Below are 56232 nucleotides of genomic sequence, written 5' to 3' on the forward strand. Positions count from 1 at the left end.
AATAAAAAACATATAGGTTGCTACTATACATAATCATCACTAAAGGTCATATTCTTGTTTTTGGAAAGATTTGGATGGATTTCCTCACTATTAGAAATACGTTCTTTTTGTCTATATATATGTGTGGTGATTCCAGCTAGCTTGTGACTTTATGAAAAGTTAAAACAGGAATTCGAAGATAATTAATCATTTAATCATGAATTACATGAAAGTTTTACATTATCCTTTAACCAATGTTTCTGATGTATACCATGTGGAGGAAATTTTTTTTTTTTTTTTTGAAAAATTGGAGAAAATCTTGTCGCTACCTCGTAAAACTATTCTAAATATTTAAGACAAAAAAAGTTTAGTTCTTAATTAGTTTCTTTGTTTTTCTAATGTGTTTAGATTGATGCTAATTACGCTAACCTCTACTTAAAAGGATATTCATGCATGGTTAACAGAGTATATAAATTGTAAGTTCACAAGAAGGAAACAATTCAAACATAAAAATGAAAATGAGAGAAAACATGATATTACACGTCAAGAAATTTAAGTATTTCTTTTTTAATTATTAAACATAAGTAAAGGATAATGTAAAACATAAAATTTAAGTGAGTTGGTGAAAATGGAAGAATGATATTTGCACTTTATATGCCACACAAAATTAAATTTAAATTTAAGCATAAATCTTATTACACTACTATTAAATAGCACAATTGATCAACATGAACAGAAATTAGCTTGGGCTATAACAGGATGCATAACAGGATTAAATAAAACATATTCCGGGGAATTGTCATACTATAATGGCAATTTAATTTGTTATTTTTTTTTTATGTGATGCATATTGTAAAAAATATATTTAATAATATCATGCACACAGTTATGAATGATGATTTAACAAAGAAAACGATAATGTAAGGTTGGATTTGGTGGAAGTTTGTAAGCTACCAAATTTGATTTTAAAAAATCCTGACAATGATCGTTTATCAAAACCAAAGTCTGTGTTCGTTTTAACTTCTTTCTAGAGACAGAATATATGTAGGTATATTCAGTATTTGAAATTTTTTGATAGTTGTACTTTTAATTTAGATAGATGTACAAATATCGCATAGGATAAGCTTATGGGAATGAACTCAATGAAGAGTCATGATTGGCATATTTGTATGGAGTCATTGCTTCCAATTACCTTTAGGGTGCGTGTAATTCAACTATTACTTTGTTACAAAGATTTCATTTTTATGGGAATCAAATATACTCAAGTATTACTTTGTTACAAAGATTCTATTTTTACGGGAATCAAATATACCCAAGGAGAAGGTAGAAATTGAAATGATGGTATTTTGATTCCCTGGAATCAAACTTGTTTAGAAATAGCTTTTCAAACTTTGAACCAAACATGAATATATAATATTTCCATCTTAAAATTCCTAAAAATTATTTATAATTCCTTCAACCACACATAAAGAACTTCCCACTAACATTTAGAAACCCTTTCTAGAATTAAGTAAGTTCTTAAAAAAGTTGTGTACTACCTAATTGCGAGTTAAGGATTTTTTGGTGATAAAGAACATTACCTTCATTTATATTTCTATTTTGTGCCTGATGTCTAAGTTGTATCCCATGCAAGTTGGGTAAGTACTTTGCTGTTGAAACTTGAAAACTAAGGTGAGTTCCTAATTAAATCTGGTTTGGGTAGAAGCTGGATTTGTCCCAGATATGATTGGATAGAATCCTAGGAAAATTGGTATATGTAATATTTGATATGATAATAAAAATTTTACCGTTGTTGTGGTGAAGACTGGATGTAGGTTGCATTACACGAGGCAACTGAACCAAGATACATGGCTGTGTCATCTTCTTCTTTTCTGCACTGAATCTATTTTTCACCATTTATGAAACAATATGATGCATAATCCATCTCGCAGACAGAACAGAAGCTAAGTTACACTTTTTAATTTGAGGCAAAATTAATCAAATTTAAAAGAAGGTCATAAATTCAACCCCCTTTTTTAGACCAACAAGAATCTTCAATTGGTATCAGGAACTAGGTCTTAAGAATCAAGTTTCAAAATTTGAAGGAAAGGTTCAATGGCTAACAACTTGGGTGCAAATGCTTTGGCTTACACTCTAACAGAGGGTCAGTCAAATAACAGGCCTCACTTCTTTAACGAATATCATGTTACATATTTTGATAGTCAAATTTGTAATTAGTCATTGATAATGATATATAATAAATTAAAAATAGAGTGAGTGAAGAATAAGAGAGATAGAGAAAGAGAGAGGGAGGAGAGAAAAATTCTTTAATTTTAGAGAAAAAGATTTAATTTCAATTATAATAAGATAGTGACATGTGACACATTTTGATTGTAAAATTAGTAATATATAATAGATTTCTTATCATTCAATACGCTATGTACCTATAATTTGACACTCTACTTATTATTTGGTAAATTTTTATTTATAGTAGAGTAAAGTATATTTTTTGTCTTTGAAATTTGACAAAAATTTTAAAAATATTCCTAAGTTTTATTTTGTTTCAAGTTTGTCCCAAAAGTTTTCGATTTGCATCAATTATACCCTGACGACTAATTTTTCAAAAAATTTAAAACCGATTCAACAACAATTTCATAAGAACAACCCTCAACACAAGCAAATCAAGTATAATTTTTATGCATTATTGTTAGATTGATCTTAAATTTTTTTTAAAATTAGCCGTCGAAGGCATCTTTGATGTAAATCGAAAACTTTTAGGACAAAATTGAAACAAAATAAAATTTAGGGGTGTTTTTGAAACTTTTGCCAAACTTCAGGAACAAAAAATATACTTTATCCTTTATATTATTAATATTTAAATTTATTATTTTAATAAAAAATACTATTTATTTTCAATTTTATATAATAGTAATTTAAATATGAATTTTGATAACAGTATACCAAAAATTAATATATTTAATTAGATAAAATATTTTAAAAATGATTATATCTTATTATCAGATTTATAGTGGAAAAAATTCGCCTAAATTAATTTGAAAAAAATTCATTTTAACCATATGTTATCGACGGATGTACAATAGGAAAAAATTGATGGTAACAATAACCTAATTCGTCAATTTCAAAAGTTTTAGCGACGAAAAAATTTGAAAATAATAATTACTTTATTAGTGTTGGATCCAAGAAATCCAACTGTAATGTATTTCCAATAAAATTTTTTTCGTGGGATGCTTTCCGATGGTAAAATAATTTTTTTGTCGAATTTATATAGAAAATCTAATAGTAATAAATTATTGTATTAAAAAAATAAATTAAAAGTTTTATTTGTGGAGACAAAATTTAGAAGTATATGATTAAGACAAAATATATAAAATGTAAATCATAGAAAGAGAAAATACAAACAAAAAAATTCAAGTGGATTGGTAAAAAGTATAGAAGTGATATTCAAATTTTATTATTTTTATATGCAACAAAAAAGTGAGCCCATAATTAATAAAATAGTTTCCAACATTACGGTAAGGACAGTCATTATTGTACTAGAATAATCAAAACTAATTTCCTCAACCTTTTTTCCTTTCTTTCTTTGAAAGCCACAAATTTTTTTTTTTTTTCTTTTTGAAAGCCAAAATATAAAGAGTAATGTTATATGTTTTATTTTTGTGGTGTTGTTTTTTGTACGCTTCTTTTTTTTTTTTTTTTTTTTGTATTAAAGTGGTTGATAAGAAGCAAGTGAAGATGATAAATTTGTCTTTTATAACATTAAAAAAAGTATACAATAAAAATATATGAAAAAAATGATGCAAATATATCATTTCTCTAATTTAAAACCATGCCTTAGCCTTTTATTTTTCCAAAATTTTAAGTCTTTTTTAGCTTATTAATTATTTCGTTTCTAAACTTCTTTTCCCTGTTTAGTAATATACGGAATGCTATAATGATAAAGTAGTAATAATAGTCTATAGAAAAAAAAAAAAAGTAGCGATAATAATAATTAGAAAAATAGACCATCCACATTTTGTTTGCAGCCTTAACCAAAAAGAGCCAAACAGAAAAGGCATTTTTAAGCACCTAAAGTCCTATTTCTATCAAGCTTTGTGGCACCGCAAGGAAAGGTCACATTTTGTATAGTGACTACACACTGAGTGGAGAAAAGGAAACAAAGCAATTTGCTTCCTAAAAGACACTGAATGTTATTATTTTCCGACATATCAAGTGAATTTTTATCCTACATACGCCCTATCAATTTCCAACCCACGTATTATTATTTTGTTGGCCATGATTATTTCACATATTGTTTATGCTAACACAAATTATTATTATTATTATTATTATTACGGGGTCAGATCACGTGTAAACAGTTTATTTAGGGACGTATACTCCAAAGCAGAAATGAATACCATAAATCATCAGGAGAGAATTAGACAATGATTCTTCTCAAATCTCTAGCCACAAAAGACTATAAATTAAATATTAGGAGGTAAAATCTTTTAAGGTATTTTTTTAATATTAATTTTTGTATTTCTTAGACGTCAAGTTAACTTGATTGTTGGAGTTTTTGTAGTTATAGGTATTCACCTCATTTGACTTCAAAACGATGATTAATTAGTGGCTCTTCGCCTCATTTCCCTTTTAACATTGTAAGTAATTTTATATCGGAACAATTATATTCCTATATTTGATATGGTGCCGTCTAATTTGAAGGAGATATAACACAAATAAATTTGTTATCATTAAATTTAGGTGGCTAGTTAGGATTTGATTTGATTTTGAATAATATAGGTTTATGGTTTATACATTATTATATGTTACACCTATTATATAATTTTCTACACATACATAGATGCTTATTATCAAAACACATGTTTTTTTTTTTTTTATCTTTTCTTTTTAAACACATGGAATCTACATAGATGAAATTGTCTTTAGGTTATTGGAATGTAGAACATGAAGTAGACATCACTCAAGGAAAAACATACACCAGGATCATTAATAGCACACAAGGGATCTGACAGGTCTATGTTTGAAATTGCTTGAATCAAAATTGTTTGATGGCAATGTTGTAAATGGTATTAGAGTTTCTTTGTGTGTAGCTGGTAAGAAGAGTGATTGAAATGGATAAAGACATGCTTGAAGATGCTTTGCGAGTTCTCTAGTGCGACAATGTTATTGGAAGATCACCTTAGCTTCTTAATGGACATGTGCTCGATTGGTCACCTTCTCAAGTATTCCCTCTTTTGGATGCACTACTTCTACTCTACAACAAATCAACCATTTCAATGGAGTGTTTTTAGAGCGTTATTTTTTATTTTATAAAAAATAAATTAATTTAAGATAAAAATTTATATTAAAATTAATAGATAAAATAAAATCAGTTTTATTTTAAAAAAAGTATCAGTTTGATAGAGAACTAATAAAATCTTGTTATTTGTCTAACTATTTTTATAGAATAAAATAAAATTTAAATTAACTTAAAACCAAATATTAAAGTTTATATTTAATTTTAAATTATTAATATAATATATGATCTTATAAATACTGATGTAATATCTTGTAGAATTTAAAATAAAATAAAATTAAAATAAAAGCTAGTATTGAAGTTGTTTTTATCGTTTTTTGCTTGGATAAATTACTAAAATTATTCCCGATTAGTAAATATGCTGACAAAAATACTTTTATTTTTGAAAACAATAAAAGTATTTTTAAAATGTTATAAAACAAAAGTGAAGGTGCCTAATAACAAGGAATGAAAAGACGAAAAAGTGGTTCCATGTGATACTCTAAAATTTAGAAATGTAGAGCTAACTAGTAATTAAAATTTTACCAGTGTATAGGAAATTAACGAAATATAAAGTACCATCCAAAAAAATGTGTGGCTTGGATAAGTTATCTCAACTACTGGAATTTTTCGAATTATAGATAGATTTGTTGGCAGGTCTTATCTTGTGATAAAAGTTGCATCGGTAACTCTTTATATATGAATCTTTACAGTTCATTGATATTTTTTCATAGAATTTACCGACAGTTAAATTATAATATCTGTCAGGAAAAATGCCTAGAAATATCTTTGTTCAGTCCATTATATTTTTCTGCTTTTGGAGCTTTTACTTTTTCCATAGTGATGTTGAACAGAAAAGAAATTTTTGCTGTAAATACGAATTTAATTTTACAGTTGGTAATTGTTATACATATCTAATTTATGTTTTATTAATGGCAACTAATTTTATCTAATTTTAGAACATGATAAAGTAATTTGATTAGTTTAAAATATTATTTATTCTATACATGACAGTATGATTTAAATTTATGGAATAAAATTGTTTTTATTTTGGAATCATTGTTAACCTTTCATTTTCAATTTTATTTATTCATTTCAAAATTATTAACCCAGCACACGAATATGTTTTGCAATTAATTTTAGATTATTGACATCGAATTTTTATTTTTTTAGTTATACAAAAAAATATTTTAAAGATAATTCTTCTTAAAAACACTTAAAAAACAGCTTAAACTCACAAATAATACTACTTGTTAAACTGTATGTAAAGTCTATGTAAAAAAAAAAAAAAGAACTGATTTGATTCATATTTAACTAGCTATTTTGTCGAGTTATAATCAACTTATGTAAATCTTAATATTCTTCTTTTTATCTTGTTCTCTTAATCAAGAAAAACATTAGAAAGATACAACTATTGCCCCTTATGATTTATTTATTAATTTCTGATTGATGATTGAATAACTGAGAGTTATATTATTAATAATTAGCCAGTATAATTGATTAAAGGGTAATTCACACAAACAAATTAAATAGAAAATAATATTATACTAATGTCTTAAAACGAAAAGACTTACATGCATATCCTAAATTAAATCTATATAAATCGAAACAATTAAACTCGATTTACACATTTTCAATGTAAATCGAATCAATTGAATTCGATTTACTACTTATGCAGCATATACAAGTAAATCAAATCTAGTTGATTCAAAAGTTGTGTTGCAACTTAGTTTGGAGATGAAGTTAATTATTATAACCCAAGAGGCATCTCTTTTTTTTTATTTTTATAATTTTCTAATTCAATAATACAACTGACCTGGATTCAAAGTAAGGATTAATTTGGTGCATGGCATTCAATTTCAGGGATTAAAATGAGTCATTTGATGCAAAGTAAAGGACTAATTTGGTGCACATGTAACGATGACATAGTGGATGACACGTGGACAAATAGCATTGCGACACGTGGCATAATATGACACGTGGCAAAATAGCATTGTGACACGTGGCATACTCATCCACGTCAGCATGCCATGTGTCGTTGACTGACACGTCATCATACCGTTACACGTGGCCAAACCATGAGGTGGCACATGTCTACCAAATGTTTACGTCATCAAGCCACGTCAACGCATCGTTAACGAAAAACGGGTCAAGGACTACTATGGTGCAATTTTTTCAATCCCAGAAACGTAATTGATGCAATTGAAATCTCGGAACGATTTTGGTGCACGACATCAATTTCGGAGACCACTATAAAAATTTACTCACAAAAATGCTAAACTAATTAATTTTTGAGTTAATATAATACAGATCACATTTATATCATAGTGACCCACATTATTCTCCTCAATATTTTTATTACAGTGTCACACATAATTACACAATTTATACAAAATTTTATAATATTATCCGTACTATATCCGAAAATATCTAATCCAAACAACTAAAATCATACCATAAATAATCTAATAACTACATGAACAATACTATAAAACTGTATCGAGATTGTTATTGAAGCCTCAATTCAAATAAATCAATACAAATAGAGCATTGTTTTTAAGTGTAGATAAAGTGAATAACTATCTGATGTAATATATATAGGAGGCTAAATCTCTTGTTTCATATGATTTTAATCCACGACATTTTGAACGGAAAAAATTTTAATTTTCCACGGAGAAAGTAATTAAAAAAAGGGAAATTGCAGGGTAATTTCTGATTTTTTTAAAAGATAACAAAAAACAAAAATTGTAGGGTGCATTTTCTAATCTTAAAAAAATAAAAATCATAGGATGTAATTTTTTTTTAATTTTAAAAATTATAAATAAAAATTCGCTGGTGCGATTTCTATGTACAACTAAGCTGCAGCAATTTTCAATGACTTGCAATTTTCTCACTATTTATGTATAATACACTTTTCTCTCCTTTCTTAATATGTAAGTAATTCACCATTTCTTCTACATATTAAAATTAATTTGAGCAAAAATAAAAGGATGGCGTAACTAACATTTTTTTAGAGGAACTAAAAATATGTCATTTCGAAAATAAAATAAGTTTTATTTTTTACTATGTTATTTTATTAATCATAATGATATAATTATTTATATATTTTTTATTTATTTAATTTTTTAAAATAAATAATTTCATAGCATTGAAATCCCGATCTTCTCAAGAATCAATATATTTTGAAACCAAAATGAAAACGAAAAGATAAATAAACTTATTTATTATGTCTACCTTATCTACCAAAAGGATTATATTATCTCTAAAGTTCAGAGCGTAGATAGATAAGATCAAGGTCAATATATATATCATCATCATTGAAATGCAATGATATCTAACATGCTTATTTAGCTAGTTACAAGCTTGTCCCTTTAATTTAACGAGTTTGAGAGTCGTGTGAGTGTTTAAATTATGTGTAATTAGTAAATAATTAAATAATAAATTAATTTATTTAAAAAAATTAAAAAATTAAATTTTATAATTTAATAAAGTAAAAATAATTAAAATATAAATTTTGATATTAATTTTAAAAATTTTAGTTAAAGATTAGATCAAACATACTAAATTAAATAAATTGGACTCATAGCGGATCTAAAATCCAACCCAGTCTAACCCATACTTAATGAACTTAGCCTCCCTTCTCTCCTTCATATGCATGTCTCCTGAAAACAAGAAATAAAGGGGAAGAATAAAAGCAAACACCAAATCCTTATTTTTTATTCTAAATTTATATAACTTTTGATCTGGAGCTCCGATCGTCGCAATATCTGTGACCATGCGATCATCGCGTCGAGTGTAGCGACCCTCAATTTTAAAAAAATATAAATATAAATAAATTATAATTTATTTTAGAAAATTAGAGTTCCTTATTTTTAGAAAATTATTTTATTATCAGTAATTGAACTAATTTTATAACAATTTAAATTCAATCAAATTCATATATATATATTGATGAGTTTGGAAAACTCTAAATTAATATCAGTGATGACTAAACATTATTAATATAATTAATTACAAATTATTAAATTAATTTTGAATTAAATGATGATCAAAATAATTTTGCAATGCAGGTTTTCTTATTGGGTTGAACAGAAAAGCAGAATTATTGCAAGCCCAATATGCTTAAAACCAATCAGCCTTTATTAATGTTTCCTATATTATTTGGCTAAAGCAATTTGTGATTATTTGGGCCAGATTGAACTATTATCACTATAAGCCCAATCACAAACTTTGCTAATTAGACCAATGCATGGTCCGAATCCACTAAGCAAAGAAAGCTAAGTTCCATTGCTTACAACGGATCTCTTCTTTAAACATGTGATGGAACTCAAAATTTTATTGAGAAGAATTAATACATGCATGGAACTATGAGAGAGAAATTGTCATTGATTTGATTGATGGCATAATGAGGCACGCTACCTAAAGCAAAGGGAAGTAATTAACTTTAATTCATCAAATCCATTTGATTGCTTCTCTTTCTACACTTTCTACTCTTTCATCTTCTTTTTTCTCTTCGGTCATATCACAGGAAACTATGGAAGCTAAGTTGAGCTACCAAAAGAAAGAAGGAGCTACATGCATCAAGACCATCGAGATGATGGCAAGAAAACATAAAAAATGTAGTGGCTAAGATCTTCAACCATGAAAGGAAAGATATGGTGATGAGATCTCAGCTTCTCAATACCAAAAATAGATGATGAAGATTTCGGCCAGCAAGGAGAAGATCTTTGGGATGGCTTGTCTCTGCTTTTGGATTCACTCATCACAGAAGGTAGCTAGGGTGGCTACGTGAGGGAGGAAGCAAAAGTGGAGCAGATGAAGCTATCATCATCATGAAGCATCAAGGGCCAGGGATTCATCTTGGAGAGCAAGGCAAGGATGAAGGGCTCGGATTGATGAAGATTGGTGACCAAAGAAGGACTAGAGGTAATTGCATGTTGGGTTTTACATGCGTTATCTCTTCTCTCTCTCTGGCCGAACCGTTTCTGTTTCTTGGAGAAGAAGAAGTTGGCTTGGTTTTTAGTTTCAACTGTGGAGGATTCCCCCTTCTATAAAAAGGGAGAACAGCCACGGCTTGAGACAAGGAGAAAGTGTGAGAGTGCAAGGCACAGAGTTCTCAGAGCTACCTGAGCTAACAGATTTCTCTTCTCCTTCAATGTATTTTGTTTTATATTTTTCTATTTAATTTTGTCATGTCTTGAGTCTCATAAAAAAGGCAAACAGTGAGGTTTGTATGAAAAAACCATAGAGCGGAAAAAGGCAGAGAGTGCAAAATTAAAAGAAAAAGCCATAGATGTCCTTAGAGTTCCTTTGTTCATCTATGTTGTGTTTCATGATTCTGTGGGAATCCCCTTGTAAGTTGGGTTAGCACTTTACAGTCTATAATCAAGAAGATTATAGTGAAATTCCATCATTGTTGTGATGGAGACTGGATGTAGGCTGCATTGCACTTAGCAGCTGAACCAGGATATATCTGGGTGTAATTTTCTCTCTTCTCTACTCCATTTCTGTTTCTACTGCACAGGAGCTAGAACTGAAAAATATCTCGTGCCAAGTGACGAGACAAAAATAAAAGTCTCGTGGCTAGGGATGAGGCAAAAATAAAAAAGTTTCCTGAAGTTACTTAAAAGATCAGCAAGTGTTACTGAGCAGAAAAGGGGGCTAAGATTCCACCCCCCCTTCTCTTAGCCACTGAAAACCATCAATTGGTATCAGAGCTTAGTCTCAAAGAGATCAAGCTTTGCAGCTTGGAGAAAAGATCCAGATGGCAGAAAGTAGTGGCTCTAATCTGGTGTCCTACAACCTTACAAAAGGACAATCAAGCAACAGACCGCCTCTTTTCAATGGAAAAAATTATACCTATTGGAAAGAGAGAATAAAGATCTTTGTGCAAGCAGTAGACTACAGACTCTGGAAGATCATCCTGGAAGGTCCTCAATTTCCAACTAACACAAGTGCTGAAGGAGTAGTCACTCTTAAACCAGAAGCAAGCTGGACCGAGGAAGATAGGAAGAAGGTGGAGCTAAATGCCAAGGCTGTCAACTTGCTCAAATGTGCTATCAGCTTCGAGGAATACCGACGGATATCACGATGCATAACGGCAAAGGAAATATGGGACAAACTACAAATCACTCATGAAGGAACCACCATTGTAAAGAAGACTCGGACAGATATGTTGAACAGAGAATATGAAATGTTTGTAATGAAGGAAGGAGAGTCCATTGATGAACTGTTTGAACGATTCAACATCATCATTGTTGGCTTAGATGCTCTGGGAATTACGTATCCTGATTCTGTGCTTGTGAGGAGAGTGTTGAGATGTCTCACAAAAGAGTGGGAAACAAAAGCTTTAATTATTTCTGAAACCAGTAGCTTAGATTCTATAACATGTGATGATTTGAGAGGAAACCTTCTTGCTTTTGAAAACACTTATTTGAAAAAAGATTAAAAAAGAAAGGAATTGCTTTTTTTTCTGTAACTAATCCTCTGGATGATGAATCCAGTGATAACTCTTCTGAAAATGAGTTTGTGTTGTTTGCCAAAAAATTTAGAAAAATGGTAAAGCTCAAAGGCAAAGGCAGCAGCTCAAGAAAAATGAAGAAAGACCTTAGCAAAGTAACTTGTTACAACTGCAAGGAAATGGGGCATTTCAAATCTGATTGTCCCAAGTTAAAGAAGAAGGAGAAGCCAAAAAGAGGAAAGAAGAAGGGACTGATGGCTTCATGGGAAGATTTGGAAAATGACTTAGATGATGATGATGAGAAATCCGAGACCAAGTCACAACCATGTCTCATGGCAGATCACATAGATCAGGTAGTCTTTCATAACCCTAATACTGAAGATCTTCATCTTATGATAGACCACCTTTCTGAAAAAATAAGATGCTTCTTGCTGGAAAATCAAGAACTTGAACAACAAATCACCATTCTTAAAGCTGAAAACAGTTTTCTTATAGAGAAAGTAAGGGAGGCCGAAACTGCTTGTGATCTTGTTGAAGAAAATAAGCAGTTAAAAGTCCAAATTAGGAGCTGTAAAAGTGATCATTCTGTTGTTGCATATGTGGACTATTTTAAAAGAAATGAAGAGTTGCTTAAAGAGGTCAAAAGGCTTAAGGAGGACTTAGCCAAGTTCACTCAAAGTTATGAAAATCTGAATCAAATCTTGGCTAGTCAAAAACATCTTTATGATAAGGCTGGGTTTTATAAATCTGCTGAAAAATCTTATTTTGAAAACTTTGCTTCATCCTCTAATGATACAAGATTTCAAGACCCCACCTACTTTAACAAAACAGCAACTCCAATATTTTGTAGACTATGTAACCGAAATGGACACTTTCCTATACAATATTTTTTTTGGTGAAAGAATGATTGGTGATAAAGTTTGCAAAGTTGTTTTTGACTATAATGGCTTAGGACATAAGAGATGGTTTAACGTGAAAGGATCCAAGAAAATTTGGATACCTAAGGTCACTTGAGCTTGTTTTGTAGGTGTGCCTAGCATCCAAACGGAAGGAGAATATGTGGTATATGGATAGCAGATGCTCTAGGCATATGACCGTAAAGACAACCTTCTTCATAAAGCTTGATGAATATGATGGAGGACTTGTCACTTTCGGTGATGATGCAAAAGGAAAAATAGTGGCTGTTGGGAAAGTTAGTAAAAACTTTTTATCTTGTATAAATGATGTCCTCCTTGTAAATGGTTTGAAACATAATTTACTTAGTGTTAGTCAATTGTGTGATTTGGGTTTTGAAGTTATTTTTAGGAAGTTTGTATGTTTGGTTGTTTGTGAGAAAACCGGGGATATTTTATTTGAAGCTAAAAGATGAAATAATGTGTATGGATTAACTCTTGAGGACTTGAAAGAACATAATGTGACATGTTTTACATCTCTTAAATCTAAAAAATGGCTATGGCATAGAAAGTTGGGTCATGCAAGCATGTACCAAATTTCTAAGCTAGTCAAGAAAAAATTGGTTAGAGGAATTCCAAATATCAAATTTGATAAGGATCTCACTTGTGATGCTTGCCAATTGGGCAAACAAGTGAAATCTTCTTTTAAACCTAAAGATGGAATCTCAACCAAAAGGCCATTAGAGATGTTACACATTGATCTTTTTGGTCCAACAAGAACTCAAAGTTTAGGAGGTAAACACTATGGTCTTGTGGTGGTAGATGATTACTCTAGATTTGGTTGGGTACTTTTTCTTGCTCATAAAAATGATGCTTTTCATGCCTTCTCCACTCTTTTCAAGAAAATTCAAAATAAAAAAGATTTAAAAATTGCCCATTTGAGAAGTGATCACGGAAGAGAATTTGAAAACCAAGATTTTGAAAAATTCTGTGATGACTTAGGAATTTCTCATAACTTTTCATGCCCTAGAACACCTCAACAAAATGGGGTGGTTGAGAGAAGGAATAGAAGCCTTCAAGAGATGACTAGGGCCATGCTTTGTGAGAATGAGATTTCTAAATTTTTATGGGCTGAAGTTGTGAATACGGCTTGTTATATTTTGAATAGGACAATCATTAGAAAAGGGTTGAAGAAAACCCCTTATGAGCTATGGAAAGGAACCCCTCCAAATCTTAAGTACTTTCATGTTTTTGGATGCAAATGCTTTGTACTTAACAATAAAGAAAACCTTGGAAAGTTTGATCCAAAATCCTATGAAGGAATATTTGTTGGATATTCCACCACAAGCAAGGCCTATAGAGTTTATCTCAAAGAACATAGAACCATAGAGGAATCCATACATGTTACTTTTTGTGATTCTAATTTATCTCCCAGTACTGTGATAGATAATGATTCAAATTGTGAAGAAGCTGGAACAAGTAAAGAAAATCCCAAATCTGCTCAAAATGAAGAATCTGCCAATCCAGTTTTGTCTCGTCAGATTGAAGGAGACATTTCCATTTTGTCTCCTGAGAAGACACGAGAAACTGAAATAGTGAGACCACCAGAAACTCATCAAAGCTCAACACCACTCCGGAAGCCTAGAGAATGAAAGTCTATGAGGGGTTATCCTCATGACTTTATAATTGGTGATCCCTCTCAAGGAGTAACAACAAGATCCTCCACCAAAAGGCAATCTGAACCAAGCAATTTTTCCCTCTTATCACAAATAGAGCCCAACAATGTCAAACAAGCTCTTGAAGATCCATCATGGGTCAAAGCCATGCAAGAAGAGCTTGCTCAATTTGACAAGAATGAGGTTTGACACTAGTACCCCATCCGGATGGTAAGAAAGTTACGGGTACTAAGTGGGTATTTAAAAATAAACTTGGTGAGGATGAACAAGTTGTTCGTAACAAGGCTAGATTAGTGGCCCAAGGTTACAATCAAGAAGAGGGTATAGATTTTGATGAGTCTTTTGCTCCGGTAGCTAGAATGGAAGCAATTAGATTGCTTCTTGCCTATGCTGCCCATAAAGGTTTCAAAATGTTTCAAATGGATGTTAAATGTGCTTTCCTTAATGGCTTTATTGATAGAGAAGTGTATGTGGCACAACCCCCCGGTTTTGAAGATAAAGAGTTTCTAAATCATGTTTTCAAACTATCTAAGGCTCTTTATGGTCTTAGACAAGCTCCAAGAGCTTGGTATGAAAGGCATAGTGCCTTCTTGTTAGAAAATCAATTTCAAAGGGGTACCTCCGACACTACTTTATTTATTAAAGCATCTAATGATGATATTCTCCTAGTTCAAGTTTATATGGATGACATTGTGTTTAGTTCGGCCAATGAGACCTTGTGTGAAGAGTTTAGAAAACTCATGACTAGTGAGTTTGAGATGAGTGTAATGGGAGAGCTTACTTTCTTTCTTGGCCTCCAAATTAAACAAACTCCTAGTGTTACCTTTATTCACCAAGGAAAGTATGCAAAAGAACTTATAAAAAATTTGGCCTAGAAAGTTCCAAACCAATGGAAACACCAATGCATCCTAACACAAAACTTGAAAAGGATGATGATGGCAAAGATGTGGATGAAACAAGGTATAGAGGAATGATAGGTTCACTCATGTACCTTACTTCTTCTAGACCGGACATTGTTCAAAGTGTGGGTGTATGCTCAAGGTTTCAATCTCACCCAAAAGAATCCCATCTTTCGGCCGTTAAGCGCATCATTAGATACATTAAGGGGACTAGTGATTATGGCTTGTGGTATCCTAAATCTGATGATTTTTGTGCAGTAGGATTTTGTGATGCAGATTATGCGGGAGATAGGGTGGATAGACGGAGTACATCCAGCATGTGTTGCTTCCTTGGAAGCTCACTCAACATGTGGTTAAGCAAAAATCAAGCCACAGTGGCTCTATCCACAGCTGAAGCTGAATATATTTCTGCATCTGCATGTTGTTCACAATTAATCTGGTTAAAAACACAGTTGGAAGATTATAAATTAAAGATCAATAGTATACCCTTATTTTGTGATAATATGATTGCTATAAACATTTCAAAAAATTCTGTTTTGCACTCAAGAACCAAGCACATTGAGATAAAATATCATTTCATTAGAGAGCATGTGCAAAAGGGTACTATTGATATTCAATTTGTAAAATCTGAAGACCAACTTGCTGATATTTTTACAAAACCCCTCTGTGAAGACAGATTCTGTACTTTAAGAAAAAGTTTGGGAATGTTTGATTTAAGTTTCATTGATAACTTGTGAAATGTTGATTCTGCCCAGTTTTATCTCGTAGGAATGGAGGAGATAAAAATCAGAATGTGTTGAATGGGCTTTGAACAAGGGGGAGGCTGCGCAGAATTTAATGGGCCCTACCAAATCTCTTTAACCTCACCATGACAGTTTTGTTAGTTCCTCATTTTTGAAAATCACAATTCTTTTTGTTGTCTCATCAAATCTAATTGGAAGAGGATAATGTCAAATCAAATCTTTCCTTTCAACTAATCCCTTGATTCAAGGAAACCACATTTTTCAGTTTTATTTCAAATAAATGGAAACCCCCTTGGTTAATAACCGCGCCCTCTTGATGGTCATTAACTCCCTCCACTATCTCTTTCCAATCATCATTTAATGCCTCTCTAACCTCCCTCCACTCAGCTCACCCTTCGGCCTTCTCTTCAACCTCCATCTCCATTCATCTTCTTCACATCATGAAAAAGAAAACGGCTCTGAGAAGAAGTAACCGAACCACTCTCCCAAAGAGTCCACCATTCTCGTCACCCCAAACTCACACTCATATACACCTCCACTCCATGTCTTCTTCTACTCACACACCTCCCTCTAAACAAACCGAGACAATATGCCGAAAAGTAATCGCCCAGAAAATCTCAGGAAGAAGAAAAACTGGAAAGAGCAAACAACCAAGCGTTGAAGAAGAGGAAGAGGAATCTCACACATCACCCCTTCCATCACCACCAAAGAAGTCCATTCCACATGCATATGGAAAAAGCTCTCAGAAGACAAAAAGTTTCATGTTACATGACACCAGAGAACCTGCAAACTTGGAATCACTGGATTTCAAGAACAAATTCCATAAACCTCACTCATACTATGATCCCTCTTGGTTCTATTCTTGTGCCTTCTACGAATTCCACAAGGAGGTATTAGCAAAACGTCATCTTTTCTCATCCTATTTGGTGAATCTTGACTCTCTGGCTGCTAAAGGGATCAATTTCACTCCTCTGTTCGATGCCCTGAAGTGGACTCCCCTGCTCCACATTCATAAATTGGTTTACCCGGGGCTGGTCCGGGAATTCTATGCGAACATGCGCCTGATAGATGGCTCAATCCATTCCTATGTAAAACGTGTTTACATGACTCTCAATCCTCAGACCATAAGCGCTACTCTAGGGTACACAGATGAAGGATCAAAAGTATACATGACTGACAAATGGGATGACCAGGTTGGAGTCACTTATTAAACTGTTCTGCAACACATTTGTGCAAATTTGTCTGGGTTAGATGGATCAATTCCCACTCATAAAGCTCTCGGCCCTGAGAACTCACTGCTACACCGGATTATCACTCACATCCTGACACCACAAAGTGGTTCTCACCACAGAGTAACTCTTTCTGCCTCCATTATTCTCTTTGCTCTCGTTACTCCTTCTCCAATTTCCTTTGCTTATTTTATGATTCGTCACATGTGGGAATCGGTTAGAAGTACTAAAAAGGCTAATCTCCCTTATGGAATGTTCCTCACTAGTATCTTTGAGTATTTTAAAGTTGATTTAACTAATGAGGCTGTTGAGAACAAGGTTTCACAGATCAAAGGAGGAGGAGCTTCTGGTAAGAAAAGCAAGCGCTCAATGCCTTCTGAGCCGTCACTCAGCGACCTTGAGAGTCGCCCAGCCAAACCATCTAGAGTGACTGAATCTATCAGAGAAGTCCTTAATGAATTCCTCAATGTGTCTACGTTAATGTTTCAGTCCCACAAGGCCGCCCGAAAGTTAGCATATGAAAATGAAAAAGCTTGGGAAAAATGTCAAGAACGGGTGGGCTTGATGATTCAAAGCTTTGAAGATAAGATGGGGACAGAGAACAAGGAAGAAGATTCTCGCTCGGAGTACAACCTCTCAGATGATTGATGACTGTTCTTTCTTTTTATATTTGATATTTGGCATGTTAGGCTCAATCTAATACTGTGTTAGTTTATTTTGGTACTCTAGCCACATGATACTGTGAGATACTCTTGACATTTTGGATATATTTTGCATATTCTGTTCCATATGTCATCTTTTGCAGGTGCCCCTTGATGCCAAAAAGGGGAGGAAAGTGCTAAAAATTGAAATCATAAAAACAGGGAATGAAATCCATATGGATTTATGATTATCCTTGTTATAAATATTGTGCTTGTGATGCATTTGTTCCTTGTTAAAAATATTGTGCTTGTGATGCATTTGTTTTAATAATGTGGCTGCCTGGTTGTTAACATGCATTCTTGTAATGGATCTATCTTGATGAATATGCTTGCTATAATAGGAATATGAATAATCTGAATCATCCTGGTAAACCTGCTTGCTGAATACTTTATTTTTGGCAGTTTCTTTAAGCATTAGGCATGAAAATAAATGTTGAAAATTGCTGTGATCATGCCATGATTAAAATTATTCTCTTACCATAAGTATGTTGCTCTGAATTTATTGGAAAATCTTTCAAAACAGCAATTTACTTTCAAAGATAATTTTTTGGTTAATTATGTTGTATGTTTGAGCAGAAAATCAAATTTCTAATAACAAATGAGTTTTGATTATCATTCAACTCTGCTCATATATCAAGCATTCAGCAGTATGAATTGGATATGCTGAATAACATTGTTATTTTAGGCTTGATTAAAAATGTTACAGGTTAGAGCTTCCCTTGGTAAAAATAGCATATATTAAGGAGGAGCCATGTGACATTTAGAAAGGGGGAGAAATTCAAATCTTCAAAGGGAGTACTCAATACTCAAATCTTTAAATTTCTTTTCATTTCAATTTTAATAATGTTTGTCATCAAGGGGGAGATTGATGAGTTTGGAAAACTCTAAATTAATATCAGTGATGACTAAACATTATTAATATAATTAATTGTAAATTATTAAATTAATTTTGAATTAAATGATGATCAAAATAATTTTGCAATGCAGGTTTTCTTATTGGGCCGAACAGAAAAGCAGAATTATTGCAAGCCCAATATGCTTAAAACCAATCAGCCTTTATTAATGTTTCCTATATTATTTGGCTGAAGCAATTTGTGATTATTTGGGCTATATTGAACTATTATCACTATAAGCCCAATCACAAACTTTGCTAATTAGACCAATGCATGGTCCGAATCCACTAAGGAAAGAAAGCAAAGTTCCATTGCTTGCAACGGATCTCTTCTTTAAACATGTGATGGAACTCAAAATTTTATTGAGAAGAATTAATACATGCATGGGAACTATGAGAGAGAAATTGTCATTGATTTGATTGATGGCATAATGAGGCACGCTACCTAAAGCAAAGGGAAGTAATTAACTTTAATTCATCAAATCCATTTGATTGCTTCTCTTTCTACACTTTCTACTCTCTCATCTTCTTTCTTCTCTTCGGTCATATCACAGGAAACTATGGAAGCTAAGTTGAGCTACCAAAAGAAAGAAGGAGCTACATGCATCAAGACCATCGAGATGATGGCAAGAAAACATAAAAAATATAGTGGCTAAGATCTTCAACCATGAAAGGAAAGATATGGTGATGAGATCTCAGCTTCTCAATACCAAAAATAGATGATGAAGATTTCGGCCAGCAAGGAGAAGATCTTTGGGATGGCTTGTCTCTGCTTTTGGATTCACTCATCACAGAAGGTAGCTAGGGTGGCTACGTGAGGGAGGAAGCAAAAGTGGAGCAGATGAAGCTATCATCATCATGAAGCATCAAGGGCCAGGGATTCATCTTGGAGAGCAAGGCAAGGATGAAGGGCTCGGATTGATGAAGATTGGTGACCAAAGAAGGACTAGAGGTAATTGCATGTTGGATTTTGCATGGGTTATCTCTTCTCTTTCTCTGGCCGAACCGGTTTTGTTTCTTGGAGAAGAAGAAGTTGGCTTGGTTTTTGGTTTCAATTGTGGAGGCTTCCCCCTTCTATAAAAAGGGAGAACAGCCACGGCTTGAGATAAGGAGAAAGTGTGAGAGTGCAAGGCACAGAGTTCTCAGAGCTATCTGAGCTAACAGATTTCTCTTCTCCTTCAATGTATTTTGTTTTGTATTTTTCTGTTTAATTTTGTCATGTCTTGAGTCTCATGAAAAAAGGCAAACAGTGAGGTTTGTATGAAAAAGTCATAGAGCGAAAAAAGGCAGAGAGTGCAAAATTAAAAGAAAAAGCCATAGATGTCCTTAGAGTTCCTTTGTTCATCTATGTTGTGTTTCATGATTCTGTGGGAATCCCCTTGTAAGTTGGGTTAGCACTTTACAGTCTGTAATCAAGAAGATTATAGTGAAATTCCATCATTGTTGTGATGGAGACTGGATGTAGGCTGCACTGCACTTAGCAGCTGAACCAGGATATATCTGGGTGTAATTTTCTCTCTTCTCTACTCCATTTCTGTTTCTACTGCACAGGAGCTAGAACTGAAAAATATCTCGTGCCAAGTGACGAGACAAAAATAAAAGTCTCGTGGCTAGGGACGAGACAAAAATAAAAAAGTCTCCTGAAGTTACTTAAAAGATCAGCAAGTGTTACTGATGAGCAGAAAAGGGGGCTAAGATTCAACCCCCCTTCTCTTAGCCACTGAAAACCATCATATATATATATTATGATGAAATATTTTACATAATTAAAACTATAATTCCAGTAATTTATAAGTAATGAAACTTATATGTATATTTTAATTTGAGTAATTGATATTTTAATTTAAAAATAGAATTTAGATAATAATATTATTATCAAGTTTGATATCCGATGATATGAGTAAATATCGTACTCTTTGATGAGCTTAGCTTTATTAATACTTCACCAAATATCTTTCATCCTTAAATTACTAATGTCATTTATATTAGTAACTCATATACATTCAACCTTATATATTATTATTATTATTATTATTATTATTATTATTATTATTATTATTATTATTATTATTATTATTATTATTAATAATCATAAAGCACGAAAACAAAAGGCCGTTTTGATTATACATTAAGTTACATATATATTATTACTATCCTTATGCATTACGTTGCATATATATATATATATGATTAGTGTATGCGAGAGAAAAAAAAAGAAAGAAAACGGCGAGGGAGAAAAGCGTGACCGAGAGAGAACGTAAACCCCCACCAAATTTTCGTCTTCGATTTTTTGCAATCCGTAATTCCAATAAAAAATTTAATTCGGTAAAAGTATTCGTATCCTACTCCTCTACACGTTGGCACCACTTTTGATCGGTGGAAGTTGACGGTGATGTAGCTCCTCTACCTCTTAAGTTCGGCCAACGGGAGTTCTAGGAGGCACAGACGATTCTGGACGTTTTCTTCTTCGATAGCTCGGTCAGAAAGTTTCTCCGGAGCTTCGAATATTTTGATTCCGTACGAAGGTATGGTTTTAGTTTCTCGTAGTTAATGTTTAATATCACGTGAAAACTTAGGCTAGAAGACCTTAAGATAAGAATGAACTGAATGAATAATTGATGGATTGTGTGTATGGTATAAAATGTGTGGTTTAGCTGTTGTTAATAATTTGCTGTTGAAGTTGGTTGATTTTGGAAAAATTATTTAATATTGGTATTTGTTTGATTTTGAAATAGTTTGTTACTGGAAATGATTTGAATTACTGAGAGGTGTTTGGTTTGGTAGTTGGGATCCTTTAAGGGTGGCAGAAATTCGAGTTTTAGAGGAGATACTGCCAAAATTTCTATAAGCATTGGAGTTTTAATTTGAAGTTTTATTTTAAAAAGGAAAGAGATTATTATGTGGCTTGTGTATTTGAGACTATTTGTTGACCCTCTGTCGCAAGATGTGACCGGGCACTTTAACTCCCCGGATTCCCCCATGGGCATGCATATATATATGAATATTGAATATTATATTTGAGCTTGGAGTTTGACTCCATGGAATACTATATTATTGAGCTTGGGGATATGCGTACAGAGGGACTGTCCAATGGTTAACTACCAGGACATGTCGGGTTGGCTGTATAATCGACAGATGAGATTCATCAGCCATAGGACAGGCATACATCATATGCATTTGTTTGTTTGCTTGAGTGTGCATTGTTTTGGTTTGCTAATTGTTTAATTCTTCTTATCCGCTACTTGTTCTACTTGCTGTAAATGCTTCTCTATCTGTATTTTTCTTGTTTGAATTGTATGTGTATATTTTCTGAGAAACCCCTCTTGGCAGAGGTGTGAAGAGGGTTATTCCACCAGTGTTTCGAAGGATTGGAGGAGTCAGGAAGTGAAGTGTTAAGTTAAAGTTAGATATAGAACTTTAATACCTTAGATAACTTACCTAATTTCTGGTTTAGTTGAATCATTAAGCTGAAATCTGAGTGTCGAAGTTCTAGGAATGCCTTTGGCTCTCCCGGGACCTTTTATATTAACTATGCGGGCACCTTTACCATGTTGAGAACCTCTGGTTCTCACCCCATACTATGTTGTTGTTTTCAGATGCAAGTCGAGAGGTACCTCGTTGAGCGTCTGGAGACCCTCCTTACAAGCGAAGAACTATCTTTTGGACTGTCATATTTTGTTTTAGGCTATGTATATATGTTTATAGAATCTCCGCATGTACATTTTGTGTTTTTTCCCTCCTAGAGGTTGACTTGGAGATACATGTGTTTATTTTGTGGTTTGAGTTTTATTTTGGGTTGTATATAAATATATAATTATATCACACACACACACACACACACACACACACACACACACACACACACACACACACACACATTTTCAGCTCTCTTTTGATCTTACCTATCCGTTTAATGAATATCCACGCGAGTGTGACTCGATTTTCAGTTTATCGTTTTTATTTTGTTTAGCTAATTCTTCAAGGCTCCTAGATATGATTTCTTACAACTATATTTATGTACCTATAATTTCTTTTAGAGGTCGTAATACCTTACCACCTCTACTTTACGACTTAAGCGTAAGGCTCTGTGTGGTAGGGTGTTATATCGAGCTCTACAAAATTCATCGAACAATTTAGTTGGTAAGTAACATTTTCTCACCCAACTGCTCCTCCTATAATTTTGAAATCCTTGAGCATTAGTGTTGAGATTTTGTTGAATTTTGATGTTTAGGAGCATATTAATCTTGAGATATTGCTAGGTCTTGCTTCAATTTTACATTGGTAAGGTGAGATAACTCTAACCCTTGTAAAAAATCTGTGGCATAGTGAAACCCCTATTGATTAGGTAATGTGTATTGGTATTAGATGTGAACTATGGATTTTTCAAGCATGTTGATGGAATTGGAGGCTAATTGGTGGTGTCAGTAAGCTGAATTTCGGTCGCAGTAGCTGAATTTTCTATTTGGTGCACTATTTGGGGGCAGTGAGCATTTACGGAACGGTGATAATTTGTGATGTTCCCAGTTAGGAAGGAATTGGCCAAGGTATGATTTTGGTTTCTCATAGATAACATGTAATGTTTTGGGACCTAGGTTAAGTTTTATGATATGTATGATTGAGGATTAGAGACTTGTGGTTAGAATTGTTGAGTGAATGGTTGAAATGTATGATGATTGATTATTGATAATTGTGAATAATGATGAAAAATTGAGAATTTGATGAGTGGTATGTATGTATGTATGTGCAATTGTTGAATAATGAGTATAATGGAGTTAGAAGGTGTGGGAATGTATTGTTGAGATGGTAAGTATTGATGATAAGAAGTGTGATGATAAATGATGATATTGAATTGTGAGGATGATGCTTGTATGAATGATGATTATGTGCAGTTTGAGTTTAAAATGGTTAAAAATGTTGATGATGAGAAATGTTTGAGAGAATTGAGGTTCTTATAGTTGTGAAATAATTGAATGTGAATTGAAGTTTGGTAAAATAGAGGATTTGTGGTTTGAATGAAAACTTGGGTTTTGACCTAACTTCGGCAGGCCACAGCTTAGCTTCCGGACCCTCGATTTCTATCAAACTTGTTTTCAATTGAAAATTGGGTCCGTAAAATTTTTGTCGTTTAAAGAACGGATGAAAAACAATTTTTAACGAAAAGATTATGTGCGTTGGAAGTTTGGTATGTAAAAGAGAATTCTGCAATATTAACAGCTTTTTGGCACTTTTGATGGGCTTGCATACGCGAGTGCACACGCGATGCGACCGTTTGGTTCTGTCCAAACGTGTTTGCGTACGCGGGAGTGTGCCGCATATGCGAGAGGTAAAAATCATATGCTCACGTACGCGAGAGGTAAAAATCATATGCTCGCATACGTGGGCAAGTGCCATGCGGCACGAGCTAACTGTTCGGTCTAAGGGGGCATTGCGTACGCAGACGGGGGTCGCGTACGCACAACATGGCATGCGTACGCGAGACCCTATTTTCAGCAATATTGTGTTTTTATGATTTAAACATGATTTCAAACTTCTAAACATCTATTACTACTCTTTAAGAGCCTAAAAATTAGTGTTAATCATGGTGAAGGGGTTGAACCTTGAAGGGGTAGTAATTTGGAAGTGAAGAAAAATGGTGAAGTAGGAGGTGCTAAGACGCTGAATACGTAATGAATGATGGCTAAGATGAAAAAAACTAATTGAACTCGATGATGATTGATTGGAAATGAATGAATATGATAAATGAAGTATGATTGAGAATGAATGAATGATGATGAGTATATCTGTGTTTTCTTTCTGGTTGTAAGGGTGCAAGGCACCTATTCCTTCTAATAGTGACAGGGCACATAATCCCTCTAATGGTGACAGGGCATGTATTTCCTCTAATGTTATTAATGCGCAACAGAGAGACAGTGTCTGGGTTAGCTACCGAACATGTTGGGTTTGCCTATATAACCTACAAATGAGCTCATTAGCCATAGGGCAGGCATGCATCATATGCATTTGTTTGTTTTGTTTGAAAGTGATTTACTTGGATTTGCCTATTTGATTATCTATGCTAAATTGCTATGTGTTCTATCTGTTGTATCTGCTTTCTACCTGTGTTTTCTTTATCTGCATTGTATGTCTGTGTAACTGAGATGCCCCTTGTGAGGCGAGAGAGTGACGAGGACTGTTCTACCGGAGTTTTGGAGGATTGGAGGAAGGCGAGGAATTGAGAGAGATTAAGTTAGAATTGAGTTATGATTAAGAACCTTAGATAACTACCCTACATATGGTTTTCGATTATAACTTTAAGTTTTAAATCTGAGTGTCGAAGTTCTAGGATCGTTCCTAACTTTTCCGGGACCTTATATATTATGTATGTGGGCATCATTACCATGTTGAGAATCCCCGGTTCTCATTCTATACATATATTGTCTTTTTCAGATGCAGATCGGGAGACACCTCGCTAGACGTCTGGAGTTTCTGTTGCAGCGAAGTTGGGATATTGGCTTATGTCTTTGCTCTGTGTGTGTGTGTGTTGTGTTTTATCTTTACCTCATAGAGGCTTTCAATAGAGAAGTAGGGTTTAGTTTGAGTATTTTGGAAACTTGGAATTGTATATACTTATGTAAATATCTTCTGGTCAGTCTTAGCTTTGCAGGTTGAGCTTGGAGTTTGAATATTTATATCCTTGACACTTCGCTCTTATTATATATATGTATGTCTTTACTTTTTTTTCGTACACAAGTAATCGTTAACTTGAGCGTTGCGCTTTTATTTTTCACGTTTTTGTTTAACCAACCTTCAAGGCTCTTAGAATATTATATTATTTCTTTTATATTATGCATGTATATTTTATTTTAGAGATCGTAATACCACACCACCTCTGTTTTACGGCTTAAGCGTAAAATTCTGTGTGGTAGGGTGTTACAATGTGCGGAGAGATAAATTAATTATGCTATATAATATATTTTAATAAATATTATATTATTTAGAGTTGTACAAAACTACATCTTCATTTGTTACTTTTATTTTTATATTTACTTTAATTGTCATACTTTCTCTTCTTATATGATTTTTTTGGGTTGTAAATAATTAAAAGAAATTAAAAATAAATGAAAATGAGAAACACTAAAAATATAAATTAGTTTTATAATCATGATATATTTGAATATACCTAGTAAAGAGATATGTTAAATTTGCACTTATTTGGATTTAGAAAAATGAGTGAAAATGAAAACCAAAAATGTAAATAATCATGATATATTTTAATATATTTAGTAAGAAAATACGGCCAATTTAAACTTACTTGAATAAGTTTTCGCTAATTATATGGGAGAATAAGAAATAATATTAAAATAATTGTAGTATAATTAAATAGATCAAATAATATAATAGTAAGAGTATTAACATGTATAAGTTGTATAATTTTAATATTTATAACTCAAAATTGTATTTAATTAGTACTTTATGTTTTAATAGAATAATAATAGATAAGAATGTTTTTAATTTTTTGAAATATTTTACTAAAAGATAATTAGTTGATTTTTAAGTTTTGTCAAATAAATAAAATTGTTGGTCGATATTATATCGTTAGAACAAGAAATATGACTTAAACACAATATAAAAGAATTTAAGTATCAACTTTTATATAATAAGAATAGATATATTTATTTCAAATAAACCATTAAAATAATTGTCGAAAAATTTTTTTCATATAATAATAAGTAGACAAAAAGTACTTATTTTACATAATTGACAGATAAAAAAAATTCTTTTTACATGAGATATCTAAATATAAAATTATTTTTATTTTTTAATAAGATCTTTTAAAAAAAGATAATTCGAAATTTTTTTTTAAAGTTCATCCAATGAAATTTTTTTTTTTAAAGTTCATCCAATTGTTTCTTTTTGTTTGCGCTTTTTTTAATCAACGTTCAACATAATTCAAATGTATGTTTCTCAAAAACAGCATTTTACTTGTTTCAACATCTAATTTAAAAATAAATAAATAAATAATTATCGATATATACAAACATGATTCTATTTATGTTACATCAAATTTTTCAAAATAAATATAATAATTATCAATATATACAAACGTGAGTCTACTTATATTTTTGTATCATAATACACATCTCGTTTATAATGAAAAAATTCTCCATAAAAAATAAGATGGGGTCAAGACCTTTAAGGTCGATTGATTGGTGGTCTAATCTAAAATTTTTTCGGATGCTTGAGAAAGAACAGAAGGAGTTAGACCATCTCCAGTAGGGAACTCATCCCAGTTTCTGTTTATGGCCCACCTATCATAAAAAGTAACTCCACATCAACTTTTGCGTCATAAACAGTAAATAGGAACTCAAAGCATCTCTCTCTTCTCCATTAGGAGGAACTGACTTTAGTCCCTATTGTGGTCCCACTTAATTAATTAATTAAAATACTTGTAATTAATGTAATTAATTTTTTTAATAATGTAATTAAAATATTTAAATTTAAAAATAATTCACTATTAAAAGATATTAATATTAAATAAATTCATATATAACAATAATACACAATAGATAATTCGGGGTTACACTAATTTGTAAAATTACTTAATACAAAGAAAAACATAATTAAACTCTATAGTTGACGACAAGCATTGTGAAATTGCCATATGTGTTCAATCAAGTCCTCCTTCAATATTCTATGCTGCTGCCTATTTCGAAGTTGGGCATTTCGTTGGAGAAATTGATGGTATGGTGCAAAATCTTCCTCTCCCAGCTGAGGTTGTGATAAGCCATTTTCAACATCATCATACTCTAAGCCTTGAGCAAAATTTCCTGCATAACTGTCTCTTTCATCCTCAACAATCATATTATGCAATATAATACAAGCTCTCATTATGTTGGCAAGCTTCTTCTTTTCCCAAAAACGAGCTGGACCACGTATAATTGCAAAGCGTGCTTGCAACACTCCAATGCTCGTTCCACATCTTTTCTTTGCCCTTCTTGGTATTGTGCAAATAACTTACGTTTCTCACCTTGTGGCTTTGAGATTGATTTGACAAATGTGGCTCATTCAGGATAAATACCATCTGCTAAATAATATCCCATTGTATAATTATTACCATTAATAGTATAATTTACCTCCGGAGCACGGTCATTTAGAATGTCGTCAAACACTGGAGAACGATCTAACACGTTGATATCATTATTTGAACCAGAAACTCCAAAGAACGCATGCCATATCCGAAGGTCTGAAGATGCTACAACCTCAAGTACTATGATTGCAACCCCACGATAACCACTCATATACATACCTTTCCACGCCTTTGGACAATTTTTTCATTGCCAATGCATGCAGTCAATGCTACCCAACATGCCAGGGAAGCCACGACCCTCCGCCATTTGTAGCAGGCGTTGTACGTCATTTGGATTGGGTTTTCGCAAGTATTCATCTTGGAACACGGAAATGACACCTTCAACAAATTTTTCCAAGCATTCAATTGTAGTGCTCTCGCCTATGCGCACATAATCATCAACAGCATCAGCTGCTATGCCATATGCTAACATCCGTATCATAGCGGTACATTTCTGAAGTGGCGACAAGCCTCTTCTTCCAGTTGCATCAACCCTCTGTTGGAAATACGGATAGACGTTTGAGAGAGCGTCTACTATCCGAAGGAACACATCTCTTCTCATTCAAAATCTCCGTCGAAAAATGTCAGCATTATACACCGGTTCATCTGCAAAGTAATCTTGGAAAAGGCGATCATGTCCTGCTTCTCGATCTCTTTGATCCATCTACGAGTAATTGGGATAGGGCTTCTATCGATATCTTCTTCTTCTGAATCTTCGAGTAAATACTCATCGATCCAATTATCTATCAGTGTGTTATCTTGCCGTCTTCTTTTGCCATACAAAGCCTCATTAAACATATCATCAAAATTTCTAGCCATATGGAGAAAATGTAATTTTTAGTTCTCTGTCGAGGTGAGAAACAAGAGTTCAAGTGGAGTTGTGGAGTCATTGATAGTTGATATTTATAAGTGTGTCTGCAATAAGTACTTTAACGGCTAGTTTTGTAACGGCTAGTTTTGCAACGGCTACTTAACGGCTAGTTTTGCAACGGTCACTTTCATGAACAATAACGACACAATAATATTGACTAATTTAAAAACTTACATCAGAAATAAATAAAACAAACTACATCACATACCAGTAATACGCAATAAATAAATAAGAACATACTACATAACTCTACGAATACAAGGAACTATTAAATAAACCACTTGGCCATTATTTTCTCACATGCAATCTCATGAAGAGCTCGTCGTTTCTCACTCATTGTAGACGTGTCAGCATTAAGTATTTGCATATCCATTTCCCTTTCTTTTGCTTTTATCTCCATTTCTTTAATATACCTCTGAGTTTGTAATTCTTGTTCTTTCATTGCCGCTTGAATTTGTAACTCCTTCTCTTTGATTGCCATCATCTTTGATCTATGTTCCTTCTCCTCTTCTCTTTCTTTTTCCCTTTCCATTAGTTCCTTTTATCTAACATTCTTAATATCTTCCATGAGAGATAATTTTTTGACAACCGATGATTTTCTTTCGCTAAAATCTTCAGACATCTGTGCTTTTCCCTTACCTCTTCGCTTGCTCTTCTTTGATCCTTGTGGGCGAACGGGAGAGTCCACACCGGGTTCGTCAGCCAACGGTGTTTCTGGGTTTGATGAGGATGAGTATGCTCCAGTTGCACTAACCTTGGTTCTCTTTGAGCCGCCACTCTGTCTAGGTAGTTGGCTTCTCCATTTTTGCTCCAAGCGAAGCATGTTACAATGCCTCTCAAAAGTGAACTTTTGACCATAATTTGTGGAATAAAGTTTATAAGCCAACTCCTTTATATCATCAGCGTTCGAACCACTCCTTATGTTTCGACTAGCTTGATCGTAGCAACCAGCAAATTGTGCAACAGTCTTGTTGATCTTATACCATCGTTTCTTACATGCAACTACCCCCCTTGTCATGTCGGGGAAAAATTCTACACAATAGCTATGAATTCGACTCCAAAATGTTTCCCCCTTTTGATCGGTACCAACTACAGGGTCAGTTGAAACATTTAACCATCTACTGATCAGCATCTCATCCTCTTTCCAATGCCAGTGTTGAATACTATCTTGCCTCCGATCTTCAATATCATCATCATTAAGGTCGATAGCATCTAATCCACGAGGGTTGGCAAAATCTGAATATTGTGAATTTGGACTAGATTGTATAGGAGTCTGTGAGGATGGGTTAGAAGAGCCACCAACACCAGATGAGTTATGTCTTGATGCACTGAATTGAGTTGGAAACGGCAAGGAAGTTGGAGTAACATTTTCGATAGAGGGGTTAAATATGGACGAAAATGGAAAATGGGGTGTTTGTGAATTTTGATTTTGCGGTTGGAATATAGGAAACTGATTATTATAAGGAGCTTGAAAATTGAAATTAGAAAGATTTTGTGGATTTGGATTTTGAAATGAATTTGGTAGTGTGAAGTTTTGATTTGGAACTTGAGAGTTTGAGGTTTGAGATTGTTGGGTATTTGAAATTTGAGGAAAGTTTTGTAAGTAATTGAAGAAAGAGTTGAGTTGGTTTGGATCCATTATTTCGAACAAAAAATAATAGTAGCAGAACTTTGATTTCGTAAATTTGGAAGAAGATAAAGAAGAGTAGTAGATAGTGTGAGAATAGAAGTGTATCTAAGTGGTATATATAGAATAACAAAATATTAATTTATTAATAATAACGGTAACATAATAACGGCTAGTTTTGCAACAGCTAATTTTACAACGGCTAGTTTTACAACGGCTAATTTAATATAATAATATAAATATAAATAATATTTAATATTGATTATTATATAAATAATTAATATAAATTATTAAATAAATAAATAAATAATTATTTAATCTAATTAATTATTATAATTATTAATAAATTAATTATAATTTAATTACTTAATTAATTATTATTTAAATAATTACTATAAACTATTAATTAAATAAAATTATAATCATTTAATTTAATTAACTATTATAATTATTAATAAATTAAATTAAATTTAATTATTTAATATAATTATTTATTATAATTTAATTATTTAATATAATTATTTATTTAATTATAATTTTATATGTATTTATTTAAAAGGTAACTTGCCATGTGGCAAGTTACCATTGGTTATGTTTGAGTCCCTACTCAGAGGGACTCTTCTGCCTTGGCCTCCGTGAAGGAACTCATCTCTCTCCTTCTCCAACAGTAAATTCCACCATGTGTCAGGAGAAAGTGGAATGAGGACCACCCATTGGAGCTGCTCTTAGGTGATTTGTCGATGCAAGAAAAGTTAAAGCTGATAAAAAGAAACATAAAAAAATGGAATAGAAAAGTATTTGAAAAGATTGATGACAAGATTAGAATTTATAAGGAAAAGATTGCAAAGGTGGATGAAAAGCTTGCGGAGAATATAGATATGGAGCTGATTTTAAGTAAAAGGAAGGCGTTTGAGGGTCAATTAGAGCTATGGTATAAGAAGGAAAATTATTTGAAGCAAATGCCTAGGAGAAGTACATTAAGAAAATGGATAAGAATTCAAAATACTTTCACACAATCACTACAATAAGAAATAGAAGGAGGTAGATAAGGAAACTAAAGATTGGTAGTACAAGTTTCAAGGACCCAAGGAGAATAAAAAAGGAGGCAAGAAATTTTTTCAAAAAGCTATATAAGCAAGATATGATTTCGGAAATTAAAATTCAGGAGGGGCTGGTGGCTAAGCTATCGGCAGAGCAAGCTAGAGATCTTGAAAGGGAGGTCTTAGATAATGATTTTATAGAATCAGTCATGGAGTTCTTTAGACGAACTATCTCCCTAGAAGCCTCGACCTGACATGAGTGACATTGGCAGCTAAAGTTGACATCTCAGAGGAGATGAAGGATTTCAGATTGGGAAGCATGATTGGTAGCATAAGGTAATCTCGAATGTCTTGGTTTTAAGGATGAAAAGGGTGATGAGCTCTCTTGTAGGTGAGGTACAATCGACGTTTATTCAGGGTAGATAGATTCTTGATGGAGCTTTAATTGCTGCGTGAGAGTGGCATGGCTAAAAAAAATACAAGACATGTGAGATCATTAAGCTTTATTTCAAAAAGGCTTATGATACGATAAGGTGGTCGTTTGTGAATCAAATGCTAAAGTGTATAGGATTTAGGAGTATTTGGAGAAAGTGAATTGATGGCTTGATTAGCACAGCGGCGATGTCAATAATTATAAATGGATCTCCAACAGAACTATTCCTTATGGAGAGGGGCTTTCGACAAGGTGATCCAATATCACCTTTTTTGTTAATCCTGGTTGCAGAAACTTTAAATCAGTTGCTTATGAAAGCAAGGGAGATGAAACTAATTGATGGCTAGGAAGTAGGGTGAGACAAAGTTCTATTGTCTCATTTGTAATTTGCTGATGGCGCAATCTTGTTTTGTCCTCTGGATAGGTGATAAACCCATATTTCATGAGTTATTTTGTGCTTAGTTTGAGTGATTTATTCAATCCTTCACCTACTTATTCATATCAATTGCATGATTTTACTTTCCCTTCCTTATTAAGTGATGTATGTGAAAAACATGTTTCCTAAGCTTTAATATTAATTATTTTAATTACCTTTATTTTCATTCGATGCCGTGATTAGTGTGTTGAGTAGTTTCAAATTTTCTAAGGCAGAATGACTTAAAGAATGGAAAAGGAAACATACAAAATGGAAGGAAAGCACAAAACGGAGCTTCTGAAGAAACTGGCATCCACGCGATCGCATGGACGAAGCGATCGCGTGCCAAGCGCGAATCAGCAGCGACGCGGCCGCATGACTGACGCGACCGCATGGCAAAGAAATGCTCCGAATGACGCGACCGCGTGACCCACGCGGACGCGTGACAGAGGCCACGCACCAGAAATTGCAGAAAATGCTCATAGCGAATTCTGAAGCCCTTTTGGCCCAAATCCAAGTCCAGAAGGCATAGACCAGATGTTATGAAGTGGGGGAATGCATCCATTCAGGGAGAGCTTGCCAATTTTCACTTTCCATGATTTAGATTTAGTTTGAGAGAGGTTTTCTCATCTCTCTCTTAGGATTAGGATTAGGATTTAGGGCTTCTCTTAGTTTGTAAGAGTAACTCTCGATCCAGGTTTAATATTTACTTTAATGCTTTTATTCGTACCTATAAATGTTTCCAACTTGACTTATGAATCCTTTCCATGTTATGATCTGAATTAATGATTATTTGAGGTATTTCAGTTATTGATTGATTTCTCTTTAATTTGTGTTACCATTGTTTCCAATCTGAAGATATTCTATTCCAGCAATTTACTTTTTCTCTTTTTGGTCTTGGTTAAGAAATCAGTAACTCAACCGTTATCAAACTCAACATAATTGATAATCGTTATCTTGCTAATTGAACTGAACTTCAATAATCCCAACTTTTTCTTAGGAAATAAATAGGATTCGAAGGTCAACTAATTAGTCCCTTGACTTTCCTTTACTTTAGTAAAGGTTAACTAAGTGGAATTTAGATTCAACTTTCATTATTGTTGAGAGAGATAACTAAGTTGGACTTCCAATTTCTCTTACCTTGCCAAAAGATTGCTTTACAGTATTTATTTATTTTAATTGCCATTTAAATTATTTGTCATATCTACTCTTCACTCTCAACCCCGATTTTACAACCTCCATAACCAATAATAAGAACATACTTCCTTGCAGTTCCTTGAGAAGACGACCCGAGGTTTGAATACTCGGTTAACAATTTTTAAAGGGATTTGTTACTTGTGACACCCAAAACGTTTGTACGAAGGGATTTTTGTTGGTTTTGAGACTATATCTACAACGCGACTGTTTTTATGAACTTCTTTACTGGCAAAAATCCTAACGTCAAAAAATGGCGCCGTTGCCGGGGAACTGATAACATGTCCCTTATTATTGGTTATTGTAAATATTTTTCTTTTGCTTGTTTCTTTATTTTTGTTTTCCCTTTTTATCTTTATTTGCTACCATGAACTCTCACCCCTCTCGCTTTGAGTTTGGTTCTAACTTTGTTGAAGGAAATAGAAGTGACAGCAGGAATATGCATCAAGGTCAGACCAATCAAGGATGGATGGAGCCAAGAGGATCTAATCAACCCTTTAGGCAGCAACACCCTCCGAGATATCCTGGACATAAACCATTCTACCGTGCATACCCAGCTGAAATATATGGTGGACAACCTTGTAACTACCAACAAGCCCCACCCCGTGCATATAAACCATCCTTTCAACATAACCTCGAACCACCACACTCACAAGCTTCTCTTCACCATTCGCCACCATATGATCCTTCCTTACCCCAGTACCAATCCAATCACTCCCAACACCACTTTCCTTTGTATCATGTCCAAGTCCGGCAACCCGAGAAGCAGAGGTTCGCCTAACAGAAACAGTAAATAAATTTCAAACAACCATTCGACAACTGGAGCAAGTAGTAATTCAATGGGTTTCTAGGCGCTCAAATACACAAGGATCAGCCACAGCCCCATGTGAACAGTCTAACGAAGAGCGTAGCATGAAGGAAATACCAGAAACTCTAGTGGACAAGATAGAGAATGAATTCGTACTAGAACAAGTAGAAGAAGCTGTCATTGTTCAAGAAGAAGAGTTGGTTGAAGATCTAGGAGATGCTGAACCTCCATGGGAATCCAGAACTGAGAAGAACTCCGTCAAGGACGCTACAGTTGATGCTAAGGAGGATATTGTACAATCTCCAAGGCAAGTTGTTTATGAAGAATCAGACGGAATAACCCAGGACACAAATTCCCTTGATGATGATAGTCACAAGTCAAATTCTCTTAGTAATGAACTTGCATCCGCAAGTGAATTCTCTGAGATCGAAGAATCTTCCCCAAGTGAATATGAGGATGATGCGGAGGTAGATTTCTCTCAACCTCCAATCTATGACTCGAGTGATGAGGAAGACATAGAAGACTTTGACCAGGGTGATACTACATTTGAAGACTCTTGCAAGGAAGTGGAGGAATTCACAGAAGAGCACAAGGGAGTAGAACTTACAGAACCACCGAAAACACCTATTCCAAGGCCATTACCACCTAATACAAGCTTCAAGTGGGTACAATCCTTAACCTATAACTTTACTTATTCACTTGAATATGGTTTGCTTGAAACAGATGGCCAGCTTAGAGCTCTTTGCGGCTTTAAGAGTAAAAGGGAAATGGCTCGTACCCAGAGCTGGTACACAAGGTTCAATAAGGTTCCACGCTTCACCTCGAAGTACACGGATTGGTATCATGCTCAATTGCATGGATCACGGAGAATGTTTGGTCACCATGGTGAGATTCTACTCTTTAAACCGCTCGAATGGAAACATGTAGATCAAGACGGAGGCGGATTTAATAGCAAAGCTTGGGATCCTGGAATCTATTCTGACATTCGTCACCCCGGGAGCCTGAAAATTTGTCTGAAGCTGCTCAGAAGCTTTACATGCCTAGTATGGGACCCCGGAGGCTATTGGCATTCCAAGCACTGGTGGAGATTTTTGGACGAATTTAAACATAAGCCGCCATAGCAAGAGGCTCCTCCGATATCCAACTTAAAGACTTTAACTAAAAGTGCTAGGTGGGAGACAACCCACCATGGTATGATCGTTCCTTTTGCAATTTTAATTTTATTTCATTTTGTTTGTTTTTGAATTTTGTTTCTATTTTATTAAACCTGGAATCATGCATAGCATTCACATTAAGCATTGCATCCTGCATTCAGTTTAAAAAAAAGGGGATGCATGATGCGACCGCATGCCCCATGCGATCGCGTCATACTGCGAATACACTACCGACGCGACCGCGTCATCCACGCGGCCGCGTGCCTTGGAGATCGGCATCAAAAATCCAACGTCCAGAGAGTTAGGTTGGAATCGTGCGGCCCTTGTGCGTTTTGCACAAATTGGCCCACGCGATCGCATGCCCCATGCGATCGTGTCACTTGCACAAAACCAATCCCACGCGACCGCGTGAGCGACGCGATCGCGTCGCACGGATTGCACAACACCCTAGGACGAGACAGAGAGTTGCGCTGAAACGGTGCTGGAGTTGTGCGTTTAGCACAATGTCCAGCGACGCGATCGCGCGACCCACGTGATCGCGTCATCCCCTCTTCCATTCCTTTCATGCGATCGCGTGACCCTCACGATCGCGTCACCCCCTCTCCTACCCCTCTCACGCGATCGCGCAACCTACGCGATCGCGTCACTCCCATTTTCACCCCAACCACGCGACCGCGTGCCCCACGCGGCCGCGTGGATTCAAAAATATAACCCCCCAGCCACGCGAACCCTACCAGTCGCGTAGCCCCTCCTCCCAACCCTCTTCTCCCTCTCTGCCCCTCTTCTCTCAACCACCACCCAGCCACCATTGCCGCCGCCCCGACCACCACCTAGTCGCCGCCGCCGCCCAGACGCCGCCGCCACCGACCCCCTTCCTCCCTCCCCTTCTTTCTTTCTCCTTCTTCCTCTTTCTTCCTCTCTTCCCACCGCCACTGCCCCCCCCCCCTCCGCGAACCACCACCCACCACCGCCGACCCTCCGCCACCCACCCGCAACCCCGTTTCCTTCCTCTATCAATTACCCTAAACCCTATCCCCATTACCCCCTTCTCCACTGCCCCCCTCAGCCGCCACCGCGCCGCCGTACCCCCTCCACCGCGTCGGACGCCGCCGCAGCCACCACCCAGCCGCTTTCATACCCCGTTCTACTCCTCACGCCTACCAGGTTCCAATGAACGCCGCCTTCCTGTCCTTCGCATTTATTTTCCATTTTTTCTGTTTCTGTTTATAATTAGGATAGATAGATTTGCATGCTGTAGTGGATTTTTAGGTTGTTAGGTAGCTTAGGCTGTGGTTAGTGGATTTAGGTCTGTTTACTTGCACTGTTCATGCTTCTGTTTTATCATAACTACAATTCTGCTGTTCCTGTGACCTTGTTCATATGCTGTGATTTCCTGCATTTGCTGCTTGTTACTCTGAATTTTCATGTTTCTATTAATTATAGATAACTGTAGCAAGTTTTTAATTCATATGAACTGCCTTGTTTGCTGTTTATTTTCCGGGACAATCCAATTTTAGCCGGAATGCTGCCCAAATTTTTTGTGAATTGTTTTCATTCATGTTTTGGTTTGGCAATCTAAACTCTGTTGTCCTCTGTCTTACCCAAACCATTTCATGAATGCTATGGCAGACTTTCTTATCCTCTTTGATTTCCTGGTTTATAAACTGCATCTGTGATATTCTGATTCCATTTCTTGCTTTCTTTATATCTATTAGAATCAACATCACCCTGTTTTCCATGTTCGGTTGTGAGTTAATTCTAGCCATAATTGTGAATCCTTGTTATATGGAATATTTTCTTTATACCACTTACCTTAAAACCACATTTTACATCAGGAGGTTATGCATCAGATAGAGGCTGCAGATCCGGAGATCCCGATCCAGTCAGCACCGCCTCTACAGCAGCCAGACCCTCAGCCCACCACCACCACAGAGCCCCCAGCTACCATCCCTACCAGTGATGACACCCCTTCACACCCGGCTTGACTGAGCATCAGGGACGATGCTTTATTTTAAGTGTGGGGAGGTCGCCATCTCTGGCGTTTTATTTTGGTGAACCACTACATCTCTTTTTCTTTTATTTTGGATATTTTTCTGTATTTTTCTTTTTTTTTTCTGAGTACTTATACATTGCTGCTTTTATGTATTTTTACTCTATTTTTGCATTTTGCATTTTTAGTTCATATTTTTAGTTATTTAGTTTAGTTTGTAATTCTGACTTATTAGTGGATTAATTAGTATAGTTTACCCTTTTTAGCATAAGATAGCATAGTTAAATTGAAAAATATAAAAAGGAAGTAAGCTAGGAAATTGAACATAACAGATTTAAATCCATAAACCTTATATATATAGCATTACATCATATAGTTAAGCTGACAACATTTCATCAAGGAGGAACATTAAAACTTTAAAGGCTACCCTAAATAATTTTTTTATGAAAATAATGGGAATTTTTAACTAAACCTGCATAACATATATGAATGATATATGATGCTTGAGTTAGAGAACACACAGCCTGTGAGTATTGAGCTTAATTGTATGGTTGCATTCAAACCATAATTTCATTTCTGTGTGTTTCGTTTCTTTTTATTCTGATGTTCTTTACTTTGCTTTAATCTATATGTCCAATTATAGAATATAGATACATACCAAAAGAACGATTGAGGCCATCATTTGATTTTAGCTCACTTACCCCAAAATAACCTACCTTTCACATCACCCTTGTTAGCCCCCTTGAGCCTTTAAAATCCCCTTTATTCTATTTTAGCCACACTACTAGCCTTAAGCAGAAAAATAAAATAAAATCCCAAGTTGAATCCTTGGTTAGCTTAAGATAGAAAATTATAAATAGATTAAAATGTGGGAAACCTATTGGGAACATGGATGATAGAAACAAAAGGTAGAAAAGTTGAAAGAAATAAAATAATTCAGAAAATTTGGGAAGCATGCTCATGAGAAATCAAAGTGATCAATTACCATGTGCATTAAAAAAAAAAGAAGTTATTTTTCAGCATTTAATAAAAGGAAATACAAAAGAATTCCCCAATGCAAAATAAAAGCAATGCACATGGGATAAAAACAAAAATTGAAACATGAGCATGTGACAACAAGTGGGATAACATGGGAAAATTGGTAAAGAAGCTTATTCTACTAAATATGTATGTTAGGTGAGATCTTAGTCTAATTAAGGATTCACTTATTAGCTCACTTAGCCTTATACATATATCCCTACCTTTACCTTGGCCCCATTACAACCTTAATTAAAGACCTCATGACTTTTGGTATGACTGTACTCTATAATTGTTGATTAGTTAGATGAAGAACAAAGTTATAGGAAGTAAGAATAAAAAGAAAAGTAGAGTGAATAAACCCAATAAACACTGAGTGACTAGAGGGTAAACACAAATTCCAGTGAGGGTTCAATAGCTCATCAGCATATATCTGTGCTTAAATTACTAATTGTTTTGCAAGTTTGTACAATATTTCCCATCTCATTTGCTAAAATGCTTTATTATTTAAGGGTTAGCTATATATATATATATATATATATATATATATATATATATATATATATATATATATATATGACTCCTTGAGAATGTGAATTAATTTGACTACATGTAAGCTTCATATATGAGTGGATAAATTGGAATTGCATGACTCATTTAGGTAGATGCATTTAGAATAGGTTGCATTGCATAACATTCCACCACTTTAACCTTACCTTATTCTTTACCTTGGATTTAGCATGAGGACATGCTATTGTTTAAGTGTGGGGAGGTTGATAAACCCTCATGAGTTATTTTGTGCTTAGTTTGAGTGATTTATTCAATCCTTCACCCACTTATTCATATTAATTGCATGGTTTTACTTTTCCTTCCTTATTAAGTGATGTATGTGAAAAACATGTTTCCTAAGCTTTAATATTAATTATTTTAATTACCTTTATTTCCATTCGATGCCGTGATTAGTGTGTTGAGTAGTTTCAGATTTTCTAAGGCAGAATGACTTAAAGGATGGAAAAGGAAACAAACAAAAATGGAAGGAAAGCACAAAACGGAGCTTCTGAAGGAACTGACATCCACGCGATCGCATGGACGAAGCGATCGCGTGCCAAGCGCGAATCAGCAGCGACGCGGCCGCATGACTGACACGACCGCGTGGCAAAGAAATGCTCCGAATGATGCGACCGCGTGACCCACGCGGACGCGTGATAGAGGCCACGCACCAGAAATTGCAGAAAACGCTCATAGCGAATTCTGAAGCCCTTTTTGGCCCAAATCTAAGTCAAGAAGGCATAGACCAGAGGTTATGAAGTGGGAGAATGCATCCATTCAGGGAGAGCTTGCCAATTTTCACTTTCCATGATTTAGATTTAGTTTGAGAGAGGTTCTCTCCTCTCTCTCTTAGGATTAGGATTAGGATTTAGGACTTCTCTTAGTTTGTAAGAGTAACTCTCGATCCAGGTTTAATATTTACTTTAATACTTTTATTCGTACCTATAAATGTTGCCAACTTGACTTATGAACCCTTTCCATGTTATGATTTGAATTAATGATTATTTGAGGTATTTCAGTTATTGATTGATTTCTCTTTAATTTGTGTTACCATTGTTTCCAATCTGAAGATATTCTATTCCAGCAATTTACTTTTTCTCTTTTTGGTCTTGGTTAAGAAATCAGTAACTCAACAGTTATCAAACTCAACATAATTGATAATCGTTATCTTGCTAATTGAACTGAACTTCAATAATCTCAACTTTTTCTTAGGAAATAAATAGGATTCGAAGGTCAACTAATTAGTCCCTTGACTTTCCTTTACTTTAGTAAAGGTTAACTAAGTGGAATTTAGATTCAACTTTCATTATTGTTGAGAGAGATAACTAAGTTGGACTTCCAATTTCTCTTACCTTGCCAAAAGATTGCTTTATAGTATTTATTTATTTTAATTGCCATTTAAATTATTTGTCATATCTACTCTTCACTCTCAACCCCGATTTTACAACCTCCATAACCAATAATAAGAACATACTTCCTTGCAGTTCCTTGAGAAGACGACCCAAGGTTTGAATACTCGGTTAACAATTTTTAAAGGGGTTTTTTACTTGTGACACCCAAAACGTTTGTACGAAGGGATTTTTGTTGGTTTAGAGACTATATCTACAACGCGACTGTTTTTATGAACTTCTTTACTGGCAAAAATCCTAACGTCAATAGGTGTATAATAAGGAACTATAGAAGAATCCGAACTTGCTTTGGTATGATGTCGGGTTTAGTGATCAGTTACCAAAAATTCACTCTCATACCTATCAATGTTCAAGAGAGGGTTGCTACGGATTTAGCTATGGAAATAGAAAGCCCGTTAGGTGAATTGCCAATGAGCTATCTTGGTATTCCATTGGGGTGATCCTAGAAGAATCTTAACTTGGAAGCCTGTAATCAATAAGATTGAAAGAAAGTTGTGTAGTTAGAAGGCGGAATTACTATTTAAGGCAGGAAGGCTGACTCTCATAAAATCAGTGTTAAATAACCTGCCTATTTATTATTTAAGTTTGTTTAAGCTACCTAAAACTATGGCAAAAATGATTTTTTCTATTCAGTCAAAATTTTTTTGGGGAGAGAAGGAGGGGCGATCAAAGTTACCAATAGTGAGCTGGGATGTCATTCAAAAACCAAAAGAGTTTGGAGGTATGGGGGTAGGTGATATAACAATTAAGAATGCGGCTCTCTTATTCAAATGGTGGTTGAGATACTCCAATAAAGGCAAACCTATGTGAAAATGTATTGTGAATATGGGAACCTGAAATCTGTGGGCCATGGAAAGATATTATAAAAATGTGAATAACAACCATATTTGTAGGAAGATATGTATGGAAGGGTTGAGGTTATGTGTTGGTAATGGTAAAAAAATAAGATTTTGAAAAGACAGATGGATCAACAAAAATACTCTTATGATAAAGTTCCCTAGGTTGTATGATGTATCTTCTTAGAAGGGCAATCTAATTTTCAACTGTGGTTTTTGGGATGGTTTAATGTGAAATTGGGATTTGAGATGATGGAGAAATTTCTTTGAGTGGAAGCGTATACACGGTAAAGAATTACACTTATTATTATCTGTGATTTTCAATGCAAGTACTCATGATAGAGTTGTCTGGAGATATTCTGAAGATGGGAGCTTTTTGGTCAAATCTTTTTTAGATGCAATAGTGGAGAAAACTTTGAGTCCTCTGGAGACAATACACACATTTGACAACATCTAAAAAGTTACCATTTGACCGAGGGTAGAGCTTATGGGCTGGTTTGCAATCGTAGACAAGCTGAATATACTGAAGAGACTTGCTAGAATAAAGGTCATACCAGAAAATGAGATAAAATATATTTTGTGCAGTATTGATATTGAAGATTAGAATCATCTATTATTGCACTAAAATTTTGTATCTAGGTTGTGATCTAATGCTTTGGTATAGGGGGTGTTAAATGGGTTAGACCGAGGGAGATTGGTAAGTGTTTTGAGTCATGTTGTACTCAAGAAGAAGTGAGAGGGGGTCGAGAAGATGGCAAAATACATGGTTTGCTATAGTCTGGATTACGTGGAGGATTAAGACTTTGAAAATTTTTGAAAGCAAAGAAACTAATGAAAAAGATGCTTGGGAGTTGATTGTTATGCATTGGGATTAGTGGGAGTTAATAAATAAAAAAGATACAATAGACTATAGAGATGACTAATAATATTCTATCAGGTAGTGATCCGGTTGCGGCGTCAACATGTCAAAGTAGCTGGTGGCTGTGTGCGAAGTTTATTGTGCATAAACAATGTATTGCAGTAGGGCGCATCTAGTAAATGAGGAGAATAAAATGATAATGTTCTTTTGTGAAGTTTTGAAGGTAGGCTTTAGAATGGAGGCGTTGGTGGAAGGTGTAGAAATAATGATCCAATTTTTTATGGAAGAGGCATGGATCATACTTGAACATTGAAAAATTATGACTAGTGATCCTTGCTTGTTGAATTGGTCTAATGATAATGGATATTGCTCCTGAAAGTTAAATTTTCAAAGAAACAAACTGAAAAATATTTTGTAACAGATTAGCTATCTTAAATTTCAGCTTACAATACAAAAGGATTTCACACACATCAACAAATGGAGACATCTAGATCATGAAAAAAATTATACTAGAGTCTTGTAGTGTTAATGAAAGTGTTTGTGATTTTTTGTGAAACCATAATCAACACCTTCTGATGGCAATGTCGAATGGGGGGTTTAGATTTTGTGTTAGTGATATGTTATCTTGTAGAGTGATAGTGGTAAATGTGATGTAGTATTTTCCTTATTTACATTATTGTTATTCTTAGAACTGTGTTCTCCCACTTTTTGTGGTCGAGAGATTACTTAACCGATCAAAAAAAAATTTTCAACTAACTCTTTGTTAACATGTAGGTCGAGATAATATACTAAATTCTAGAAAGGAATAGTAGTGTACTCATCTCAAAATAGATAGAAGGTATAAGTTTGAGTCTCAATAGCTCCACAAATGTAAAAACCAGAGTATATTGTCAAAGTCCTTAAACTACACATCATGATCAAAATTAATCTACCTTAAAATGTTAGAAGTAATTCTGGTAAAGTAAATGTGTGGCTAACACGTTTAGATAGTAACAAACTAAGCAAGGTTTTCATGATGATAAATAAAAAAATAATCATATATGCAACAAAAAATTCAAACAAGACAACATAAAATAAAATGCATATTATCAAGCTACTATAACAAAAAATTAGCATTATTTAATCAAAATATAAAAAACTTTCTAATCATTATTTCAAAAATTTGATTTATATAATTTACATTAATTATATAAAAATAAAACTTTAGAATAGTAATTAGAAGGTCACACAAATGCCATTAAATAACAAAACTGTAAAATATTACAACGCAATAATAATATTTTTAAACTAGTTTGAATGCATTTAGAAATTAAAAAAACATTGCATCTTCAAGAATAAATAGTCTACATCTAATTTGCACCTGATAATTATACTACATTTACACAACTTAACTTATTTTATGTATTAATATACTTATGTTACCATGGTATCAACAATCCAAAACATAAATTAATGAAGCAATAATATTTCAAATATAAAGAGATATATCTGAGTTAGTATTTTTGAAAGTAAATTATTTTAAAGTGGCAACTAATGTATTGAACCAAGCACGGGGAATTTGCTTTAATCCATACATTTCCTTGTTTAGGTTAGACTACAAACTAATGAATTATTTGTATGAGAATAGTCGTAGTTGAAACATATAAACTTTTTCTTCTAGTTTGTTATTGAAGTCATTGTTAAAATCAAGTTGTCTTAAAGACTATTCAAGAGACATAACTACAGAGAAAACTACTCTTACTATGATAGATCTCACTATTGGACTATATATTTGATTATAATTCACTCCCTTAATTTGATGAAATCTCTTAGCTACAAATCTTGCTTTGTACCTAAACATATCACCACATTGATTTTATTTGATAGCCAATACCATTTGCTACCAATAATAGTCGTATTAGGAGGTATTTCTATGAGTGACCTGTATTACATACATGTGAAATGGAATTCATTGTCCATAGCATGTTTTCAATGTGGACACAGTAATGCCTGAGATACTGTTCAAAGTATATTATTCACCAGATCAGAGAAAGCAGGGACTATTGTTGTCAGAGCCTTAGATTTAGATATGTCTGTTTTAGGTTTGGTTGTCATAGGATGAGAATTAATTGAAGGTGCAGTAGGTAAAACAATCTTAATTTCACCTATTGGAATTATGGAATCATTCTTTGATATGGGAGTGGAGTCAAGTAATATGGTGAAAAAGAGACATATGGTGGTATACAAGGACAAGGCAGGATAAAAGTTGTATTAGAAGCAGATGTACTTGCTAGGATCTTATAAGAGTAGAAAAAAGTAAGTGGTTAAAGCATCAAGAAAAGAAGATTGCCATTACAAAAAAAATGATTAAAATGGCACTAATATTACGGCAATGTTACTTAACTGCCGTATTGTTGGTTCATTTTAACATTTCTCTCTTATGCCATAATATCCTTGTTAAAAGCGCTACATTTTGGCATTTATACCCGCCACTGCAATTGTTTTAATGTTTTTTTTATAAAACTAAAAGAGAATATGAGAGTGAAAACAAGTGAAGCTTTTCAACATATGAGAGGGAGAGTATACGAAACCCTAACAATTGCCGTTGTTCATCTCCACGCGAGGAAGCCATTTTTGTTGATCTAGTTTTCTAGTTTTGATCTGAGGGTTTGCCGTCGTGATTCATCTTCGCACTGCTGCAAGTGACGTTGTTATTACTGCCTGCGATTGAGTTTCTGTGATCTGGTTCTTCAACTTTGATCTGAAGTTTGCCACCGCCACAAGCGGCGCCGTTGTTGCTGGCCTCCAATTATGCTTCTGCGATTTAGTTTTTCTATTTTGTGAATTATTAATTACTAATTTGATCTACTTCATCTTTTGATTTTTCCTTCCTCTTCATACTTTAAGATCCAGTTCATGCTCTAATAGGAAGAAATAGAGAATGCCTATTCTTTTTCCTTATTGTGTATTTTTACTTTGATTGATCTTCTGCGTTATTGTTCTTGTTGACGAGGGTGCCAGAGGTGGTGGAATTTTACCACACGTTCATGAGGAGAAAACTGTCTCGACGCGAATGCAGCTCCAACAGAATCATGGAGGCAGTGCCAGCTCTGGCAAATGCACATGACATGATTGATGAAATCGAGAACCGTTCATCTCACTTGCTCACGGTAAGTGCTCTTTATTTTTTTTTCATTTTTTCGCTAAATTTACAGTTATACCCCATGATATTGTGGAAATCAACTAGTCAAGTCAAGTTTTGATTTCGCGGTACGATATTAGGGTTTTGATTCTTTGGTGGGTGAGTATGAGACTGATGGATGAGGTTGAGAAGGAGTGCTATGTTATGTTAAAACTTATATGTTATGTTAGATTTGAATCTGGAAATAAAATATCAAAGAAGTTTGTTCTGTGGATTAAGTTTTCAGTTTCTACTTGGTTCTTCTTGCTGTTTTCTGTAATTAAGACAAGATGTTCAAGTCATCCAATTATCCTAGAGGTACAAATCTTAGTATTTTTTAGGATTTTCATTTAGAATAAAATTTTTAGATAAATTCATAGTTTGTGACAAATTAGGTGTGAAATAAAAGTCTTCCACTACATATTAAACTCTTTATGATTGACTATGCAGGCCTTAGAATTTGGCCAGCTAAGTCCAGGTGAAATAATCACGGAAGGGAGTGCTAGTAGCACTGCCATTAGCATCGCCATGGTTGCTCCTACATTCACATGCAAATCCCATGTTGTTATACCCAATGATGCCGCCATTGAGAAGGTAGGTACTTTTGTTATTCTAGTTAAGCATGCTAATTATACACTATTAGGACTCATTACTGCTAGATTAATCTTGACAAAGTGGAGTTTCTGTCTATCAAGTTAATTTAATTTAACCATGTTTCTTCTTAGCCTCCCCACTATTACTGAAGCAATTTGTTTACTGTATTGGAATCAAATTTCAGTCTCAAATAATTGAAGTGTTAGGATTTGGTTGAATTAGTCCCACATTGCTTAGGATAGCAAATGGAGTGGGTGGCCTAGGCTATAAATATGAGGCTAAGTTCTTCATTTATTTTTGCACCAGTCAGAAACACTTTAAGCTTGTATCTGATTTTTCTTTTCCTCTGTACTCTTTGATTAGAGAGTGTTGTGAGGTGTAGTTAGATATTTGCTTTGAGAGAGTGTGGGTGTATTGGGGTGCCAATGTTAGAGAGAAAGAAGTCTATGTGTTGTAACAATTTTCACATAGTGATATTCTCTGGTTGTCATTTGACAACGGCCGTGGTTTTTCTCCGATAATTGGAGTTTCCACGTTAAATTCTTGTGTTGTGATTGTGTCTATTTTATTTCTCTGTCAAAAGTATTTTCTCAAGGGGGAATGGTGTCTTATTCCCAACAAGTGGTATCAGAGCTTCGGTTCGGTGAGATTTATTCTTAGTATGCTCTGTGGTTGCAGCCTAGTCTGACCTTCCACATCAGAAAAAAATTTTGTCCTGTGGCTTGAGGTTGATCTTTGGTTGCTGTTGTTGTTGCTGGAAGGCAGTGTGATATTGTGAGAGTGTAGTTTGGAAAGGTTCTGGCTAAGGAAAGACTTGGTATTTAAGTGTGTCCATGGTGACCCACCTCTCTTTCCTAGGGACCCTTCCTAGTGCACGATCTATAGTTGAGTTATACTATTCTAGTATACGGTTGCAACAATGTCAGGATATTCAAGTGCTGTGAAGCTTGAAATAGAGAAATTTGATGGAAGAATCAATTTTGGCTTGTGGCAAATACAAGTCAAGGATGTGTACAATCAGATTTGCACAAGGCGTTGAAGAAGAAGTATCCTCATGGTATTGCCGCACTACCATGGATAAGGATAAGTTGTGGCAATCGGGTCCACAATTGCACACGGGCATTGGTTGGCGTTGAGATGCAAGGTGTGTGGCGGAGTTAGGTCGATGGCTGAAGAACTTCCAAGAAAAGCCAATTTGAAAGTTGCACCATGAATTTTCAGCAAGGTTTCAATCTGTACCAAGGCGAAATGCTTGGAGTGGTCTAATTCCAAGTGAGTATACTTTCATGGTGGAGTATGATAGTTCTCTGAACTATGATTGTCGGAATAGACAATGGTAGCAAAGAATTGTCGGTGTTGACAATGGAAGCTGAAGATGTGTGACTATTTCAATCAAGGTGGAGACTGTTAGGATTTGGTTGAATTAGTCCCACATTGCTTAGGATAGCAAATGGAGTTGGTGGCCTAGGCTATAAATATGAGGCTAAGTTCTCCATTTGTTTTTGCACCAGTCAGAAACACTTTAAGCTTGTATCTGATTTTTCTTTTCCTCTGTACTCTTTGATTAGAGAGTGTTGTGAGGTGTAGTTAGATATTTGCTTTGAGAGAGTGTGGGTGTACTGGGGTGCCAGTGTTAGAGAGAAAGAAGTCTATGTGTTGTAACAATTTTCACATAGTGATATTCTCTGGTTGTCATTTGACAACGGCCGTGGTTTTTCTCCGGTAATTGGAGTTTCCACGTTAAATTCTTGTGTTGTAATTGTGTCTATTTTATTTCTCTGTCAAAGGTGTTTTCTCAAGGGAGAATGGTGTCTTATTCCCAACATGAAGCCCTTGTGGTAACAGTTGAAAGAGTAAGACCGGTGTCAATTATTCACAAAGATCATTAGAAGGGCATCTAAAGAAAATGTAGTAGCAGGCATTGGTGGCATTGTGTCTGGTATTAGCAGTTTTCTTTAGGTTCATACCCCGTTCCTCTACCGTCACCTTTGCAACAATGCGATTCTGATTATGGACCCTGCTTGACATTCTAGTTTTATGCACAACATGAAAAGAATTTTAACGATAAAAATATATAATTTTCTAATTACACCTAAAAAATTGCATGAAAAATTGATTTCTAAAGTATTTTATTAGAATATATATTTAATTATTAAATATGCTTATTGCATTTTAAAATATTTTTAATTAACAAATTTAGAAAGTATTTTTATTCATAATAATTTAAGGTCATTTTTGGTGATTTATTATACACATATATTTGACTAATTTTTTTATACACACACATAGCATTTTTTATTGTCAACTAGCAAAAGCCCCCGCGCATACGCGCGGATAATAGTAGTATTAATTTGGATGTTGTAACTGCTTTGCTTAAAACATTAGATTGAACAGTGAACACTAATATTATATGTAACATATATAATGGTCTTTTGACCGATTTAAATGCAGGGTAATAAGACATAATATAAATAAGGTGTGAATATTAAAGGGAACACACAAAGAAAAGAGCCATTAAATGTTTTAGTTGTGTTGTACTATGTACTTCCTTTTTATTAAAAATGCAAGGTTCCAAAAATGGTGTAAACAATAAAAGATACACAATAAATAAAAGAAATACAAAAAGAAAAAGAAAAAGAAAATGAGGGTTCAATTTTTAGGTTTGGGCCAACTTTTGGATCCAGGCATAGACCTAAAAGAAAAAGAAAATAAGAAGGCATTAATACAAAACGACAGAAATATGATAGAGAGTCTCCAAAGCTTGAATTTGAACATAACGTTTGCGTCTTTCCAAATTCAGTAGAAATAGCGGGCAGAAGAACAAAACTTTCCTCATTAATCTCCATCGTATGAGGGAGCATCGTAATAGGTAAAACGTCTTTGCTTGGTTAGCCCTAAACGTGGTAATGTGTGTTAATTGAGTTTTTCCAAATTTGCACACATGCGTTTATTCTGTCAATGAATTAGGTTTGACTGTTTGAAATCCATTAATCAAACTTTAAACAACTGCATAGTTGACAACCTTATTCGCAAAGTCTATGTTGCAGGAGACTTCAAATGACTAAGAATCAGTGGCCAGAAGGCCAGGATAGGATTCTTAAGTTTTCCTTATATAAATGACAAATGAGATTTAACTCCATAATAGCTGTTTGATTTTGTCACATACCTCTATATAGTTTTCTTATCTTTCATTAGCGTGAGAGGCGATTCCCAAAAGGGTTCTTAGAAACCTGTGAAGATGACTTTCAGAACGTCTGTTCTGTAGTTGATGAATGTGACAATTGCATTGAGGTAGAACTCATCAGTAACTTTAGGACCAGAATTACAACTGAATTCACTTTTCATAGGATTAGGACCATCAGTAAGTTTATCTTCTATGTCCATGCCAACACTTATAACCTTTCGTGCGATGTTCCATATTTCAGAATACATGTTGGAGGATTTCAAAAATAAGTCGTGTGATACGATTACGATTGACTAGAAAATTAAACTTTGGATATGGGCTATGATTCATGATGTGATTCATGATATATGGTTTTCCGTCAAGATATATTAGACTTTATATTTGTTATAGTGCTAAATGTAACATAGTTAGGAATGTATCACTATGTATCCTAGGATTCTGTTCTTTTGGTCAAGAATTTGAGACATATGCTTCAACTTTAATGTGAAGTCAAGTTTATTGCTAACTATGGTGGATTAAACAATTTTCATCTTTATTGTTTCATAATGCATGTATTCTTGATTTTGAACTCAGACCATTGCATCATAATTTTCATTAACAACCCATGACACTTTGGCTAGTAAATATAAATTTTAGAACATGTAATAGATAAAAGTTTATATAGAAAAAGGAATAGATTCCAACTTATGCATATTACACAAGTGACCTAAGGCCGCTAACAAACATGACTGAAATAACAGGATAAGTGGACACACCACCACTACTTGGTTTATGGCAAAAGCATAACACGCAAAGTACTGACATAAATATCATGCAACAAACAAACATACATATACAACTTAAAAGGAAGCACGATAAATTACTCCATTTTCCTTTTTGCACCACCTCGTCTAAAAATTTTGTTACTGGAACCTTGCACTTCAGGAGGAAAGATGTATGGAAGATCAGAATTAGATGCAACATCATGCATTACAACCTTTCCAGGAGTTTGCTGAGCGCTCTCATAATTGCTTTCTGTACAAATATCCTGGTAGATTTTGGTTGCTTACAAACAGAATAATTAATATAATCTTATACAATGGATATTAGTAGCTGTAAATTAATAAATAGTATGAAATAAAATTATTATTCACCTCTGATAAACATACAACAGATGCACTATTGACACCAGAATCTATCCCAGTTTGACCACTTGTAGCCAAACTGCTCAGAATCGATTCATCAACACCCTACAAGACCATAAATACAATATCAATAAATTAAATACTATTAACTATGTTTTCTAAACTATATAGCAAACAACTCATAGGACTCCAAAACATACAGGAGTATCAATCGAAGACGACTGAGAGTTATGAAGTCCTATGATAGATTCATCATCACTTATCTTGAGGACAGTGTAGACAATTTTCACACAGTTAATTTTTTTTATGTGACCGATAATTTGAAAAGGAAAATTTTCTCGAGTATATCATTTAGAGCTTTAGGATAGGATTTGCCATGATCATCTTTCTGTTACAAACATTAAAATAATCGCAATTGAAAACAATTTAAAATCCAAACATGAAAAATTTAACCAAGTCATCACTACGAAAATAAAAAGCTTACACTCCCATCAATTATTTCATTTGCAGTTTTACCAACCATGACCCGAGCCTCATATTCCAAATGATTATCTTTATACACTCAGTTCCATCGGTTATAATAGCATTAAGACAATACCTACAAATACATAATCACTAAAAAATTAGTTATACAGTAAATAATGAGTCACATATATTTAATAATCAATATGAATACACTCATTTACATTGTAAAGATAAACTTATGACTTATAGTATATCATAAATTAGAGTTAAATTATAAAAAATGTTAATAAGTTACAATTACTGTTAACTGTATTCTTTATGAATTCTAAATTCATTAATATAAATTGAATTGTATAATTTTCACTGTGTGTGAATTAGTATATTCTTTGTTTATTATTATTATTTTTTATAATATAAATTATAAGATAAATTATTTATTCTATTACGAAGAGCAAATTAAAATAAAAAATAGTACTGAAAAGGAGTACTACAAAAATTATAAGCCAAATTAACTTAAATTTATGTGTTAGAATTTAGTATTTTTTTATTAAGTACTCTTTTTTCAATACTCCATTTTTAGAACACAGAGACATAAGCTATTTAAACAAAATTATATAATCAAATTACTTGAAAAAGATGATTTCATTACTTAAGAGAAGAATTGAACTCGTCCTTCCTACAAACAGGGTACACTTCAACCGATTCTTCCTAAACACAGCACATAGCCACATAGAAGTGATTAAAAAGAAGTCAACAAAAAGTCTATGTCACATATATTACACACAACATGAAAATAGTTTTATATAAGAAGTTAGAAATTATAATTTAAGTAGCAAACATACTGCAGATCCTCCAAATAGACCCCTAGAAGTTTACACTCCCTTCCTGATTTTGTCACCATATTTGTTACATTCTCTTTACCTACAACATGACCAATATAGTCTGCACAACTTGAAAAAATATCCCATTCATAAGAAATGATAAAAAAAATTTATTTTTTTACACAGATTAAGTTGAAACCATAAAAAATAACAATGGAATGTCTTTGAAGATATCTATGAGATGATTTTCATTTCCAGCAAGCATGGCTTGAATCTCTTCATAAGATACAAAATATAAGGGATTAAAGAGAAACATCCCACTTGTTAGCTGTGACATTGACGTCTTAATATAAAAGTTTAACTTGTACTTGTGACCACAGGTCCTAACCCCTTTCCCCAACCTTTCACAATGAAATTCTTCATAGAATAAATCCATGTTCCTGAATAAGAGTCTTGAATACAGTGATATTTTGTTTTGGTATGCTGCAATGGATTCGAAAATAAAATTTAAATGTATGTAGAGAGTTAATGCTGCATATATCTAATGAGCCAATCCATAAAATTTAGAATAATGCCATCAGTAACATACCTGTTCATCTTGCAACACTATTTCCACACTGTAAATCTCAGCCGGATTCCACTAGTTTTGCATCTCATACAGCCTAACAACTCCAACCACTAGAGACCAAGACAGCTTCGTTGGATTCACTTTCGAAACTGCATCAACCCCATTATTTCGCATATTAGATGGAACTGGTTCAGCCATGACCATACAGGATGTATCAAAAAGACCAACTCTCTAACAGATTGTATTAATCATGGACAAACAATAACCATCAATGTTGAAGAACTAATACCAACTTAATAATTTTCTTGTTAGGTATTTATAGTAGTTAACAACACTGTTGATTATTCAAATTACACATCCATATCCATCAAATTAACCAAAAATCACGAAATATATATTAACATAATCTCACTTAACAAATTCAAAAGTTACCCGGGAATCTAAGCATCTGCCTCTTCAAGGAAAGACGATCTCTGTGATGGTGTTATCAACCAATCAAATGCTACGACCGCCCATTATGTGTTGCAAAATTGGGATTTCGGTATTAGAGATACACTGAGCTTGAATTACGTAAAGAACTGTTGTGCAAAACAATGCTACATCCTTCTTTCGGCAATAGCAAGATCACTGGGCAATACTCTCTTCATTATCCTGTCACGACACGTGGAATACACCTTGGGTTTGAACATCGTAACACGAAGAGGAAAGAAAGAAAATGTTTGGGAGACACCTGTCACTTTCTCAGAAACTATTTAACAGTGCCAAATAGTGTGTCATTTTACTATTTGACTAGTTAACCATTATATATTTATAGATATATCTTTGTTGTTGTTTTGAAGCGTACCTAAAACAGATTATAAGTGATTAGACATTGAGCAATGATGAGGTCAGAGGTGGAGGTGAATGTGTCTAATATAACTTCACGTCAATTCTATAAACGATGGATAGGAGTATTTGCTATGGATTTTAATACCTAAATTACTAAGAATTTAAACAGATTATATGTAGAATGTATTAAGAAATATCTAAATTTGATAAGATATTTATAGAAAAGAGTGGTGACTTGTCATTACTTGCTGAATCTTCATCTATAAGTAGTAGAGAATTTTTTCTCTTGGAACGTGAGAAGTTAACTCACATTATGTAGATATTCTCATTTAATGATAACAAAAATAATAGAAGGGGAGCAGTAATTTGTTCCCCAAATTAGGTCGAACACAAATCATTGTACATGTGTCTCATACAAGTTAGGTAGGCTAACCTACACTTCAATTAGAGTTTCCTCCTAGCTCTAGATCGATTTTTTTAGATGCGACTAAAATGACTCATTTATTTTAAATTATCTTACTCTTTTATATTAGGATATTAACAATTATCATTATAATTTTTATACGAGGAGCTTTTTCAACTTTTCATATTTGCTTTAGAATTACAATAAGCTTTTATATTTATTCTGGTTAGTTATATTTTCAATAACTCTTGGTGTACAATGGATTATATATTGTATATAATAGGCTCCTAAGGGCACATAAAAACATTTCTCATAAGAGGTGCACATATATATAGTTGTGTCTTAAGCGCACGCAAATACGTGATCACTAAAATCAAATAGGTGCTAGATTTTTTTTTCTTTACAAAATAAACCCAATGCACGCACGCACTTTTTTTTTAAGCTAAAACCTGATTTATTCAAAAAAACAATCATAACCTTTTATTTAATCACAAACTTGTATCCACATAATCTTTTGGCAATAAGTGCACAAAGTTTTGTACCATAGGTGTATATGATTACCAAAAAGAATAAATAAAAAGGTATATGTCTAAAATAAGTACAATAATTTTATGTTTTTTGAATATATCTTATTAGGTAATGGATTCGTTTCTCCTACTTTTAGGTGGGAGTAACATTAGCCAACATAAAAATATTTATAATTTGAACCCCATATTTTTGTTTTTGAAAAATTTGGTAATTAAAAATTTGCTCCTCTACTTTTTATTTTAACATATTTCCCTTCCTTTTAATCCCAATTTAAAAGAGACTAGACAATTATCTCTGTTAGGGTTCTTGTCTATTTCTACTGCCATCGTACCATACTTTCAAGTCTCTTTATGTTGTTGTGCTTCACATCTGTCCCTGCATCGTTGTCACTCTTGCTCATCTAGGATTTTAAGAAGATTGCCGCTGCTTCTATCGCCAGGGCCGCTGCATCACGATTTTGCCGCAGTCGCCACATATCCAGCCCCCTCTGCGTTGAGTTTCGATGTCGCCGCTATGTTCCTCTTCGTCACCACTATCTCCGATCTTGGTCCTTCTCCCTCATCTCTGCCCCTGCGAACTACTCCTTTAAGGTTTCATTTTAATTTTATTTTATTGTCCTTTCTATAAAAATTATGTGAATTTGGATGCTTCTGTTCTTATAGGATTCCACTGTAAATTTGAGACTCTATGCAAGTATAACTTGTACCTAACTCAATATCTCTATCCTTGCCAAAACATAAAATGATTTATGTGAATACTGAATACAGAATGCTTGTCAAGTTAAGTATCTATGAACAAATGTTTCTGATGATGAACTGTTCAAAACTGTTCTCTTTAGATGACAATGGCATAAGATAGTAAGCATTTCTGAGAAATGCAATTTATGGCTTTCACTTGGCCTGTGAAGCATCCACCCTTATTTCTGGAACATGAATTTTATCATTCAACAAGAAAGCAAAACATATTTTCATCGCAATCATAATCCTTGTTTTCCCTTTGCATAGAAGATGTTAATAACCTACTGCTTAGACTATTCAGTGAAGCGCCAAGTGAAGTGTATTTTTGACAACTATTCAGTGAAGCGCCAAATATAAATTCAGGGTATGGTTGAACCTTGCTATTGCTCATTCTTTGGATTACATTATATCGCATCTATTATACCTAGCAATGTTTGTTTTAAATTTTCAGTTGGGCAAACATCCAAAGTGCTCTTTTATGTTTGCAGCAATTTGTTTGTTTACAATTGAATTTGATTATTTACATTACTTTTTGTAGGCCTATAATAGCATCGCAATTGTTATTGACGAATGATGTATTTCTTGATGGATAGAATATTCGGAAGCCAACTTAAATTTCTTTCTCACCAAAAGCTTCTCTTTCAAATTAGGTTGTTATTTTTCCTCGGATGTCTCTCACCAGAAGCTTCTCTTTCAAATTAGGTTGTTATTTTCTCTCAGATGTCAAGAGAGGTGGCAACAGCGATTATTCGGATTGTCTTGATTCTGTCCATTTTTTTCTGCTTCAAGTTAAAAAGTTGAAAACAAACTTATATTTTGTTTTGATTTGTTTGTCTTTTTTGTGTCCTAAGAGATTCTATAAAATATAATACTATACTGTGACTAAATGTTGGATCTCCTTTTAAAATCTGTAAGCATAGTTTATTTAGTGGATCGAGTTGAAAGTGGTTTTGACCTACAAAATAGCTTTGATTTGTTTGGTATTCTAGTTCACGATCTCAAGCCATGACACATTGTGTTTCTATAATACAAACCTTTCCAATTCAAGAACTAGAAAATCCCAATCGACTTGGAATATAGCGAAACTAATTTAAAATCTGGTTAACGTAACAACATAAAAGAACAAGAATGCGTATCTATTTCAGCTAAAGGATGAGATAATAGCTCTATTTGGAATATTCAAGCCATGGAGTGCTATTAAAAGCATTTGGAAAGCTTTAGAAAAAGGAACCAACACAAATAACACCCCATTAATCTATTTCACCTCAAATAACTTCAATTTTTTACTTTAATTTCTTCGAGAATAACCAAAACTCATTTTGGAAACTTTCATTATTGTTCTAATTGAATACAACTTTAAAAAAAATTACAAATAACGAAGGTTCTAATGCACCATGCATTAACTTAGCATATATGACCATCTTTGACATTTGCATGGACATTTATTTAACTAGGCTAATTTTTGGTAGTGTCCTTCCCTCCACGTAGCATGTACTCCTTCTTCATTTTTTCCCAAAACTGCATCATTAGTGCTGTAAAAAAATAAAACACAAAGAAAAAGAGGTCTATCATTACATTTCCAATACTAGAATCCTAATTGATTGTGCATATAAAAGCAAGCTTATGATAATGCCACAAGAAAGAGCCAACGACAAATAAAAATTTGCAGGAAGTATGAGTATTGCTTGTGTTTAGAATTAAACAACAAATAATGCCTTATATCAATTCGGGCACCTGAGACAAACATTGACTTAAGGAAAAGACGTCA

At 33.9% G+C, this 56232-nt stretch overlaps 1 protein-coding gene and 1 pseudogene across 1 annotated transcript; both read right to left on the reverse strand.

Moving 5' to 3' along the window:
• Positions 1-17863: 17863 nt before the first annotated feature.
• On the reverse strand, positions 17864-28514 carry LOC140179360 (uncharacterized; annotated as a pseudogene).
• A 748-nt stretch (positions 28515-29262) lies between these two features.
• Positions 29263-29853, reverse strand: LOC112749018 (glutathione S-transferase T3-like). The gene has a single exon (XM_025797277.1). The coding sequence runs from the start codon at positions 29851-29853 to the stop codon at positions 29263-29265; it is 591 nt and encodes a 196-aa protein (XP_025653062.1).
• Between the last annotated feature and the right edge of the window lie 26379 nt (positions 29854-56232).

The sequence above is a fragment of the Arachis hypogaea genome, chromosome 15 (assembly GCF_003086295.3).
Source record: "Arachis hypogaea cultivar Tifrunner chromosome 15, arahy.Tifrunner.gnm2.J5K5, whole genome shotgun sequence".
NCBI classification, from domain to species: domain Eukaryota; kingdom Viridiplantae; phylum Streptophyta; class Magnoliopsida; order Fabales; family Fabaceae; genus Arachis; species Arachis hypogaea.

What these genes read in the sequence shown, in the direction of transcription:
- LOC112749018 (XM_025797277.1), bottom strand. Translation starts at nt 29,853, where the DNA reads ATGCTGATCAGTAGATGGTTAAATGTTTCAACTGACCCTGTAGTTGGT.